This window comes from Chiloscyllium plagiosum, unplaced genomic scaffold (genome assembly GCF_037043375.1).
Source record: "Chiloscyllium plagiosum isolate Xiang-an unplaced genomic scaffold, Cpla_swu_hap1 HiC_scaffold_2, whole genome shotgun sequence".
NCBI classification, from domain to species: domain Eukaryota; kingdom Metazoa; phylum Chordata; class Chondrichthyes; order Orectolobiformes; family Hemiscylliidae; genus Chiloscyllium; species Chiloscyllium plagiosum.
Window position 1 is genome coordinate 45,138,729 of NW_028270140.1, and position 72,089 is coordinate 45,210,817.

The following is a 72,089-nucleotide window of genomic DNA, read 5'->3' on the forward strand; positions in this document are numbered from 1 at the left end:
ACCTTGAGGCTGGTTACACTCCACACTTCACCTTGAGGCTGGTTACATTCCGCACTCCACCTTGAGGGCGGTTACACTCCGCACTTCACCTTGAGGCTGGTTACACTCTGCACTTCACCTTGATGGCGGTTACACTCCGCACTCCACTTTGAGGGCGGTTACACTCCGCACTCCACCTTGAGGGCGGTTACACTCTGCACTTCACCTTGAGGGCGGTTATACTCCGCACTTCACCTTGAGGGCGGTTGCACTCCGCACTCCACTTTGAGGGCGGTTACACTCCGCACTCCACCTTGAGGGCGGTTACACTCCGCACGTCACCTTGAGGGCGGTTACACTCCGCACTTCACCTTGAGGGCAGTTACACTCCGCACTCCACCTTGAGGCTGGTTACACTCCACACTTCACCTTGAGGGCGGTTACACTCCGCACTCCACCTTCAGGGCAGTTACACTCCGCACTCCACCTTGAGGGCGGTTACACTCCGCTCTCCACCTTGAGGGCGGTTACACTCCGCTCTCCACCTTGAGGGCGGTTACACTCCACACTTCACCTTGAGGCTGGTTACACTCTGCACTTCACCTTGAGGGCGGTTACACTCCGCACTTCACCATGAGGGCGGTTACACTCCGCTCTCCACCTTGAGGGCGGTTACACTCCGCACTTCACCTTGAGTGCGGTTACACTCCACACTCCACCTTGAGGCTGGTTACACTCCGCACTTCACCTTGAGGGCGGTTACACTCCGCACTTCACCTTGAGTGCGGTTACACTCCACACTCCACCTTGAGGCTGGTTACACTCCGCACTTCACCTTCAGGGCGGTTACACTCCGCACTTCACCTTGAGTGCGGTTACACTCCACACTCCACCTTGAGGCTGGTTACACTCCACACTCCACCTTGAGGGCGGTTACACTCCGTACTCCACCTTGAGGGCAGTTACACTCCACACTTCACCTTGAGGGCAGTTACACTCCGCACTTCACCTTGAGGCTTGTTACACTCCATGCTTCACCTTGAGGGCAGTTACACTCCGCACTTCACCTTGAGGGCGGTTACACTCCACACTCCACCTTGAGGGTGGTTACACTCCGCACTTCACCTTGAGGGCAGTTACACTCCACACTTCACCTTGAGGGCAGTTACACTCCGCACTCCACCTGGAGGGCGGTTACACTCCAGACTTCACCTTGAGGGCGGTTACACTCCGCACTCCACCTTGAGGGCGGTTACACTCCACACTCCACCTTGAGGGCGGTTACACTCCACACTTCACCTTGAGGGCGGTTACACTCCGCACTTCACCTTGAGGCTGGTTACACTCCACACTTCACCTTGAGGCTGGTTACATTCCGCACTCCACCTTGAGGGCGGTTACACTCCGCACTTCACCTTGAGGCTGGTTACACTCTGCACTTCACCTTGATGGCGGTTACACTCCGCACTCCACTTTGAGGGCGGTTACACTCCGCACTCCACCTTGAGGGCGGTTACACTCTGCACTTCACCTTGAGGGCGGTTATACTCCGCACTTCACCTTGAGGGCGGTTGCACTCCGCACTCCACTTTGAGGGCGGTTACACTCCGCACTCCACCTTGAGGGCGGTTACACTCCGCACGTCACCTTGAGGGCGGTTACACTCCGCACTTCACCTTGAGGGCAGTTACACTCCGCACTCCACCTTGAGGCTGGTTACACTCCACACTTCACCTTGAGGGCGGTTACACTCCGCACTCCACCTTCAGGGCAGTTACACTCCGCACTCCACCTTGAGGGCGGTTACACTCCGCTCTCCACCTTGAGGGCGGTTACACTCCGCTCTCCACCTTGAGGGCGGTTACACTCCACACTTCACCTTGAGGCTGGTTACACTCTGCACTTCACCTTGAGGGCGGTTACACTCCGCACTTCACCATGAGGGCGGTTACACTCCGCTCTCCACCTTGAGGGCGGTTACACTCCGCACTTCACCTTGAGTGCGGTTACACTCCACACTCCACCTTGAGGCTGGTTACACTCCGCACTTCACCTTGAGGGCGGTTACACTCCGCACTTCACCTTGAGTGCGGTTACACTCCACACTCCACCTTGAGGCTGGTTACACTCCGCACTTCACCTTCAGGGCGGTTACACTCCGCACTTCACCTTGAGTGCGGTTACACTCCACACTCCACCTTGAGGCTGGTTACACTCCACACTCCACCTTGAGGGCGGTTACACTCCGTACTCCACCTTGAGGGCGGTTACACTCCGCACTTCACCTTGAGGCTGGTTACACTCCACACTTCACCTTGAGGGCGGTGACACTCCGCACTTCACCATGAGGGCGGTTACACTCCGCACTTCACCATGAGGGCGGTTACACTCCACACTTCACCTTGAGGGCGGTTACACTCCGCACTTCACCTTGAGGGCGGTGACACTCCGCACTTCACCTTGAGGGCGGTTACACTCCGCACTTCACCTTGAGGGCGGTGACACTCCACACTTCACCTTGAGGGCGGTTACACTCCGCACTTCACCTTGAGGGCGGTTACACTCCGCACTTCACCATGAGGGCGGTTACACACCACACTTCACCTTGAGGCTGGTTACACTCTGCACTTCACCTTGAGGGCGGTTACACTCCACACTTCACCTTGAGGGCGGTTTCACTCTGCACTTCACCTTGAGGATGGTTACACTCCACACTCCAACTTGAGGGCTGTTACGCTCCACACTCCACCTTGAGCGCGGTTACACTCCGCACTTCACCTTGAGGGCAGTTACACTCCACACTTCACCTTGAGGGCAGTTACACTCCGCACTTCACCTTGAGGCTTGTTACACTCCATGCTTCACCTTGAGGTCAGTTACACTCCGCACTTCACCTTGAGGGCGGTTACACTCCACACTCCACCTTGAGGGCGGTTAAACTCCGCACTTCACCTTGAGGGCAGTTACACTCCACACTTCACCTTGAGGGCGGTTACATTCCGCACTTCACCTTGAGGCTGGTTACACTCCACACTTCACCTTGAGGGCGGTTACACTCCGCACTCCACCTTGAGGGCGGTTACACTCCACACTCCACCTTGAGGGCGGTTACACTCCACACTTCACCTTGAGGGCGGTTACACTCCGCACTTCACCTTGAGGCTGGTTACACTCCACACTTCACCTTGAGGCTGGTTACATTCCGCACTCCACCTTGAGGGCGGTTACACTCCGCACTTCACCTTGATGGCGGTTACACTCCGCACTCCACCTTGAGGGCGGTTACACTCTGCACTTCACCTTGAGGGCGGTTACACTCCGCACTCCACCTTGAGGGCGGTGACACTCCACACTTCACCTTGAGGCTGGTTACACTCTGCACTTCACCTTGAGGGCGGTTACACTCCACACTTCACCTTGAGGGCGGTTACACTCTGCACTTCACCTTGAGGATGGTTACACTCCACACTCCAACTTGAGGGCTGTTACGCTCCACACTCCACCTTGAGCGCGGTTACACTCCGCACTTCACCTTGAGGGCAGTTACACTCCACACTTCACCTTGAGGGCAGTTACACTCCGCACTTCACCTTGAGGCTTGTTACACTCCATGCTTCACCTTGAGGGCAGTTACACTCCGCACTTCACCTTGAGGGCGGTTACACTCCACACTCCACCTTGAGGGCGGTTACACTCCGCACTTCACCTTGAGGGCAGTTACACTCCACACTTCACCTTGAGGGCGGTTACATTCCGCACTTCACCTTGAGGCTGGTTACACTCCACACTTCACCTTGAGGGCGGTTACACTCCGCACTCCACCTGGAGGGCGGTTACACTCCAGACTTCGCCTTGAGGGCGGTTACACTCCGCACTCCACCTTGAGGGCGGTTACACTCCACACTCCACCTTGAGGGCGGTTACACTCCACACTTCACCTTGAGGGCGGTTACACTCCGCACTTCACCTTGAGGCTGGTTACACTCCACACTTCAACTTGAGGCTGGTTACATTCCGCACTCCACCTTGAGGGCGGTTACACTCCGCACTTCACCTTGAGGGCGGTTACACTCTGCACTTCACCTTGAGGGCGGTTACACTCCGCACTCCACCTTGAGGGCGGTTACACTCCACACTTCAACTTGAGGCTGGTTACATTCCGCACTCCACCTTGAGGGCGGTTACAATCCGCACTTCACCTTGAGGGCGGTTACACTCTGCACTTCACCTTGAGGGCGGTTACACTCCGCACTCCACCTTGAGGGCGGTTACACTCCGCACTTCACCTTGATGGCGGTTGCACTCCGCACTCCACCTTGAGGGCGGTTACACTCTGCACTCCACTTTGAGGGCGGTTACACTCCGCACTTCACCTTGAGGGCGGTTACACTCCGCACTTCACCTTGAGGGCGGTTGCACTCCGCACTCCACTTTGAGGGCGGTTACACTCCGCACTCCACCTTGAGGGCGGTTACACTCCGCACTTCACCTTGAGGGCGGTTACACTCCGCACTTCACCTTGAGGGCAGTTACACTCTGCACTTCACCTTGAGGGCGGTTACACTCCGCACTCCACCTTGAGGGCGGTTACACTCTGCACTTCACCTTGAGGGCGGTTACACTCCGCACTTCACCTTGAGGGCGGTTGCACTCCGCACTCCACTTTGAGGGCGGTTACACTCCGCACTCCACCTTGAGGGCGGTTACACTCCGCACTTCACCTTGAGGGCGGTTACACTCCGCACTTCACCTTGAGGGCAGTTACACTCCGCACTCCACCTTGAGGCTGGTTACACTCCACACTTCACCTTGAGGGCGGTTACACTCCGCACTTCACCTTCAGGGCAGTTACACTCCGCACTCCACCTTGAAGGCGGTTACACTCCGCACTTCACCTTGAGGCTGGTTACACTCCGCTCTCCACCTTGAGGGCGGTTACACTCCGCACTTCACCATGAGGGCGGTTACACTCCGCTCTCCACCTTGAGGGCGCTTACACTCCGCACTTCACCTTGAGTGCGGTTACACTCCACACTCCACCTTGAGGCTGGTTACACTCCGCACTTCACCTTGAGGGCGGTTACACTCCGCACTTCACCTTGAGTGCGGTTACACTCCACACTCCACCTTGAGGCTGGTTACACTCCGCACTTCACCTTGAGGGCGGTTACACTCCGCACTTCACCTTGAGTGCGGTTACACTCCACACTCCACCTTGAGGCTGGTTACACTCCACACTCCACCTTGAGGGCGGTTACACTCCGTACTCCACCTTGAGGGCGGTTACACTCCGCACTTCACCTTGAGGCTGGTTACACTCCACACTTCACCTTGAGGGCGGTGACACTCCGCACTTCACCATGAGGGCGGTTACACTCCGCACTTCACCATGAGGGCGGTTACACTCCACACTTCACCTTGAGGGCGGTTACACTCCGCACTTCACCTTGAGGGCGGTGACACTCCGCACTTCACCTTGAGGGCGGTTACACTCCGCACTTCACCATGAGGGCGGTTACACTCTGCACTTCACCTTGAGGGCGGTTACACTCCGCACTTCACCATGAGGGCGGTTACACTCCACACTTCACCTTGAGGGCGGTTACACTCCGCACTTCACCTTGAGGGCGGTTACACTCCGCACTTCACCATGAGGGCGGTTACACTCCACACTTCACCTTGAGGCTGGTTACACTCTGCACTTCACCTTGAGGGCGGTTACACTCCGCACTCCACCTTGAGGGCGGTTACACTCCGCACTTCACCTTGAGGGCGCTTACACTCTGCACCTCACTTTGAGGGCGGTTACACTCCGCACTTCACCTTGAGGGCGGTTACACTCCGCACTTCACCTTGAGGGCGGTTACACTCCGCACTCCACCTTGAGGGCGGTTACACTCTGCACTCCACTTTGAGGGCGGTTACACTCCGCACTCCACCTTGAGGGCGGTTACACTCTGCACTTCACTTTGAGGGCGGTTACACTCCGCACTTCACCTTGAGGGCGGTTGCACTCCGCACTCCACTTTGAGGGCGGTTACACTCCGCACTCCACCTTGAGGGCGGTTACACTCCGCACTTCACCTTGAGGGCGGTTACACTCCGCACTTCACCTTGAGGGCAGTTACACTCCGCACTCCACCTTGAGGCTGGTTACACTCCACACTTCACCTTGAGGGCGGTTACACTCCGCACTTCACCTTCAGGGCAGTTACACTCCGCACTCCACCTTGAAGGCGGTTACACTCCGCTCTCCACCTTGAGGGCGGTTACACTCCGCTCTCCACCTTGAGGGCGGTTACACTCCACACTTCACCTTGAGGCTGGTTACACTCCGCTCTCCACCTTGAGGGCGGTTACACTCCACACTTCACCTTGAGGCTGGTTACACTCTGCACTTCACCTTGAGGGCGGTTACACTCCGCACTTCACCATGAGGGCGGTTACACTCCGCTCTCCACCTTGAGGGCAGTTACACTCCGCACTTCACCTTGAGTGCGGTTACACTCCACACTCCACCTTGAGGCTGGTTACACTCCGCACTTCACCTTGAGGGCGGTTACACTCCGCACTTCACCTTGAGTGCGGTTACACTCCACACTCCACCTTGAGGCTGGTTACACTCCGCACTTCACCTTGAGGGCGGTTACACTCCGCACTTCACCTTGAGTGCGGTTACACTCCACACTCCACCTTGAGGCTGGTTACACTCCACACTCCACCTTGAGGGCGGTTACACTCCGTACTCCACCTTGAGGGCGGTTACACTCCGCACTTCACCTTGAGGCTGGTTACACTCCACACTTCACCTTGAGGGCGGTGACACTCCGCACTTCACCATGAGGGCGGTTACACTCCGCACTTCACCATGAGGGCGGTTACACTCCACACTTCACCTTGAGGGCGGTTACACTCCGCACTTCACCTTGAGGGCGGTGACACTCCGCACTTCACCTTGAGGGCGGTTACACTCCGCACTTCACCATGAGGGCGGTTACACTCTGCACTTCACCTTGAGGGCGGTTACACTCCGCACTTCACCATGAGGGCGGTTACACTCCACACTTCACCTTGAGGGCGGTTACACTCCGCACTTCACCTTGAGGGCGGTTACACTCCGCACTTCACCATGAGGGCGGTTACACTCCACACTTCACCTTGAGGCTGGTTACACTCTGCACTTCACCTTGAGGGCGGTTACACTCCACACTTCACCTTGAGGCTGGTTACACTCTGCACTTCACCTTGAGGGCGGTTACACTCCGCAGTCCACCTTGAGGGCGGTTACACTCCGCACTTCACCTTGAGGGCGCTTACACTCTGCACCTCACTTTGAGGGCGGTTACACTCTGCACTTCACCTTGAGGGCGGTTACACTCCGCACTTCACCTTGAGGGCGGTTACACTCCGCACTTCACCTTGAGGGCGGTTACACTCCGCACTTCACCATGAGGGCGGTTACACTCCACACTTCACCTTGAGGCTGGTTACACTCTGCACTTCACCTTGAGGGCGGTTCCACTCCGCACTCCACCTTGAGGCTGGTTACACTCCACACTTCACCTTGAGGCTGGTTACACTCCGCACTTCACCTTGAGGGCGGTTACACTCCGCACTCCACCTTGAGGGCGGTTACACTCCGCACTTCACCTTGAGGGCGGTTACTCTCTGCACTTCACCTTGAGGCTGGTTACACTCCACACTCCACCTTGAGGCTGGTTACACTCCACACTCCACCTTGAGGCTGGTTACACTCTGCACTTCACCTTGAGGGTGGTTACACTCTGCACTCCACCTTGAGGGCGGTTACACTCCGCAGTCCACCTTGAGGCTGGTTACACTCCACACTTCACCTTGAGGGCGGTTACACTCCGCACTTCACCTTGAGGCTGGTTACACTCTGCACTTCACCTTGAGGGCGGTTACACTCCACACTTCACCTTGAGGGCGGTTACACTCCGCACTTCACCTTGAGGCTGGTTACACTCTGCACTTCACCTTGAGGGCGGTTATTCTCTGCACTTCACCTTGAGGGCAGTTACACTCCGCACTTCACCTTGAGGCTGGTTACACTCCACACTCCACCTTGAGGCTGGTTACACTCTGCACTTCACCTTGAGGGCGGTTACACTCTGCACTTAACCTTGAGGGCAGTTACACTCCGCACTTCACCTTGAGGCTGGTTACACTCCACACTTCACCTTGAGGGCGGTTACACTCCGCACTTCACCTTGAGTGCGGTTACACTCTGCACTTCACCTTGAGGGTGATTGCATGAGCCTCAGCCTTATCTTTTGTACTGATTTGATAGGCTTTCCTATCATTGAAGTTGGGGATTTTTACAGAGACATGACTTTGTCTGATTAGGGCAGCACAGTGGCTCAGTGGTTAGCACTGCTGCCTGACCGCACCAGGTTCCCAAGTTCAATGCCAGCCTCGTACGACTGTCTGTGTGTAGTTTGCACATTCTCCCCATGTCTGCGTGGGTTTCCTTTGTGAGATCCACTTTCCTCCCACCGTCCAAAGATGTGCAGGTCAGGTGAATTGGCCATTCTAAATTGCTCATTGTGTTAGGCGCATTAGTCAGAGAGGTCGGTCTGGGCGGGTTACTCTTTGGAGGGTTTGTGTGGACTGGTTGGCTGAAGGGCCTGTTTCCACACTGTAGGGAATCTCATCTAATTGATTAATTATCCACTATCATTCATAACTATACTACATTAAGTGGAGTTCTTTTAGCAGCAGGATTGATTAACTTTATTTATACAATGCTGCTTCCATGGTTCAACATGCATGTAGTGCTGTGTTGCAGGATCACTGGGTTGGCACCTAAGTATTATAGTGTCAAAATGGTGGCATGACTGGATTTGTGAATGTGCATGCTGTTAGGAATTACAGAGTGCTAATGCTCTGTGGATGTAGGTTTAAATCCCACCATAGTGGTTGATGAAATCTCTATTGATAAATCCAAAATATTAATCCAAAATATTGATATATCCAAAATATTGATAAATCCAAGATGGCGACATTGACAACCATCATTGTTCTAAAACTCATCTGATTCATTACTTTTCTTTAGGTGAGGAAATTGTCTGGCCTGCAGGTGACTCTACACTCTTAACTGCCCTCTGCAAACACCAACAAGCCACTCAGTTTGTGGGCAATTGGGAACGTGCAAGAAATGTTGATCTTGTCAAGGGATGTGGGCATCACTGACAGAATGAACAAATATACATGTCTGAAGATATTCCAAGCACCTCATACTTGAACCCTGTTTAACTACAATGATGAAAATGTGGGGAATATATTGTGACATGAAGGTATAGGTGGTGGTGGCATACGATTCTGCTGCTGAGTGTGGTTCACAGCACCTCACGGCCTCCCAGTTTGAGCTGCTGAATCTGTTTTGAAATTATAGCATTCAGCCCGATGAGATTGTCACACAATATAATGGAGATCCTTGTCAATGTGAAGTCAGTGTGCTTCCACAGGCACATTCCCTCCTACGAATAAATGAATCAACAATCTAAAACAGGCAGGTTTTTAAAAATGAATTATTCTTTGTGTTGGTGAGGTGGAGAGGGTTGGGAGCATCAAGTTCCTAGGAATGACGATAACCAACAATCTGTCCTGCACCTTCCACATAGATACAATGGTCAAAAAGGCACAGCAATGCCTCTTCTTCTTCAGGTGGCTTAGGAAATTCAGCATGTCCATAAAGACCCTCGCTAACTTTTACAAATGCACCACAGAAATTATACTGTCGGGGTACATAATAGCCTGGTATGGCAACTGCTCTGCCCAGGGCCATGAGAAACTAGAAGTTGTGTGCACAGCCCAGATGATCATGGAAGCCAGACTCCCATCCATGGACTCCATTTACACTTCTCATTGCCACGAAAAGTCTGCCATCATCATCAAAGATCCCAATGCTATCTTCCAACCTCCTTCCGAAGATAGTGAATCTTGAACACACACCAACAGATTCAAGAGCAGCTTCTTCACTGTTGTTATTAAACTACTGAATGGAGCTCTCTAATTTTAAATAGTTTCAGAATCAAAGAGATGTATAGCACAGAAGCATACCGTCGGTCTAACTCAACCATGCCAACCAGATATCTTAACCTCATCTAGTCCATTTGCCAGCACTTGGCCCATATCCCTCTAAATCCTTCCTATTCATATAACCATCCAGATGCCTTTTAAATGTTTTAATTATACCAGTCTCCACCACTTTGTCTTGCAGCTCATTCCATGCACATACCACCCTCTGCATGAAAAAGTCTCTTTTAAATTTTTCCCCTCTCTCCCTAAACCTATGCCCTGTAGTTCTGGACTCTCCCAACCCAGGGAAAAGACATATATATAATATATACCCTAGTCATACCTTCATGATTTTATAAACCTCTAGAAGGTCATCCCTCCGCTTCCGATGCTCCAGTGAAAACTGCTATAGCCCATTCAGCCTCTCCCTATAGCTCAAATCCTGGCAATATCCTTCTAAATCTTTTCTGAACCAATTCAAGTTTCACAACATCTTCCAATCGGAGGGAGACCAGAATTGCACACAATATTCCAAAAGTGGCCTAGCCAATGACCTGTACAGACACAACATGACCTCCCAACTCGTGTACTCAGTGCTCTAGTGTTGATCTTGCTTAGTGCACATCCTGTGCAGCTGTAACCTTGTATGCCTTGCTCTGAATAAGCACCCCATGGTCCGTATGACCTGGTTTGCTATGTCCATGAAACAACTTTTCACAGTACTTAGGTACATGTGACAACAATCAATCAAATCCATTTTAGCCAGTTACCACATAACCAATCTGGCTGGTATGTCCGTCAGGACTCAACCTTTTTCATGAATAGTGTTGAAACAAAGCCACTCTTGTTATGAACTGAAACATTAATGCAAAATATTGAAAGCTCTAGCAAAAACTATATACAGTCCTTTCTGCTATAATGTGACAGTTGCATTCTTGTGCAACTTTGCGCGATAGAAAATTGAGCAGTAAAAATAACAGGGCTTATGGGAAAAAACATAGGATTGGGTCAGACCACCAAAAATATTATACTCAAAATTGAAACAAATATAGTAGTTAGCCTAACACTAAAGATACCACAGTTTAAATAAATGTGAATACGTTCTTATCTTATAATGGAATAATAAAGTAAAACACTTTACCTTGAAAAACTTTTAAAATTACTTGATGGGGGAAAAGGGTGGTTTTGAGATTGCTGCATTATTAAGGCAGAGGCTAAGGGTCATGATCAGTTTCAGGCGCAGTTGTGGTTGCACAGTTCGGAAGAAAAATAACTTCAGAATTGGATGGCTGTGGTTCATTGTCTTCTGACGAGAAGACGTTTAGTTTTTTCTGCTTTGCCATTTTTCTTCTTTCATAAAGAAGCTGTTCATAGGGTGCCAAATAAAACCTTATTCCACCAGCTGCTACCCTGCTGTGTTCTGCATTGTAATCATTATGCTTCTCAACTTCCGTCAGGATAGAAGGCAAAGGAGAAGTGGAAAGCTCTTGCAGTGCTGCATCCTGGACTTCATCTTCAACTCCAGCTTCCATTTCTCCCTCAGCAACAAGTTAAAGTAGATCAACTGTAGAGTAGTCTTCACAATGGGACTCCATCAGCTCTTCAACATCTTTACTCTCCACTTAGTCATAGAGTCCTGGACTTGTACAACATGGAAATAGAGTGTTTGGTCCAACATGTGTGTGCCAACCAAACATCCTAAACTAATCCAGTCCCATTTGCCAGCACTTTTTTTTAGATTAGATTAGATTACTTACAGTATGGAAACAGGCCCTTCGGCACAACAAGTCCACACCGACCCGCCGAAGCGCAGCCCACCTAGACCCATTCCCCTACATTTACCTCTGCCCCTAACACTACAGGCAATTTAACATGGCCAATTCACCTAACCTGCATATTTTTGGACTGTGGGAGGAAACCGGAGCACCTGGAGGAAACCCACGCAGACACAGGGAGAATGTGCAAACTCCACACAGACAGTCGCCTGAGGCGGGAATTGAACCCAGGTCTCTGGTGCTGTGAGGCAGCAGTGCTAACCACTGTGCTACCATGCTGTCCTTTTTTTTTTTCAGACTATAGCATTACCCATCTTGATACCTTTTCAACATGGTAATTATACCAGCCTCTGCTATTTTCTGTGGCAGCTCTTTTCATACATGCACCACCCTCTGCGTGAAAATGTTGCCCCTTATGTCCCTTTTAAATTTTTCCCGTCTTACCTTTAAACCTATGCCCTCTTATTCTGGACTCCCCCACTCCAAGGAAAAGACCTTGTATGTTTACTCCAGCCATGTCCCTCATGATTTTATAAACATCTAAGGTCACCTCTCAGCCTCCGAGGCTCTTGCGAAAATAGCCCCAGCCTATTCAACCTCTCCCCATAGCTCAGACCCTCCAACACTGGCAAAATCCTAGTAAATCTTTTCTGAACCCTTTTCAAGTTTCACAACATCCTTTCCATAGCAGGGAGACCAGAATTGCACACAATATTTGAAATGTGGCCGAACCAATGTCCAGTACAGCCACAACATGACCTCCCAACTCTTATACTCAATGGTCTGACCAATAAAAGAAAGCATACCAAAAGCCGCCTTCACTATCCTATCTAACGATGACTCCATTTCCAAGGAATTATCAACTTGCACTCCAAGGTCTCTTTGTTCAGCAACACTCCCCAGGACCTTCCCACAAAGTGTATAAGTCCTACCCGGATTTGCCTTTCCAAAATGCAGCACCTCACATTTATCTCAATTAAACTTCATCTGCTACTCCTCAGCCCATTGACTCATCTGATCAAGATCCAGTTGTACTCTGAGGTAACCTTCTTTACTGCACCTCCAATTTTGGCGTATCTGCAAACTTACTAACTCGCCTTCCTATGATCACATCCAAATCAATTTTATAAATGACAAAAAGCAGTGGACCCAACACCGATCCTTGTGGCACACCACTGTTCACAGGCCTCCAGTCTGAAAGGCAACAAGGTTTTGTTGCCCTTGCTTTTTTTCAACAGGGTTTGTAAAAGGCAGAGGTTCCAATTTGACTGGAATAAGGCCACTTTGATTACGGCTAACAGATACTGCCGATGACAACAATCAGGGAAAAGGGCTTTTAGGTTTTTTAAAAACGCTTGTACAATGAAAAGGGAGTGGCCAGTTCTCCCAATTCAGGGATTAATCTCGTTTAGCTTAGTTTTAGCTGGGGATCCAGAGAAGCTGCCGGAGGAAAAAGAGGTTCCTTGCTTCAGGAAATTATCCCGAGCTGATTCACTCCACCATCTCTCTCTCTCCTGTAAGAACTTGTATTTAAATTTACCTTTTTGCCAAGTCATGTGTTTATGGGATGTTGCAGGAAATCAGAACACCTCTTTGTTAGGTTGTGAGGATATCATGTCGGTTGGGTTTTCAAATCGCTGTTATTCTAACTTCTGTTTTCTTTTGTTTGTGTTTCCTTCAGTGGCGTGTAAATACATTCTGTTTTACTTGAAACCAGGTGGTTTGACCAGCTGCATCAATCCTGAGATATTCATCTTATGTCTGCCTGAAACAACTTGAAAGGTTAGGGTATGGGCTACCTTCTTAAAATGTGTTTTTTTGGGAGGGGGGAGGTTCTGGCCTGGTCCATAACATATTCCACCACCACCCTCCTTTTTCTACCTTTGAGCCAGTTCTGTATCCAAATGGTTAGTCCTCCCAATATTCCGTGTAATCTCCTTCAAATCCAAATTGCTTTGCAAGAGCAACACAATTTTCTTATTTCTTGGTAGCTCATCTGAAGGCTCATCAGAGCCTTTAAAATCATGAATAAAATCTGGGAGAAGCTTCCACCAAACTGCATGCAAGCAGTCCTTAATGACATAATTTATACCTCTACAATAATGTCAATAGCATTCTTGATGTTATAGCTCTTCCAAAATAGAAAAATACTGTCCTTATTATCCCTCTCAGTAGCTGCAATCAGCTTCTTAAATGTGAGCCTTAAATAATGAGCTTTAAAAACTGCTATTACACCCTGATCCATGGATTAAAGGAGAGAGGTTGTGTTTGAAGGCAGAAATAGCTGTTTGATGTTTTCAGAAAGCTCAGCAATGGTGGGAGGATGGTTTGCGCCTTGTCCAGAATGAGGAGAATCATGAAATCCAAATCTTTTCTCTTCAAGTAATTTCTTAACAAATTTTTGAAAAATATCAATATAAAGGTCAGAAAGAATTTGCCTGTTCTCCATCCTCTTTTAGTTGACGTAAAGTAAGCACCGAGAGTAGACTTAAGTCTCATGTTGGCAGAGTGGTGCACCAGCACAAGCTTAAGCTTTACGTTTCCACTAGCATTGGCACCCAGTAGCACAGTCACATGATTCTTTGCAACCTTAAAGCCTGGAGTGTGTGCTTTAGTCTTAGAAATGGTGGCATTCGCTTCCAATATAAACCTATCTCTTCCAAATTGAAAATTTGATCTAAGTTGTAACCTTCTTCCTCAATCAATTTTTTTCACTATTGGAGGAAATATCATTGCACTTTGCTCGTCTGCACTGGCTGCTTTGCCACATAACTTTACATGATGAAATGCCCAGAGGTTCTTAAAATCAGCAAACCAGCCTCTACTCGAACTAAAGGCAGGCATATCTGCAGGATTTTCAACCTTTTTCTCTAGGTCTTCATAAATTGATAAGGCTTTCTCCTTTATGGTGTAAAAGCTGGTCCCAGATTGCTTTTTTGTTTGATCTTCTATCCATACACTTAGAAACCACTCTATCTCCTCCAGTTCCTTTCGCCGTGATCTCACAGATTTGCCAGCATTCAGGCTTGTTCCTGCAATTGCTTTAATTTCCTTCTGCATTGTCTCTAATGATGCATAATGTAACCTACTTTATTCCTGTTGCAGAAATGATATCATCCGTTCTTTCATTAAGTTCAAAACGCTTTATAACATCTAGCTTCTCTTCAAGTGTTATAACCTTCCTTTTACGCTCACTATCTGCGATTTTATCACCAGGATGCTTCTTATAAACATTTTTGTTATTTATGGTTAAGACCGCAAAATTTGCAAAACAACCCCAAAATTACAGAGTACCTGTTAAAAAACACCTCACTACAAAAAAAAGCGAGTCAACTGAACATGTAATGTTGATGCAGAGACTCTGTTGGTGTAAGCGTCGTATTCATGCACCACGACACTTAAAGTGGTGGGGATGGAATTGCATAATAGCTAACACATGTATGCGAAAGTTTGCATTTTACAAACAGCGTTTATCTATTCATCAGTCGTGTTACTGCCAATTCGCATTGACAAAACATGCATAATATCAGAAAGGACTGTAGATACATTTCAGGACTTCCCAGTAATTCAGAGCATCAACAGGTTTTGCCACAATTGGTTAATGTACGAGCTGTTAGATATCGACTTATAAACAGTAACTGAGACTAAACATTAAGCTAAGAAAGACTCATTGTTAAGAGTTGTTCAGACATCACAGATTTGGAATGTTGTCAAAAAAGTCCTAATCATTAGAAAAAGCACAGAAGTTAATGGAAAACTGTAATGAGTCACAGAAAGTGAGCAAAATAATGAAGAAGGAAGGGATAAATATAAAAGTTAGGGTGAGTGAAGAAATAGTGAAATACCCAGAATCAAAAGAGAAATCCAGTCAAGCTGGTATTTGAAACTGGAAGAGAAATTAAATCAGCCAATTTGTACAGCAGAATTGCTGGAGAGCAAGTGGAGCACTTTTTGATCAGTCAGAGAGGCTGAAGCTGATCACTTGTGAACTGCAATGAAGAATATGGTGGTCATCCTGGCAATCGGGTTAGTGCTGCCCTTTCCTGCTGACTCTGTGAAGTCTCAAAGATTTAATCCAGATCATAAATTCAAGAAGCTCTGTGGCCGTGATTTTGCTTTGACAGTTCTCCAAATCTGCAGGTCTTTTGACCGGAGAAAGCTTCCTCTCCGTCCTTATGGTCAGTATTAAACTCTTCTTGATTGTTTAGGTTTGCGTAATAAGCCATTCATCTCTAACAAGGTGTGTTTAGCTCTTTGTTGATTTTATTCATAAATGGACCAGGAATATGGTGATCAGATCAACATTATTGTGGCACATTGATATTCTGCAGCTATTTAAATGAGCGTCCAGGAATATCTCCTGTAAACTCAAGAATCCAAAGGTGTGCAGTTTAGGTGAATTGGCCATGCTAAATTGCCCATAATGCTCAGGGATGTGTAGGTTAGCTGCATTACTCAGGGATAAATGTAAAGTAATAGGGTGGGGAATGGATCAGGTTGGGTTACTCTTCAGAGGGTTGATGTGGACCTGTTGGGCTGAATGGCCTGTTTCCGCATGATAGGAATTCTATGAATATAAAATGTTAGATTTAGAAATGGGACAATAAATCGTGCAAATCCAAGATTAAATCGCACTGGGCAGATGATTCCATGTCCAATCTGCAGTCACTGCTGAGTTAGTTGATCTCAGCAAGTTAATGAGATACGATCGGCCTCAGAACTCTTGGAAAAGGAGGGAACTCAATCAGTAAGCTCCTATCCCTGACTGTTGTCCAATGAGTGATTCCTATTGAAAGTGAGCCCGACTGTGTCTCATTGGACATTAGATTCTTTTTGTATTCAACCCCGGCTCCCTCCAACATAGATGTGAGAAAAATATGCTGTTATGTGCACTAATGTAAAGTTAAAAGAAAAGGGATGAGGAATATTAGAGGCACATGGAGATGTGAGAACAGATGTTAGCTCTGAGAAAGGGATAGGGAGGTGGTGTGGGCAGAGGTTTGAGTGCAACTGGGGTGAGCACACGTGCTAATTTTTTTTAAAAAGTGCAGTATGGAGTTTGACAGAAGGAGATTGAGGTTATATTTTTATAGTTGTCCTTTCGATAAATTGTTGAGTAATTCTTGAAATTTATCAAGAATTACTCAGCAATTTATTGAAAGGACAACTGTAAAAATATAACCTCCAAGTATGAGAAGAAAAATCTAATAATCAATCCTGTTGTTACTGACATTCTAATATTCTATAAAATGGACCAAAATACATACCTTTTGTATTAAGAGATGCTAATTCCAGTGGTTCATTCGACTTCAGAGCTAAACATCACCATTAGTTGAGCTATCTATATCATTACTTGTCTTGAAATTGATTAATATTAAGTACATTCAAATAAATGCTAAGGAATGTGACCCTAATTGTATCTGCATTAGCATATATAATCTCAATGACTGATTTATGTGTTAACTAAGCTCACTCTGATACCTTACATTTTCATTTTTAGCTAACATATAATTTCTGGTGTCACAGGGTGCATTTACATGTAATTCTAAATAAACATTAATACCAATATAACTGAAGCATACGTACAATAACAGTAACTTCTATAATTTAGTGATGCCAAGAATTTACAAAAGAATGAGTTTCTTTAGAAGCCAAAATGTAATTAATATTTCTAGTAATCAGTACTAAGCGCACACATTTTAAAAGGATGCAGGAAAGGATGACAAGGTTGTATTTAAGCATTCAGCCTCCGATTCATGTAACATTGTCACATAGGTCATGAAGGCTGCACAATTGTAGATTAAAATCTGAAAGAACTGTGGATGCTGTAAATCAGAAACAAAATCAGAACTTGCTGGAAAAGCTTAGTTAACATGTCAGATCTGGTGACACTTCCTCAGAATGGGTCTGTGTTCTGAGGAAGGGTCACTGGACCTGAAATGTTAACTCTGATTTTTCTTCACAGATGCTGCCAGACCTGCTGAGCTTTTCCAGTAAGTTCTATTTTTGTTGCACAAATATAGAGTTGTTCTGAGATTGTGCAAATTACATGTGGGAAGAGTCAAGCTGCAGACATCAGTAACAGGGTTTTCTTGGACATCCATTATCAGACAGCATGGAACCAGACCCTTTAGTCCAACTTGTCCATGCCAACCAGATTTCCCAAACTAAACTAGTCCCATTTGCCTGTGTTTGGCCCATATTCCTCTTGAGCTTTCTTATTCATGTACCTCTCCAAATGTCTTTTAAATGCTGTAACTGTACCTCCATCTACCATTTCCCCTGGCAGTTCATTCAATACACACTTCACCCTCAATCCAAAATTTATCCCTCAGGTCCCTATTAAATCTGTCCCCTCTCAGCTTAAAACTATACAGACCGTTCTGTTATAATGCACATTTCATCCCTGCAAATTCACTGCAACGCGATTGACAAATTACAGACTGTTTCTCCAGTGCGAACTTTTAAAATGTGTGTTGGCTGTAATGTGATTACAGCACCAACACTTTAAGCACTGTTTCTAAACCCCACATTTTTTCATAATGTGGGGTTGTGCAAGAATGCAACCATCACATTATGGAAGCACTGACTGTACCCTCTAGTTCTGAATTCACCTATCCTGGGAAGATGCTTTTTGCTTTTCACCTTATCTATGCCCTTCATGATTTCATAAATCTCTAAAAGGTTATCTTTATACCTCCTAAGTTTCAGGAGAAAAAAAAACTCCTAACCTATCCAGCCTCCTCTTATAACTCAAGCCCTCTAGTTCCCATAACATGCTTGTAAATAATTTCTGCACCATTTCCAATTTAATGATTTTTAAAATATATTATATTTACATTAAATCTAAAATTTACTCTAATAACAAAAAATGGTTTTCTCTACAACATTAATAAATAAACTGATTGTTTAACTAAAATGGCATAAGCCTAGATTTAACTAGAAAAAAAAATCTATAATATGCTAGTTTAATTGCTACAGCAGAAAGAGAAGAGCACATTGTTCCTGTAAATGAAAACCCGCAATGGTCTAAAGTTTGTCAAAACTAAGGCATATATCTACAAAAGCAGCAAAACTGTCAGACTCAGAAAAAGAGGGAGATATTCAACCATAAAGCTGTTAACTTAAAATGCCAGTGAAGTGAATATGTGTCTCTAACTGTCAAACATGCAAGAATGTACAGAACTCTGCAGTGAGTCACTTTCAGTAATCTATAAAAAGTAAGAAATAAATTGGCAGCAAACATACAACTTATGTTGAAAACATAGAAATATATAAAACATAGAAATATTATACAGTGGCCCCTGGTTCCAGACTCCCCTGTCATCAGTAACATTCTTCTTCTATTTATCCTGTCTGATCTGTTAGAATTCTATAGGTTTTTGTGAGTTTCCCCTCATTCTTCTAAACTCTAGTGAATATAGTCTGAACTGATCTAGCCTATGTTTACATATGACTTCTGCCACACCAGGAACCTGTTAAATCTTTGCCGCACTCCCTTCATAGCCAGAACATTCCTCCTCAGATAAGAAGAACACATACTACTCCAGGTATGACCTCACCAAGGCCCTTTACAATTGTAGCAAGGCATTACTGCTCCTGTACTCGAATCTTCTCACCATGATGGCCAACATAACATTTGATTTCTTCATCACTTGCTGCACCTGCATGTTTACTTTCAGTGACTGGTGTATAAAGACCTCTTCTTTCCCAATCGATCATCATTCAGGTAATAACCTGCCTTCCTGTTGTTGCTACCAAGTTGGATAACCTCACATTTATCCACATTATACTTCACCTGTCATGCATTTGCCTATTCATTCAACTTGTTCACTGAAGCAGCTCTACATCCTCTGTACAGTTCACCTTCCTACCCAGCTTTGAGAAGTCTGCAAACTTGTAGATATTACATTTAATTCTGTCACAAAAATTATTTGTACATAGTTTGAATAGCGTGGTCCAGGCACTGAGCTCCACAGTTCGTCACTGGTCACAGCCCACCACTCAGAAAAAGACCCATTTATTCCTACTGTTGTTTCCTGCTTCCTAACCAGTTCTCCATCCATGTCAGTACATTACACGCAATCTTGTGCACCTTAATTTTACATGCTAATCTCTTATGCAGGATCTTATCAAAGGTCTTCTGAAAGTCTAAAAAGGCCATATCCATTGTCTCCCCCTTATTAACTTTTCCAGTTACATCCTCAAAAATTCCAGTCAAGCATGATTTCTCTTTTGTAAATCCATGTTGGTACTATATGATCCTATTACTGTTTTATAAATGCTTTATTATGAAGTTATAATGGACTCTAACATTTTCACCACTACCAATGTCAGGCTAACCACTCTACAGTTTCCTGTTTTGGCTCTACCTCCTTGTTTAAATGGTGGGGTTACATTAGTTATCCTCTAATTTATAGGAACTGTTCCAGAATCTTGACAGCTGATCACCAATGCACCCATTAATTCTAAGGTCACTTTCTTACATACATTGGAATGTAGATTATCTGGCCCTAAGGCTTTATCAACCTTTAATCCTATTAATTTCCTCAACACCATAATCCTATGAGTACTGATTTCCTTCAATTCCTCCTTCTTATTTGAACCTGTGATCGCCAACATTTTAGGAACGTTATTTGTGTCTTCCTTTGTTATGACAGAACCAAAATGTGTGTTTACTTTGTCTGTCATCTCTATATTCCCCATTATACTGCCCTCTTTCTGACTGTAAGGAACCTCTTTTTCTCTTCATGTATCTAAAGAAGCTTTTACAGTCAGTTTGTATGTTGCCCACAAGTTTACTGTCATACTCTATTTTCTCCCCTGTTAATCAGTCCTTTTTGTCCTTCTTTGTTAACTTCTAAACTTCTTGCAGTCCTCAGGCCTGCTGCATTTTTTAGCCTATTTTATGCCTCTTCCTTGGATTGATACTATTCTTAATTTTCCTTGTTTGTCATGTCAAGGCCACCTCTTTCCTTTCCTTCTCCTCTTCTTCCTACTTTTTATTTGCTCATGGGTTGTGAGCATTGTTGGTTGGGCCAATATTTATCCATGATTATGTTTGAGAAAGTGGTGGTGAGTTGCTTTTTTGAACTGCTGTCATTCGTGTCCCAATCTACTATTTAAAAGTATTTGCCTTTTCTCCTGCTTTTCTTTCTTCCACTATTCTGAGGGGTGGCCTCTAGATTACTGGTTGCAATGGCTGTGCCCTCAGGATTGTGATGTTCCAGAGGCTCAAGCAGACCACTAGAAACCATGACAGTCATTTTGCTGTATACTGGAAGATGTGCTCTGTACATCCTAGGTATCAGAATGTTATGAACTTGATGGCATGTGCTGTACCTTTAAGAGAGAGTGAATGCTGTTCTGCACTGAGAGCTGACAAGCGCAGTCTGAGTATACTGGAAAATTGAAAATGTGCAACACTTGGTTGTGAAATAGATGCCTGAATTGGTTGCTGTTTTGACAGCAATTCAAATTTAACCAATCAGTTTGAATTATACCCCAGAACACTAAAACCTAATTGAGTTTGAATTTATTGTTTTGCCAACATCGAACCAATGAGACGATCGATGTTCGGGATTTTAAAAAGGCAGGTATTTTGAAAATTGGAGACAGAGCAACTACATTCAACACCGATCCAAGAAATTAGGAAACACTGTCTATCAAAGGTACTTTATCATATGAAACATCCTTACAGTAAAAAGAAAAAAGATGACCTAGGGAGATCTTCAGCTGGAAGAAGAAAGAAACTGAAGTTGACAGCTGCAGTATGATTTTGAAATTAAATTGATGAAATTTTAATAAGCGTTTTTTTGGAACAGTATATTGTTGTTGAGTTGCAGGCAGGTAATAAGCAGTTAAAAGAAAGGAGGCTTAAATTTGTGAGTTGTTGTTTAATGTTCATTTTTAGAGTTAAAGAATAAATTGATATTATTTTCTTTAAATAGGGGAATTTGGGAGTTCTCTGTCACTCATATTTTAACAGATTATGAGGTAAGGTGAGCTTTTCTGGTTGTTAAGTTTAATTAACAGAGGGTTTCACCACTATGTCATAGCAAGAAGCATTGCTTGAGTGAGCTGATTAATTGTCCCTGATGGTTTTTGTTATGCACACATTATCTTTGCTTGATCGAGTTGTAGAGGGTAATAATTGAGCCATGTATACAGGGAGAAGCCTTTGTCTCTATGATGCCATTTACTACCACTTCATAGGGGCCTATTGAAGTTGTGAATGCTCACTTTTCTCAGAATGATAACATTATGGCTGCTGGCACCAAGCCATACAAGGTTTTTGGTTTCTGTATGAGGTTGAATATTTAATTGTTTCAACATATATGGGTTAACAAATTGTCATCATTGTCAATCATTTCTCCCTCTTATCTGTACAATGATAGAAATTAAAGTGCCATGTGTGAGCAGTTCATGAGGAGACCAGAACATCCCATTTTCTGAAAAAGGAAGCAGCAGTTGATTGGAAACAATGGAGCTTATAGAATCTGTCTCAATAAGTCTTCTGTAATTACAGGCAGAGTTTTATTTTTGTTCTAGATCATTCCAAGATCTCAGGAGATGAAGAATACTTCAAGAAGGTAGATGCAAGGAAGTTTCAAAGGATATATAATGACAATGGGGATCGGCAGACTGAGTCTGATTATGAAAAGCAGCTCCCTGCCAATGACTCCAATCAATATCATCAGATTACTGAAGATTTTAGTGAGCTTAAGACTGAGGAAAGCAGCATGGTGCAGGCAACTCTTCCAAAATATTTCCACCGTGTAGAATTGAGCAAAAGACAAAGTCCAACTTTGAATAGATGCTGTGAAATCAATTGCACTGTAAGGCAGATTCGGCCACTCTGCTTCTGGTGAAATGATGCCAAGTTTAATGTGATTTTAAAAATGAAAACATTCCAATTGCATGGATTTTAAATCGGTCACATTCTAAGACAGGAGCACTTATCTTAACAAACTCAATCTCTTCGCGCAGCTTTAAACTGCTGGCAGCCTATTTGGAAATCGGGATAAGGAGGTCAGCCAAACCAGGAGATGTTTCCAGCCGAACCTATGTGTTTCCATGACCATCGTCCCCAGCTGATGATCAGCTTTATTTTGTAATTCCAATGGGTTTCTGCCATTTGTAGTCTTGAAGTCACAATATAGTTCTAATAATAGTTTAAATAAGTAGCTACTCTGTGCAGTATCGTTTTGAAGTCTTATGAAAATCCTTTTTCTTAAAATTTACTTCTGGACATCACTGTATTTAAAATAAAAGATTCTGTTGTCAAATTGGATTATCCACGAGTGCGAGTTATGTTTACAAAGAGTACTCTGGAAAAAAAGGACATCTCCGAATGTGTTACAGTGTTATATTAAAAAGAATGAAAGATGCATTAGCAGGAGTGATCAAAATCTTGATCAAAATATTTTATTTCAATTCTGATGTCAAAATAAGAATGGTGATTGGAGTGTCAGGGATTATTCAGGAAGTGAATTCCAAGATTGGCTGATGTTAGCTTTTGTAACTGTGTCCTTTAATAGAAGATTGCAGTGAAGGGGAATTGTTTAGAGGACGAGAAAGAAATGGTTTATGGGGTCATAACATTCTAAGAGGCTACAGAAATCTGGAGGAACAAGGCTATGAAACATTATTAACATAAATTTATACATTTTTACTTGGAGGTGTGGATAAACCAGGAGTCAACATGTTTGAGTGAGATAATGGACAATGAGCAAATTGAATTAATATGAGATAGAAAGTCGGCTTCAGAATTATACATGAACAAATGTTCATTGGCATGAAAGATGGGAAGCTTCTCAAGGAGGTGAAATCTGTTTATGAAATACATATAGAGGAATGTTTAAGCAGATGTGAAACAAAAACAAAAACTGCTTGCAAAGGTCTGACAGCAACTGTGGAGAGGAAGTAGAATTAATGTTTCGAGTCTGGTAACTCTTCATCAGTGTTGAAGCAGATGTGCTGTGCTAGGGATAAAGGGACACCAGGCTGCATATCTGTAAGTTGTAATGGAGTTTCATAACATATTATTGCTTGAGAATTTGGTTTCTAAAGTGGAGGAATAACATAGCTTTAAGTTTGGTTTGTCTGTCTACACTGTTTGTGTTAAGAAATAGTTTCATTGTAAATGCATTCTGAGTGGTGCAGGGATGGCTAGAGATTTGTTCTGTTCACGTGCATTTAAACTAAAATTTCATAACTCAAGAGATTCGTAGTTTAGGAGGGGAGAAGTCCTGGCTGGGTGAGATGAAATAATTAACTTTGAGATATTATGTCCTTGGTGGTGAAGCAAGTGTATATGGTTGATTTTCACATGGACTTCCAAAAAGCATTTGATAATGTTCCACACAAGAGAATATCAGCAAAAAGAAAAGGACATGGAATTGACAAGTTATTGAAATAAGCAGGGAGTGCATTAGGAGTTAGATCGGAGTAGAAATGATGGACATATACTTCAACTGACAGGATGTGTCCAATGGAATCCCTTGTAGATCTGTACTTGAGAATCTTACTTTTTTTGATATACATTTATCAATGCTTTGAGTTAAGGATTAAAGAGTCATGCATCTAAGTTTTTAGTCAATTCAACATTAAGTGATATATTATGTAGTAGCAAGTTGAGTGAAAAGTTTCAAGATGAAAGTGAACTGAGATCTGTATTGACCCATCCACTTGGGTATAAGAAAATCTGTTCTTGCTTGTGGAGCAGCAAAGGGAGATGCGTGACCATCAGCCAGAGTTCCCTAGGGCAATGCTTACTTCAATTCAGGCCCTAAGCACTGTAATGTCTTAGGTATATGAGCACACTGAATACCTTGACTGAAAGAGTGACCAACGTCATGAGTCATCAATGGCAATCCACTGGATACATGCTGGAGCAATGAACTGGCAGGAACGAATGGGTGATGCATTTGAAAGCATTGCTCACTCCATTATAATGATGGTATGGAGATGCATGGACTGGCAAACTGCTGCTGTCCTGCTGTGGTCAGTGTGGTTTGCAGTTGAGTTGTGAAAGAGTTGAGCCAGATAGGTGTGATAGAAATCGTGCCACTCTTCTGATCCCATCTTCTAATATTCTCCCTTTGGCTCTTCTGAAGCAGACACAACAATACCTTAAGGCCCTATGATTAAAGGTGTCCCTGTACAGACTGCACTGGCACAGCCTGTAGTAATGGCAACCTACTTCATCCACAGGAGAGATGCCTTGTCTAGTATCTCCAAAGCAACGATTAACAAAGCAGGGCTGGTATCACTTTTGGGTTGACTTTGGTGCAGCTTGTAATATTCTGGTGGATCACAAGGATGCATTTGTTCTGAAACAGGCCGTTTTGGATGTGTAAATGTGTCATGTCATTATTACTAGGACATAATAACAATAAATGGTGGCCTGGACATGAAGAGCAGGGACCATTGTGTGGATAATAAATATCGATTGCTTGATGAAAACTCAACCCGAGGAGTCATCAATGTGACTATTTGGACTGTTACTTATGAAAAAGAATAATGCGAGAGAGGTCCATATGGGAAGAATCCATGGCAAGACCTGCTGACATTCAGGATTTGGGGTGACACGAACATCCCTGTTATCCTGGTCAATGTCATTGAGTCATGCATCATGGAAACAGACCCTTCGAGCCAACCAATCCACACTGACCATGTTTCCAAACAAAATTAGTCCCATCTGCCTGCATTTGGTCCATATCCCTCCAAACTTTTCCTATTCATGTATTTATCTAAATGTCTTTTAAACGTTGCAACTGTATCTGTGTACACCACTTTCTCTGGTCCACATATGAACAGCTGTGTAAAAAATGTTTCCCCTCAGGTCTTTTTTAAATCTAGCTCCTGTCACTTTAAAAATATGCTCCCTAATTTTGAACTCCCCCACCCTAAGGAAAAGATCCTTGTCATTCACCTAATTTAGGTCTTTCATGATTTTATAAACCTCAATATGGTCAGCCCTCAACTTCCTATGCTCCAGTGAAAACAATCACAGTCTTTCCAGCCTATTTTTATATTTCAAACCCTCCATTACTGACAATATCCTGATAAATCTTTTCCTAATCAGCTCCAGTTTCATAATGTCTTTCCAATAACCCCAGTGATTCAATTCCAGCCTTGGGTGACTGTCTGTGTGGAGTTTGCACATTCTCCCCATATCTGCTCCGGGTTTCCTCCGGGTGCTCCGGTTTTCTCCCACAGTCCAAAGACGTGTAGTTCGGGTTAATTGGTCATTCTAATTTGCCCGTAGTGTTAGATGTATTAGTCAGAGGGAAATGGGTTTGGATGGGTTACTGTTCGGAGGGTCGGTGTGGACTTGTTGGGCCGAAGGGCCTGTTTCCACACTGTAGGGAATCTAATCTAATCTAATCTAATCAAGAGGCCTCACCAATATCCCATATGACCTCAACATGACATCCCAACTCCTATACTCAACTTTATAAAATCATGAAAGACCTAAATAAGGTGAATGACAAGGTCTGAGCCATGAAGGCAAGCATCCTAAATACCACCTTAATAACCCTGTCTACATGTGATGTATTTTTCAAAGAACTATGTACCTGAACTCTTAGGTTTCTCTGTTCTATACTACTACCCAGGACCCTACCATTAATTGTACAAATACTATTCTTGTTTGTCTGACCAAAATGCAATACCTCACATTTATCCAAATTAATTTAATTTACTATCCTCTGTCCATTGCTGCAATTGATCAAGGCATCTTTGTGTGTTATATGGTCCTTTCTGCAACCTCTGTATAGCCTTGCAGTGTATGTCTGATATCCTCAATAATATGCTTTGATGAGAGGAAAGCTCTTCTATGTGGTCTCCCTGACTTCCATTCCTTCTCTGCAGGACACACTTAAACAGAGTATAGTAGACCACCACAGTGCATGACACCCTTGTAAGGATATACTGAGAACAGCCTCTGACTAGTCAACACATTATAACTGCATCTTCAGGCAGCTGCCAACTCGCTGACTATTATGGTGTGATGGCAGTGATTGTAAAACTCTCATGCTTCATTTATGGGTTTTCAACCATCTCTTTAATTGGGGCTCCTTGTCATCCATAGTTATCCTTGGAAGCCATATGATGCCACAAACCAGTGTAGCACCTATGATAGCCTCAAGATGAATATGTAGAATTATAGGAATTAGGAGCAGGAGTAGTCAATTTGGCCCTATATACCTGTTCCAACTATCAATAAGATCATCGCTCACCTGCTTGTGATCTCAACTTCATTTTTCTGCCTGCATCCCAAAACTCTTTATGCACTTGTCGACCAAAGATCTGTTTGCAACTGGGACTGCTTAACCTCCTCAATGCCTATGAGCAGATACTCTAACCCATGTCTAGACATTGTCTCTGTCTCTGTTGATGACCTCAGCACAAAATGTCCCTCCTAGATTGATCTGGAGTCTCCAGGAATTAAAAATCATTCTCTGGAATGCTCCCATGTACAACACTAGATAAAGGTCCAGTGACATTAAAACATGAAACAAAATCAGCATTTGCTGGGAAAACTCAGCAGTTCTCATAGTGTCTGTGAAGAAAAAGCAGAGTTAACATTACGGATCTAGTGCTCTTTCCTCAGAACTGATTATAGCTAGGACAAGATTGTATTAAATGGTGAAGATACAGTTGGGGGAGCAGCGAGGAGTAAACAATAGGTGAAGATGAAGCCCTGAGAGAAAGAACTGATGTTGGGTTTCTCCAGCTCCAGATATTGGCCAATATTCAATCATGCACGCAAAATTCCACTCTATATTTTTTGAGCACTAATTGGTCGCCTATGGACATCCATATTGGTTGCTAATTCCAACAAATGAATTCTGTCTTCAGCCATTTTCAGTTTTATTTCATATGAGACAAAATGATATGCAATGGAACACATCATTGAATTGTTTTTAAGCTGTGAGCATTGGAGCATTGTGTAGTTTTTTACATATTAGAAATGTTCTCACAACGTACTCAATGTGCTAAACCTCTTGCCCCACAAGCTGTCAGAGTATATTTCACTTGCTTCCTGCAGTTTTGCTTGTTAATGGAATCCCTTCAATCCTTGCAACATCTGCTCCATCTATCATTTCCCTTTCTTATTCAACATTGCCACCTCTCATCTATCTTGGAACTTTGAGAAAGGCATGAGGTGCTAGGGAATGTGGGGAAGCAAATAGCAATGTCTTGAAGAGACGAGGAGATGCAGGAAATTTTAAATTGCATAGATAAATCCTCAAGACCTGATGAACTGTATCCCAGGACTTTGTGAGAGATTAGTGAAGAAATTAAAAGGGCCCTCGTAGAGATATTTGTATCATTGACAGCCATGGGTGAAGTGCCCAAAGATTGGAGCCATTATTTAAGAAAGGCTGCAGGAAAATTCCTGGGAACTACAGAAGGGTGAGCCTAATGTTAATGGTGGGTAATGGTGGGTAAGGATCGACAGGCATTTGGAGAGCAACGACTCATATGTGATAGTCAGCATGACTTTTTGTGTGGGAAATGGTGTCTCATAGATTTGATTGAGTTTTTTGAAGGGATGACCAAAAATGTAGATGATGGCAGTGCAGTAGATGTTATCTCATGGATTTCAGCAAGGTCTTCGACAAGGTACTATATGGTGAGGTAGAACATAGAATAGTACAGCAGAGTACAGGCCCTTCAGCCCTCGATGTTGTGCCGACCTTTTATCCTACTCTAAAATCAAACTAAGTTAAATGCCTTTCATTGTACTATCATCCATGTGTCTATGCAAGAGTTGCTTAAATGACTCTACTACCACTGCTAGCAGTACATTCCACACACCCACCACAGTCTGAGTAAAGAACCTAATTCTGACATCTCCTCTATACCTTCTTCCAATCACCTTAAAATTATGACCCCCATGATAGCCAATGCCACCGAGAAAAATCTGAGGCTATCCACTCTATCTATGCCTCACATCATCTTGTAGACCTCTATCAAGTCACCTCTCCTTTATCGCTCCAATAAGAAAATGTCCTTAACCTTTCTTCATAAGACATGCCCTCCTGTCCAGGCAGCATCCTAGTAAATCTCCTCTGCATCCTCTCTAAAGCTTCCACATCCTTCCTATAATGAGGTGACCAGAACTGAACACAATATTCTAAGTATGGTGTCACCAGGGCTCTATAGGCCTGCAGCATAACCTTATGGCTCTTAAACTCAATTCCCCTGCTAATGAAAGTCAACACACCATACGCTTTCTTAATAACCCTAACAACCCTATGGGTGACAACTTTGTAGGATCTATGGACATGGGCCGTAAGGTCCCTCTGTTCCTCCTCACTGCCCAGAATCCTGCCTTTAACCCTGTAATCTGTACTTAAATCCGATCTTCCAAAATGAATCACTTCACATTTTTACAGGTTGAACTTCATCTGCCACTTCTCAGCCAGCTCTGCATCCTGCCAATGTTCTGTTGCAACCTACAGAATCCTCTACACTATCCACCACTCCACCAAACTTTGTGACATTGGCAAACTTACTAACCCATCCTCCCACTTCCTCATCCAAGTTATTTATAAAAATCACAAAGCGCAGAGGTCCCAGAACAAATCCTTGCGGAACACCACTGGTCACCGAGCTTCAGGATGAATTATTTCCATCTACTACGACCTTCTGTCTTCAATGACCCAGCCTGTCTCACGCTACCCTCACAAACAACATGGTCCCTCTCACTAGTGAATAGTAAAGCAAAATATTCATTAAGGACCTCTACTCCCTCCTCCGACTCAGGGCAGAAATTCCTTCCACTATCCCTAATCAGCCCTACCCTTGCTCTGCCATCCTCTTGTTCCTCTCATAAGTGTAGAATGCCTTGGGGTTTTTCTTAATCCTACCACCAAGGCTTTTTCATAACCCCTTCTAGCTCCGCTAAGTCCATTCTTCAGTTCCTTCCTGGCTACCTTTGTAACCCTTTAGAGCCCTGTCGGAACCTTACTTCCTCAATTCTTAAGGAAGCTTTTTTCTTCCTCTTAAGTAGATGTTTCACATCTCGTCATCCAAGGTTCCTTTACCCTCCCATCCCTTCCTTGCCTTAGTGGGACAAACTTATCCAGTACTCGCAGTAAGTGCTTCCTAAACAACCTCCACATTTGTTGTGCACACACCAAAGCCAGCATGGCCTCCCCTCTAGTCAGCCTATCTGCATATTGAGTAAGGAGTCTTCCTGGACACATCTGAGAAAAAAATCTGCTCCATCCAAACTATTAGCACTAAGGAGGTTTCACTCAATATTGAGAAAGTTAAAGTCACCCGTGGCATCAACCCTGTACAAGCAGGACGAGATGCATCTGGACTGGAGCGGCACCAATATTCTGGGCGGGAGGTTTGTTAGAGCTCTTCAGGAGAGTTTAAGCTAGTTTGACAGGGTAATGGAAACCGGAGCTATGGATAGAAGATGGGGGAGTGGCATGTTACTTCTGCAGCTGTTCAAAATCTGCCTCCCAATCTGCTCCTCTGTGGGTCTGTTGTTACCGAGGGGGTCTATAGAAAATCGCCCATAAAGTGACTGCTCCTTTGATGTTTCTGACTTCCACACGTAATGACTCAGTACACAAATCCTCCTTGACGGCCTTCTTTTCTGCATTGTGATACTATCCCTGATTAGCAATGCCACTCCCCAACCTCTTTTACCCCCTTTCCTATTCCTTTTGAAACATCTAAACTCCAGAACATCCAATAGCCATTCCTGCCCCTGTGATATCCAAATCTCCCGAATGGCCACAACATCGTAGCTCCATATACTGATCCATGCTCTAAGTTCATCATCCTTATTCCTGACACTTCTTGCATTAAAATTGCATTCAACCCATCACACTGACTGCAACTTTGCCCTATCAATTGTCAATCCTTCCTCACAGACTCTCTGTGCACTGCATCTGTCTGCTCACCAGTTATCCCATTTTCTGATCCATAGGTCCGGTTTCCATCACCCTGCCAAAGTGGTTTAAATCTCCCACCCAGAATATTGGTGCCCCTCCAGTCCAGGTCCCATCCTGCTTGTAGAGGTCCCACCTTCCCCAGAAGGTATCCCAATGATCCACATATCTGAAGCCCTCCCTCCAACACCAGCTCTGCAGCCAGATGTTCAGCTGTACTTGTTCTCTATTCCTAGCATCACTAGCCCGTGGCACCAGTAGTAATCCAAAGATTACAACTCTGCTCTTCCTACCATTTTAGCTTCCAACCTAACTTCCTATATTCATGTTCCAGATCTTCATCCCTTTTCCTAGCTATGTCATTGGTACTGATGTGTACCATGATTTCTGACTGCTCCCCCTCCCCCTTAAGATCCCGTAGATTCAATCTGAAACATCCCTGACCCTGGCATCTGGGAGGTAACATACTATGGTTGAGTGAGGTTAAATCTCACGGAATCTAGGGAGAGCGAGCCAATTGTGCAAAATTGGCTTGAAGGTAGAAGACAGAGGGTGTGGTAGAGGGTTGTTTTTCAAACTGGAGGCCTGTGACGAGCAGTGTGCCATGGGGACTGGTGCTGGGTCCACTGTTATTCTGTCCACTGGGAATTGAGGTTTGGTTAGTACGTTTATGGATGACACCAAGACTAGTGGTATAGTGGACAATGAAGAAGATTATCTGGGAATACAGCAAGATGTTGATTAACTGGGCTGAGGAATGACAAATGGAATTTAATTTGATTAATTGCAAGGTATTGCATTTTTGCGGGTCAAACCAGGGCAGGACTAATGCAATCAATGATAGGATCCTGGCAAGTGTTATGGAAGAAAGATATAGAAGTACAGGTTTACAGCTTCTTAAAAGTAGAGTCACTGGTAGAGAGGGTGGTGAAGAAGGCTTTTGACATGCTTGCTTTCATCAGTCAGAGGTTTGAGTGTAAGAATTCGTGACTTCTTGTTGGAGCTGTACAAGATGTTAGTAAGTACTGCATGCAGTTCTGATCACCGTTCTATAGAAAAATATTATTAAACTAGAAAGAGTGCAGAAAACATTCAACAAGACGCTACCTGGACTTGGTTTGAGTTATAAGGAGAGGCTGGATAGGCTGGGACATTTTCCCCTGGAATGTAGGAAACTGAAGGGTGACCTTAGACAGGTCTATAAAATCATGAGACCTATAGATAAGGTAAATAACGACCAGCTTTTCTCCATGGTTAGAGGAGTCTAAAACTAGGGGGCATGGCTTTGAGATGAGAGGGAGAGATACAAAAGGATTCAGAGGGGCAATTTTTCTCACCGAAGGTAGTGGATGTCTGGAACTGACTGCCAGAGGTGCTGGTGGACACCGGTACAATTTTGTCATTTAAGAAACATTTGGACAGGTATGTGGATACGATATGGTATGGAGGGATATGGAACAAATGCAGACAAATAAGACAAGATTAATTGTGAAAACTGGACGGCATGAACAAGTTGGGATGAAGGGCCTGTTTCCATGCTGTAAACCTCCATGACTCCAGCTTTGAATCTCTCCAATTAGTCTTTGGCCTTGTCCAATGCTCTGGGAATTTGCTAACTGCATCATTCAGCTCTCCATTCTTTCTTTCTTTTTAAGGATATTCTTAAAGTCACATGCCTGACCTTATATTGATCACTCCTCCCAATGTCTCCCTCATTGAGTTTGGTTAATTTTAGTTTTATCTCTGAAGTATTGTAGGATTTCCTTTCTGATGTAACTGTGTTATTATAAAGGTAAGTTCTGCAGGGAGCTCTTGTCACACGCAGTACTGTCCCTAACTCTGGGCCAGAGGCCCAGATTCAAGTCCCCTTTGCACCAGAGGTTTCTCATATCATATCTGAAAGGTTGATTAGGAAATATCTATAAGTGTAAACTGTTGTAAAGTGAATAGTCTCTCATCTTTACCCCTTTGTTTCTTCAAATGATACAAGAGATAGTCAAAACAGCAGCACTTTTAAAAGGGAGTGGAACAGACAAAGGCAGCAGATGGTCAGTGCAGGAGACAGAGAGAGAAAGAGCAAAAGAAATCCACACTGCTAACTGACACAGCAGTGAGCCTGCACAGTGATGCCTTTGCTGTTTGAATTCACGTATTGCTGGACAACGGAGTGTGTCTGGGAAAATTAACAAACAGTGACATTCACAACTAATTTTGGAGGAATCTGTTTGGGAGAGGTCACAGCACAGAGACTGATAAGTGAATAGTTTTAAGTGTAGCCTTGGAGCCTTGCTGTAAGTCTGCAGTAGTGAGTAGAATGGGTTCTTTCTTGATTATATGTTTTTATTGAGATATGTCTCTTGTTTAAATTTAAAAATATAAGCCATAAGTATTAAATTAGCCTGGAGCAATGTTTTGTAAAGGAATAAGACAGGGGTATTTTCTGGGTCTGCAGATTGGAAGAAGCAAAAATGGCCCTTAGTAGAGTGATATGCTCTTCTTGGCGGATGTGGGAGTTTAGGGAGAGTGTATGTGTTACTGAGGATTATATCTGCAATAAATGCTGTTGGTTGTGAATCCTATCAGATTGAATAGAACAGTTGGAGTGACAGTTAGAAGCAATGAGGAATTTACAAGAGCTAGGGGGTGAGATGGATCGCAGTTATAGGAATGGAGAAAAGTCACAGATACAGTCACTTGGATGGGTTTACTCCAGGAAAGGTAAGAGAGGTAGGCAGGTAGTGCAGACGTCTTGTACGGCTATCCCAATTTCAAACAAGAATGCTGTTTTGGAAAATGTATCTCAGGGGAATGTAGTGCGAACAGCCAAGTTTCTGGTAGTGAGACTGGCTGTAATGCAATGAGGAGTATGTTGGGTTCGAACAGATCAATTATGTTAGGGGACCTCCTAGTCCAAAGTACAGACAGATGTTTCTGTGGCCAACAGTGAAAAACCAAGATGGTGTGCTGCTTCCCTGGTGCAACGGTCAAGGAAGTCTCAGAGAGGGTGCAGAATGTTCTCAAGAGGGAGAGGGCCTAGCAGGAGGTCATCGTACACATTGGAACCAACAACATAAGAAGGGGAAAGGAAGAGATTCTGAAGGGAGAATAAAGAGAGTTAAGCAAGAATTTAAAAAGGAGGTCTACGAGAGTAGTAATATCTGGATTACTCCTGGTGCTACGAACTAGTGATGGTAGGAATAGGAGGATAGAGCAGATGAATGCATGGCTGAGGAGCTGATGTATGGGAGAAGGATTCACATTTTTGGATCATTGGAATCTCTTTTGGGGTAGAAGTGACCTGTACAAGAAGGACGGATTGCACCTAAATTGGAAGTGGACTAATATGCTGACAGGGAGATTTGCTAGAACTACTCAGGAGAATTTAAACTAGTAAGGTGGAGGGGTGAGACCCAGGGAGATAGTGAGGAAAAAGATCAATCTGAGACTGGTCCAGTTGAGAAGGAAACAAGTCAAACAGTCAGGGCAGGCAGGGACAAAGCAGAGAACAAGGTAGGAATGACAAATTAAATTACATTTATTTCAATGCAAGGAGCCTAACAGGAAAGACCGATGAACTCAGGGCATGGTTAGGAACATGAGACTGGGATATCATAGCAATTACAGAAGTATGGCTCAGAGATGGACAGGACTGGCAGCTTAATGTTTCAGGATACAAAAGCTAGGGGGTGTGGTGTTTTGATGAGGGATAACATTACAACTACACAGAGGGAGGATATTCCCAGAAATACATCCAGCAAAGTTATTTGTTTGAACTGAGAAATAAGAAAGGGATGATCACTTGTTGGGATTGTATTATAGACCCCCTAGTAGTCAGAGGGAAATTGAGAAACAAATTTGTACGGAGATCTCAGTTATCTGTAAGAATAATAGGGTGATAATGGGAGGAGATTTTAACTTTCCAAACATCGACTGGGACTGCCATAGTGTTAAGGGTTTAGATGGAGAGGAGTTTGTTAAGCATGTACAAGAAATGTTTTTGATTCAGTATGTGGATGTACCTACTAGAGAAGGTGCAAAACTTGACATACTGTTGGGAAATAAGGCAGGGCAGGTGACTGAGTTGTCAGTGGGGGAGCACTTTGGGGTCAGTGACCATAATTCTATGAGTTTTTACTTAGTGATGGAAAAGGATAGACCAGATCAAAAAATTGAAGTTCTAAATTGGAGAAAGATCAATTTTGACAGTATTACCCAAAACCTTTCAAAAGCTGATTGGGCGCAGATATTCGCAGGTAAAGGGATGGCTGGAAAATGGGAAACCTTTAGAGATGAGATAATGAGAGTGCAGAGACAGTATATTTCCTGTGAGGGTGAAAGGAAAGGCTGGTAGGTATAGGGAATGCTGGATGACTGAAGAAATTGAGGGTTTGGTTAAGAAAAAGAAGGAGCAGAGATCAAGTGAATGCTTAGAAGAGTATAAAGGCAGTAGGAGTATACTTAAGAGGGAAGTCAGGACAGCAAAAAGGGGACATGAGATAGCTTTGGCAAATGGAGTTAAAGAGAATCCAAGGGTATTGACAAATCTGTTAAGGACAAAAGGGTAACTAGGGAGAGAATAGGCCCCCTCAAAGGTCAGCAAGGCGGTCTTTGTGTGGATCCGAAGGAGATGAGGGAGACTCTAAACGAGTATTTTGCATCAGTATTTACTGTAGAAAAGGACATGGAATATATAGAATGTAGGGAAATAGATGGTGACATCTTGAAAAATGTCCATATTACAGAGGAGGAAGTGTTCGATGTCTTGAAACATGCAAGAGTGGATAAATCCCCAGGATCTGATCAAGTGTACCCTTGAACTCTATGGGAAGCTAGGGAAGTGATTGCTGGGCCTCTTGTTGAGATATTTCATTCACCGATAGTCACAGGTAAGATGTTGGAAGATTGGAGGTTGGCCAATGTGGTGCCACTATTTAAGAAACATGGTAAGGACAAGCCAGGGAAATTAGGTCTCACAAACTTGATTGAGTTTTTTTGAAGATGTAACAAAGAGGATTGATGAGGGCAGAGCAGTAGATGTGATCTGTATGGACTTCAGTAAGGTGTTTGAAACGTTTTCACACGGGAGACTGGTTAGCAAGGTTAGATCTTATGGGATACAGAGAAAACTAGCCATTTGGATGCTGAACTGGTTCAAAGGTAGAAGACAAAGGGTGGTGGTGGTCGGTTGTTTTTCAGACTGGAGGCCTGTGACTAGTGGAGTGCCACAAGGATCGGTGTTGGGTCCTCTACTTTTTGTCATTTATATAAATGATTTGGATGTGAGCTTAAGAGGTATAGTTAATAAGTTTGCAGATGACACCAAAATTGGAGGTGTAGTGGACAGTGAAGAAGGTTACCTCAGATTACAACAGGATCTTGATCAGATGGGCCAATGGGCTGAGGAGTGGCAGCTGGAGTTTAATTCAGATAAATGCGAGGTGCTGCATTTTGAGTAAGCAAATACTAGCAGGATTCATACACTTAATGGTAAGGTCCTAGAGAGTGTTGCTGAACAAAGAGACCTTGGATTGCAGGTTCATAGCTCCTTGAAAGTGGAGTCGCAGATAGATAGGATAGTGAAGAAGGTATTTGGTATGCTTTCCTTTATTGGTCAGAGTATTGAGTACAGGAGTTGGGACTTCATATTGTGGCTGTACAGGACATTGGTTAGGCCACTTTGGAATATTGCATACAATTCTGGTCTCCGTCCTATCAGAAGGATGTTGCGAAACTTGAAAGGGTTCAGAAAACATTAACAAGCATGTTGCCAGGGTTGGAGGATTTGAGCTGTAGGGAGAGGTTGAATAGGCTAAGACTGTTTCCTCTGGAGTGTTAGAAGCTGAGATGTGACCTAATAGAGGTTTATATAATCATGAGGGTCATGAATTGGGTAAATAGACAAGGTCTTTTCCCTGGCGTGGGAAAGAAGTTATAATTCTTTGAAGAGGGGCGGCATGGTGGCTCAGTGGTTAGCACTGCTGCCTCACAGCACCATGGTCCCAGGTTCAATTCCAGCCTTGGGCGACTGTCTGTGTGGAGTTTGCACATTCTCCCCGTGTCTCCATGGGTTTCCTCCGGGTGCTCTGGTTTCCTCCCACAGTCCAAAGATGTGCAGGTCAGGTGAATTGGCCATTCTAAATTGCCCATAGTGTCAGGTGTATTAGTCAGAGGGAAATGGGTCTGGGTGGGTTACTCTTTCGACGGTCAGTGTTGACTGGTTGGACCGAAGGGCCTGTTTCCACACTGTAGGGAATCTAATCTAAGGTAACAAGTAGGTTAGACCAGGAAAATCCAGTGGATGTTATCTACCTAGACTTCCAAAAGGCCTTTGATAAGGTGCCTCACGGCAGGGTGCTGAGTAAGGTGAGGGCCCATGGTGTTCGAGGTGAGCTACTCGCATGGATTATGGATTGGCTGTCTGACAGAAGGCAGAGAGTTGGGATAAAAGGTTCTTTTTCAGAATGGCAGCTAGTGACAAGTGGTGTCCCGCAGAGTTCAGTGTTGGGGCTGCAGCTGTTCACTTTATATATTAATGATCTGGATGAAGGAATGGTGGCATTCTGCCTATGATATGAAGTTAGGTGGACATATAGGTAGTACTGAGGAGGTGGGGAGACTACAGAAAGATTTAAACAGTTTAGGAGAGTGCTCCAAGAAATGACTAATGAATTTCAATGTGAGCAAATGCGAGGTCTTGCACTTTGGAAAAAAAAACACAGGCATTGACTATTTTCCATACGGTGAGAAAATTCATCAAGACAAAGTACAAAGGGATCTCGCACTAGTGCAGGATTTTCTAAAGGTTGACTTGCAGGTTGAGTCCATGGTTAAGAAAGCAAATGTAATGTTGTCATTTATCTCAAGAGGGTTGGAATATAAAAGCAGTGATGTGCTACTGAGCCTTTATAAAGCTCTATTTAGGCCCCATTTAGAACTGTGTCCAGTTTTGGGCCCCACACCTTAGGAAGGACCTACTGGCACTAGACCTTGTCCAGCAGAGATTCACATGGATGATGCTTGGAATGATAGGCCTAACATACGCTGAAAGGCTGAGGATCCTGTGATTGTATTCATTAGAGGTTAGAAGATTGAGGGGAGATCTAATAGAAACTTACAAGATAATTCATGGCTTAGAAAGGGTGGACGCTGGGAAATTGTTTCCGTCAGGCTGGGATACTAGGACCCATGGGCACAGCCTTAGAATTAGAGGAAGTCAATTTGGAATGGAAATGAGGAGACATTTCTTCAACCATTGAGTGGTGGGCCTGTAGAATTCATTTTCATGGAGCGCAGTGGAGGCCAGGACGTTAAATGTCTTCAGGTCACAGATTGATAAATTCTTAATCTTGCAAGGAATTAAGAGATACAGGGAGATTGTGGATAAGTGGTGTTGAAATGTCCTTCAGCCATGACTGAATGGCCGACTGGACTCGATGGGCCAAATGGCCTTCCTTTCATTCCTATTTCTTATGGACTTCTGGTTTTATTGTCCAGAACTAGAAGGCATAGGTTTAGGGTGAGAGCGGAAAGATATAAAAGAAACCTAAGGGGGAACGTTTTCATGTAAGAGGTTGGTGCATGTATGGAATGAGCTGCCAGAGAAAGTGGTGGAGGCTAATACAATTACAGCATTTAAAAGGCATCTGGATGGGTATATGAATAGGAAGGGTTTGAAGGGATATGGGTTGGATGCTGGCAAGTGGGACTAGCTTGGGTTGGGATATCTGGTCAGCATGGATGAAGTGGACTGAAGGGTCTGTTTCTCTGTATACATCTCTATGACTTATGACTCTAAGGGATGGTGATGTGTACAAAACTTTTCCAAAAGTAGATGGTCACCTTTCTTAATCAATGAAGCAAATTGTTCAGTAAATGGATTTTGTTGAAGAAAAGAAATGAAAAGGTACTGAAACAATCAATGTTTATTTTCGCATTTTTAAGAATTTAATTCTAGCTACAAGACAGGAAGTCTGCAACAGGAACTCTAATTTAATTTTTTTGTTTGATCTGATGAATTTTCTCATGGAATGGAAGCAACATCCATTGTGGGAATTTGCGAAGAGAGATTGTCGAACAGGGTAGTATTTTCCCAACAGTATGTCAAGAGAATCCTTCAGGATTTAATGACCTTATAAGTCCTGATTCCCAAAATAGGCTGTGAGCAGATTAATATTCACATCAGGAGTTTCAATACAAAGAATTTATCATACCATCTTCAAAGTTAAATAATGCTGACTCTGTGTATAGAATATCCTACAAATACAGTGATACAGTTATCATCATATCAGCTTCCGCACACTTTGAGGATGTCCCTCACTGTACAGCTGTTGAAGCAGCATAGATTATGGAGGCGCATCCAGCTTAATTTTGATTTGGATATTCTGCTTGTGATAGCAGGTTGCATAGTATTGTCTCTCTCAGATTCAGAGACAAACTCATTATAATCAGCTGCCATCCACTCATTCTGGCTGTGGTCATTGCTGAATAGTTTTTGCACATAGTCTGACTTAAGCTGCTGAATGCTGCCCTTGTCAAGCACCAACTGATCCTTCTTCATGTTCATCTTCTTTAAGGTATCATCATCATGTAAGACCTGTGAATTACCTGAAATATAATTAATACTCCATTTGTGATTACTGACAAGTTATAGTGATTGTATATTCCCTTTGTTACATCTTTGTTATGCAGTCCCTTGAAACTGAGATTTAACAATGGCTTGGGGGTTAAATAAACTCCCTTAGACCCACTGTTCCAATGCAGGGTCATCATCAGGTATGTGTCCCTCATTCCAAGACACTCAGTATTCAGTTAAGAGACATATCAAGGTGGAGTGCCTCCTTCACAATGGAAAATGGGCAGCACAGTGGCATAGTGGATAGCACTGCTGCCTCACAGTGCCAGAGACCTGGGTTCAATTCCCGCCTCAGGCGACTGCCTCTGTGGAGTTTGCACATTCTCCCCGTGCCTGTGTGGGTTTCCTCTGGGTGCTCTGGTTTCCTCCCACAGTCCAAAAATGTGCAGGTTACGCGAATTGGCCATGCTAAATTGCCTGTAGTGTTGGGTGAAGGGGAATGGGTCTGGGTGGGTGGGGGGTCGGTGTGGACTTGTTGGGCCGAAGGGCCTGTTTCCACACTGTAAGTAATCTAATCATTCCACATATTTTCTTTTTCTGGGGCTATGAACTGAAATGGAAATTAGACTGCTAGACCTGGAAAATGAGGAGAGTTTTGGAATTTGAAAATTAATTGTTGTGTATTGCTGTTTTGAAGCAGCAAGAGGGAGAATTTGAGACTTAGTAGCTTGATGAATCATTTAAGTTAAGGAAATTCTGCCTGGCATCAGTCCTCTGATTGGTTGAGCTCTGGGTGTTAAAGAGCTTTAAGTGCCAAGGGAAGGAAAGGAAAAGAAACACCCAGGGCTTGCAAACAGAAAGCACTCATCTCTCCCGCTCTCTCGTGCTCTGTCTCTTGCTCTCTCTCTCTGTGGGGAAGGAGCAGGAGAACAGTTAGAATCCTCTTTTCCCCACACAAAACTAAATGGGGTGCAGTCACTAACGTTAACTGTCTCAGAATCATTACCTCACAAAACACTTTGGACCCCAGTTACTGCAATTAACATTTCTCATACAAGAAGGTGAAATATATTTTTGGAAAAGGTGCAATTAAGGTCTACCTGCTGAATGGGACCTGAAAGCTGAAGAAGTGCTGGTAACATGTCTTAAAGTGAATCAAGAAATTTTAACGTTGTGACAAAATGGAATTTCTCTCTGAGACGATAGTGTCAACAAAGTCTATGAACTGATTTTTTTTAAATTAAGAAGTCTCAAGCATTGAGCACCAGTCAAAGCTCTGAGCACGTTAGAACGCTGCAAAATAATTAGAAATTCTGGGATATCCTCTGCTCATTGCCAACAACTTTCTTGTATTCAAGATAAGCTTAGGTACTGGGGGAGAAATACTCTTGCTAACTATAATTTAAAGTTAATTCTTTTACAGCTTGTGGTCATTCCTGGCAAGAACAGCATTTATTGCCCTTCCCTAATAGTCCTTGATTGATTGACTCTTGGGCTCATTTCAAACAGCACACCCTGATGAAGGGCTTATGCCTGAAACGTCGATTCTCCTGCTCCTCGGACACTGCCTGACCGGCTGTACTTTTCCAGCACCACACTCTTCGAGACAGCAGTTATAGCCATGTTGTGGATCTGGAGTCACATGTAGCCGGACAGGACAACGAAGGTAGATTTCCTTCTGTAAAAAACATTGGTGAACTAGATAGAATTTTACAACAATAACTGATAATTTTGTGTTCACCAGTTTGAGACCAGTTTTATATTCCAGTTACTTTTTAAAATCAGCTCAATTTTGTACTTCCATTTTACTTCTCTATCAACTCTTCTGTTTTGCAGGAGTTTTGACATCTTAATAGTTGTAACTACCAGCCAAATCCATCCGAACCCTGATCTATCTTCCAGTCTCAGGGCTAATTTCATTGAATGTGCAGCTCCTGGCAGATTCTCACCTCCCAGAGAAAAGCAGGTAAATGTGAACACAAAATTCTGGGAATGACATAGACAGAAGTTGATAGCCATGAAAGAAGGCAAACTGGACAGAGAGGAGATTAGTACAAGGCTCTCTTCTCCATTGTAGACCTTAGAGTAGTTCCAGGAATTGGCCAGAACTGGGACTGATGCAAAGAAAACTACCCGAGACCTGCAGGAATACACTTCTAACACAGGTCAATGCTCAGGCACAGAAAAGTTATTGATTTATTTCTCTCCCTTTGCTGAGATTGCTGAGACTAATCATGGACACTTATATCAGGTATTTCAATACATCAAGTCTAAAGGAGTGTATAACGAGCAGGGATGAGATTAAATGGGCAAATAAAAATGGCATCGGTAAGATTTGGAAGTATAATCAAGGTAAGCTTTCAAGGACAAGAGGATAATTCGGGAATGTATATGGCCAATAACTTACCAGTAATGTAACTGGTGTATAGGGATGGCCAACATGGGCATTGTTCTTAATGAAAGCTTTTTATTTATAATTGCAAATGAGGGGTGTTGCAGACATTAACATGAACACGGAATGTATTATTCTGGATGAGATTCACACATTGAAAGAATATTAACAGTCACTTGGTAGTACAGAATTTAAATATTGCTGAGATATAAGACTTATTGCTGAATCTTTTTCATCAACGTTAGCATAAGAATTCCAAATTGCAAATAATCTCAAGAATTGGAGAAATGTGTGGAATTGACTTACAATTCAAGGCTGACTGACTGAGACATTGCTAGAAGGAAAGGAATGGGGACGCGTAAGCTTCCCAACTCACCATGTTATTCAAAAAAAGTTTCAGTCTAGAACATATTTGTTTGCAGAGAATAGACCATCGTGCATGGAGGTATGTTGCTTCTGGCAAGCATTACAAGCTTGACTGAGATTCATGTAGTTATTAATGTATTTAGAATTGTTCAGCAAATGCTGCCCAATCACAGAATCACTTTAAATAGCAGGTATTTTATTTTGAGTATTTGCAAGCAGCACCTTCATAAGTATGATCTGTATTCTGCCTATGCCTAGGAATTTGCAGTTTAATTTGGCCAATTGCTGGGGCATGTGTCTATCTGGCATCACACATGGAAATTCAGACACAACATCGCTCAATTGTGAATTAGGCAAAATGACTAACTGTTACATCCTATTGATAGCAAATGCCACTCATGTAGCCACAATTTTTTTAACCAGTTATTTTCTGAAATATCTTGTTTCTCTCCTGGTAATTTGAGATAAATCAAGCACTACTTAAGTCTAAATATGACAGTCTTTTTGGCCCATTTGTGAGAATGTGCCATGCACAATGAAGAATGGATCAGAAAAAAAAATAAACTGCAGAATAGTTTTAATGCACTCTTTATATTTGTCAAGTTTAGAAGGTAATGAAATGGCTATGGTCCTATTGACAAGATTGTTATTAAGGCCAATTTTATAGCATGAGGGTCCAAAGTTATATGAATTCCAAGATGCCTTGTGATTTTATTGGCTAGGGAAGGATGCCTGTGGTACAAAATTAGTATTTTGTGTTTGTCCGAATGGGTGCAAGATGAAAAGCTTCAACACTGTACTTCTCTTTTCAGGAAAGAGAATGAAGAAGTTGGACATTTTTCGAAGCACATTAATCACCAAGCCTGAATGAAATGTTTCCCAGACTGATAAGAGAAACAAAGTTTTTAAATAAATCACACAACACCAGGTTATAGTCTAACAGGTTTATTTGGAAGCACTAGCTTTTGGAGCACTGCTCCTTCATCAGATGGTTGAGGAGGTTGAGATCTTGCTCAGAATTTATCGCCAAAGGAGTACAGTGTCATAGAGATGTGGTACAGTAAACAATCTTAAATTAAAACTTTCATCTTTTATAATGGGATGTGCTAGCTTCTGTTCTTTGATATGTAAATCCCAGAATTTCTTTTAAATTGCATTCTTAAAATAATATTTTAAGCAATAAGTGTGAAGTCTGTCTGTGTCCCAATGCTATGTCAGACTGACAAATCCTCTGTATAGTTTTACAGAGTTTTACATGGAGTCATGCGGTTTTTGAATAAAATAAAATGTAAAAACAATAATTGCAAAAACAAATTCAACCCATAAGCTTATATGTAGGAGCAAATGTGTGTGTGTGTGTGAGAGAGAGAGAGAGAGTGAGTGCACATGATAGTGTATGTATATATATGTGTGTGCATAAGCTTGATTAAGTGTGTGTGAGTGTGATAGGATATGTGTGAGAGGGGGTGTGTGTTGGTGTGAATGCAGGGGATGTGCATGTGTCCATATGAGAGAGAGCTTGTTTGCGAGGGACGGTCTGTGTGAGTGTAAGATTATGAAGGAGTGTCTGTGTGTGTGTATCGTGCAGTGGAGTCACCTGTAGTGTGACATGAACCCAAGGTCCTGGTTGAGACCATCCCCATGGGTACTGAGCTTTGCTATCAGCCTCAGCTCAGCCACTCTGCATTGTTGCTTGTCCCAAAATCCACCTTAGAGGATGGTCACCCAAAGGTCCAAGGCTGAATGTCCTGGACCGTTGAGGTATTCCCAGACTGGAACGGAACACTCCTACTTGGCGATTGTTATGCGGTGTCCATTTATCCATTGCCATAGCACCTGTACCATATACCATGCCTCAGGACGTCCTTGCCTGCAGTGTACGAGCGAGACCACATTAGCCAAGTCTCATGAGTATTCACCGCGTACATGTCTTGCAACTGCTGCTGTGGCAAGGTTATATGGTGGTGTTGTCCTGAAGGCTGGGCAGTTTGCTACAAATCATGATCTGTTTAAAGTTAAAAATCACACAGCACCAGGTTATAGTCCAACTGGTTTAATTGGAAGCGCTAGCTTTCGGAGCGCTGCTCCTTCATGACAACCACCTGATGAAGGAGCAGCGCTTTGAAAGCTAGTGCTTCCAATTAAACCTATTGGACTATAACCTGGTGTTGCATGACTTTTAACTTTGTACACCTCAGTCCAACACCGGCATCTCCAAACCATGATGTGTTTAAGGTTTGGTGGTTGTTTAAAGGTGAGAAGTGGTGGTGTGAGGAAGGTCTTGGCGAGGGTGTCCATCCTGATAGATAATGTGTTGCAGGCTGCGCAGAACATGAGCTCCAGCAAATACTGGGCAACGAAGGGTACCCTGTCAGTTGCAGCCTGTGTATGTCTCCTGAGGAGGTCATTACGGTTCCTCACTGTGGCATATCAGAACTGGCGGTCAATGAGTTGAGCATAGTACCCTGTTCTTATAAGGACATTATTGAATACCTTCAAGTGTCTGTCATGATTCTCCTCATCCAAACAGATCTGGTGGATGTGCAGGGCTTGTCTGTAGGGGATGACTGTTTTAATATGTTTCAGGTAGAAGTAGAGAAGTGTAGCATCATGAGGTTATCCGTGGGTTTGCAGTAGAGTGAGGTACTGAGGTGGCCATCCTTGATGGAGATGCATGCATCCAAGAATGAGACAGAAATTGGAGAGTAGTCCATGGCAAGTCTGATGGTGGGATGTAACTCATTGATATCACTGTGTAGTTGTCTCAGCAATGCCTCGCCATGGGTCCAGAGGAAGAAAATGTCATCAATATATCTGGCGTATAGTGTTGGTTAGAAGTCCTGTGCAGAAAAGAAGTCTTGTTCAAACTTGTGCATGAAAATATTGGCATATTGGGCTGCAAATTTGGTCCCCATAGCCATTCAATGTATCTGGATGAAGAACTGATTGGCAAAGGTGAAAACATTGAGGTCGAGGATGAAACAGATGGGTTGTAGGATGGTGCCCAGGGATTGGCAGTTGTTGGTGTTGAGTACTGAGGCTGTTGCCCTAATGACCTGTGCCTGACATGTTTACTCAAACTGTCAGGAAATATGTGAATGCTAGATTCATCAGCTGCACCCACAAGGTAGAGCAAAACATCACCTGATCACAATGCAAAGCCATCCATGCTCTCAAAACCAACATTGTCATCAAACCAGCAAATAAAGGGGGAGCCATCATCATTCAGAATAGAACAGATAACTGCAAGGAAGTGCACCGACAATTGAACAACCAGGAACACTACTTGCAACTACTGGCCTATCCGACCAAAGAGCACACCCGTGAACTAAACACATTGATCAAGACTTTGGATCCAGTCCTTCAGAGTTCCCTACACACCTTCATCCTACATACTTCTCAAGTAGGTGACTTCTACTACCTTCCGATGATGCACAAAGCTAACACACCAGGATGTCCCATTGTATCAGTCGATGGGACCCTGTGTGAGAACATCTCTAGCTCTGTTGAAACCCATTGTATAGGAGACCCCCAGTTTCTGTGTGACACTACAGATTTCTTACAGAAACTCAGAACCCATGGACGAGTTGAACCAGGAACATTCCTCATCACAATGGGTGTGTCAGCACTCAACATCAGCATCCCCTATGATGTGCCACAGCAAGAAACTGTAATGACCTCCTCAGGAACCTCACAGCGCCAGAGACCCGGGTTCAATTCCCGCCTCAGGCGACCGACTGTGTGGAGTTTGCACATTCTCCCCGTGTCTGCGTGGGTTTCCTCCGGGTGCTCCGGTTTCCTCCCACACTCCAAAAATGTGCAGGTCAGGTGAATTGGCCACACTAAATTGCCTGTAGTGTTAGGTGCAGAGGTAAATGTAGGGGAATGGGTCTGGGTGGGTGGGCTTCGGCGGGTCGGTGTGGACTTGTTGGGCCGAAGGGCCTGTTTCCACACTGTAAGTAATCTAATCTAATCTAAATAGACACAGGCTGCAGCATACAGGGTAACCTTTTTTGTCCAGTACTTCCCGGGAGCCAAAAAGCTGTGCCATGTTCTTCGCAGTCTGTAACACGTTATAGATAAGGATAAGCACCTCATGAAGACCTTCCCCATGCCTCCACTTCTCACCTTTGAACAGCCACCAAACAGACCATGATTTGTAGCAAACTATCCAGCCTCAGGACAACACCACAGTACAACCCTGCCTCAGCAGCAGCTGCAAGACCTGTATTGATATGGGTAACACCATTACACGTGGGGACACCACTTACCATGTATGCAGCGAGTACTCATGTAACTTGGCCAATGTAATCTATCTCATATGCTGCAGGCAAGGATGCCCTGAGGCATGGTACATTGACGACACTGAGCAGATGCTATGACAATGGATGAATGGACACCGCACAGCAATCTGGATCAGTGGTGCTGGAAGAGCACAGCAATTCAGGCAGCATCCGACGAGCAGCAAAATCGATGTTTCGGGCAAAAGCCCTTCATCAGATGAAGGGCTTTTGCCCGAAACGTCGATTTTGCTGCTCGTCGGATGCTGCCTGAATTGCTGTGCTCTTCCAGCACCACTGATCCAGAACCTGGTTTCCAGCATCTGCAGTCATTGTTTTTACCGCACAGCAATCACCAGGCAGGAGTGTTCTCTCCCAGTCGGGGAACACCTCAGCGGTCTAGGACTTTTGGCCTTGGACCTTTGAGTGACCATCCTCCAAGGTGGACTTTGGGACTAGCAACAACGCAGAGTGGCTGAGCAGAGGCTGATAGCAAAGTATATATATATATACACTCTCGCACACACTCTCACTCTCATATTCACACACCCTCACTCAGATCCTCCCTTACACACAAGCTCTCTCTCATATGTACACGCATATACCCCCTGCACTCACACAAACACATGCACCTTCTCACACATACCCCATTCACACATCCCATCACACACACACATATATGCACACACACTTAACCAAGCCTACACACACATATATACACACGCGGTCTATCACATGCACTCACACCCACATGCACACATACACACACACTCAATTTGTTGCTCCTACATGCACCCACGTATAAGCTTATAGGGTGAATTTCTTTTTGCAGAATTACATTTTATTTTGCTCAAAAACTGCATGCAAAACTCTGTAACACCATACAGAGGGTTTGTCAGTCTGACATAGCATTAGGACACAGACAGATGTCACGCCTATTGTTTACAAAACCAAGTTAGTTCTGGGATTTACATATCAAAGAACAGAAGCCAGCATATCCCATTATCAAAGATGAAAGTTTTTGTTTACTGTATAACATCTCTATGACAATGGACTTCTTTGGCTATAAATTCTGTGAGCATGATCTTAACCTCCATAACCACCTGATGAAGGAGCAGTGTTCCGAAAGCTAGCGCTTCCAAATAAACCTATTGGACTATGACCTGGTGTTGTGTGACTTTTAACTTTGTTTACCCCAGTCCAACACTGGCACCTCCAACTCAAAAAAACAAAGGATGAAATAACAGGTACACTTACTATCAGTCGAGGTGCCAGACAATTGGAGTTGTTGTTATACCATTGTTTAAAGAAGGAAGAAGGAATAGACAAAGTTATTTAAGACCAGTCAGTTAACTGTGATGGTTAACAAATTGCAGAAAAAATGCTGTTGTATTAAGTGGCCTTGAGGCACAGATTAATCAAGGACAACAAGGACAATCACTATTAGAAGACGGTTGTGTCAGAGTAAATTTGTTTGTTGAGGTAATAAGAAGGGTTGATAAGGATTGTGCACTTGATGTAATCTATTTCAATTTTACCAAGGCTTTAACATGGTTTCATACGGCAAACTGGTCAGAGAAGTAGAATCACTTGGAATCAAAGAGCAAGTGACAATCTGACCAAAATTGGCTTGGACATAGAAATAAGGAGTATTAGCCAAAAGCTGTTTTTGTGACTAAATGGTTGTTTCCAATTGGGCTCCATAGGATTTAGTTATAGGTCCTTTGCTGTTTATGGTATAGACATTTGATTTAGATTGAAGTATATGGGGCATGGTTAAGAGGTTTGAACACAATACAAAATTTGGCTGTCAGTTGAAAATGAGGGTGTTGCTGGACCTGGAGAATTTTGAGTATGAGGAAAGGTTGGATGGGATTGGATTGTTTTCTTTGGAATAGATGAGGCTCAGGTTCTTAAGTTCTAATATGCAATTCTCAACTTCTTAGATAAAGTGAATAATAGTTAATTTCATGAACAGAATAGTCAAAAGCTCGGACCAGGAACTTTAGTGTGGGTGATGGGATATTTCTAAAATGATTGACAGAAGGATTACAAGGGGATTTGAGAAGAGGTTGTTTCACTCAGAACATGATGGGTGATGTCTGGATGGGTGTCAAATCTGGAACAAGCTGGCTGAAATTGCTGTGGAAGTAGAAACTCAAATTACAGTTAAAAAGATATTGGAATGTGCACTTGAAATATCACAACCTACCAGGTAGGGGCAGTGAAGGTATGAGTGGGATTGTGTGTGTGAGCAATTTATTAGTTCGCTTAGACATGACACGCATGGTATAAATTTGTCATAAATTTTGATGGTTTCTTTGTTTCTCAATGTATGATGTTAAAATTGTCTCTACAAGCACTTTCAATAGCAGACTTCTTACAGAGCCATCAGCTCAGTTGTCAAATTGGAAATGGAGTAAAGTTTTGCATATTATCCAGTCGGTTGTGCTTTCAAGTTTGTCACAAGTTTCCTTGCTCTGTCCCATCGAGTATTAGGGCAATTTCCTAACCTGAGTCAGAAGGGATTTCAATACTCACCATGTCGGTAGAGATAGCGAGATGTCTGGGGCCAATGTCCACATACCTCCTGGATCTTTCCCATATAATCGAAGCCGCAGATTTTTGTGAATGTAAGATCAAGGTTTCTTCCTTCCACAGAGAGTGGGTAAGGGAGCAGCATCAGTGCAATTGTCAAGATTAACGTCAAACACTTCATTGCAAGTCCCAAGTTGGTGTTTCACCCACACTAACTTTGTAGAGAAACTTACAGACAATTCCTTCACTCTTCAATGCTTCTACTGTCCAACTTGCTTTACTGCTTGATCTGAATTTCTTTTCTGGTCTCAGACCCCTACCTGACTGGATTTCGCTAACGATTCATGGCAGATTGCAATTTCTTCTCTGTCCCAGTACTTAATGATTGTCAGTTCTTTCTACCTCCCTTATATAGCAGTGTTACTGTCATATTGTGAATCCTCATCACTGTTTTCCATTAACATTTGCACATTTCTTTAATGACTTTTGAAATTTTTCCCAAATTATCAAATTCACAATGTCCTAACAAAATGTAGCGAAGGCTCTTCTTTGATTAATGTTTACTTCAACCAGTTAATGTTTGTAACCAATATCTAACCGTTCGAACAATAGTCCATAAGGGATGAATATGCTATTATGCTGCATTAAAGGATCACCTCAAAAATGACTGTATTGGTGATAGATCTTTCCAATACTTTGCATTAACAATTTAATTATGTTTGGAATATTTGCTATTGACTGTGTCTTGCAGTCAGGATAAAGTGATTTTTTTTTTACAAAATTAAGTTCAAAGTCAGATCGACAGTTGACATTTGTGCTCCAGCCAGGGAGAAAATATCCTGCCTCACAGGGATTCAAGGCAAGACTGCAGCTCCCCAGGGAGGAGATTTATTTTATGGTATACAATAGAAAGGAAAACAGCAAAACTGGTGAATGAGACATACTGGTCTCATATCTGTACTTCAAAATGAAGCTCCAGTGCAACAAATATGGTTTTAAATTCTATATTTCCAAGAATCAAAGACTAGGAGGTGCATTATTGATGCACTATGGAAGAAGGGTAAAGGCTTGCATGTGAACGTCTAGAATTAGATTCCCAATGCACTGCATTTTTCCAATTACATTGTGCACATACATCTTGGCAGGTTACCCATTTTTGTTTTGTGGGCAGTCTGGAGCAGGTGACAGGGCCTGACTGAGCAGTTGTGTTCTGAGCAGGTCCTGTTCGACCAATCCCTGACCTGGGATAGCAGAGCAAACCCCAGGATAAGGTTCATGTTCAACGGCTCCAATCCTGAATGAGGTAAGGGTAATGGATGGGGGTGGGGGGGTCTCTGATTTTCTATCTGTGGAGAGGGGTGGGAGGGAGATGCTACATGGAAGAAGTGGGGTGGGGTTTAGGATTGCTAGCTGATGCTGGGGGCGGGCAGGAAGTCCAAACACTGCAGAGGGAGTTTGGGGATCCAGAGCAATCCTGACAGAATAGCTATCCTGTGGTGTCACCCCACCTTCCTGAAACCCAACCCATCTCAGCCAAGCTGCTGATTTCAGTCGACCTCCGCAAAACTCTGCAATAGATGTATTCAAGGTAGGTTGAGATCAAAGTTCAGTTGACTGTGATGGGATCCTTCCAGGCGATGATTTCCACTAACTCTGTGTCCAGGCTCGGTGTTCAGGGACAGCTGAATCCATTTTTTTCACTTTTGCCAGAGTCAAACAGGTGGATTCTCTGTTTACTGTTCCTCATGTCAGAACCACATATAACCATAAGAGTTCCATCATCATTAGTAGGGACCCATTTGTCCAATGTCCAGCCAGTGTGTTGCCATACTAATTACATCATACAGGTAAACGGACAGTCTCCTGGCAGTTCCCATGTTGCCCATAGCCTGTGCCAGTCAGATGTGCCATCAGAATTCTAACTATCATGCGGAACCAGATGTTAGATACTGGAATAACAAGAGCCATTAGATATGCCTGCCATATATTTGTCAACAGCATGCATATAATGAGTGTAGACTGTTCTAAGACAAGGCATCTAATACACATGTGTGGTGCCATGTAAGATTTGTCCTAGCGAGTTTTGAGAACATTTGTAGCTCAGGTTGAGGATCTGGATGTAGGTTTGCTTGTTGAGCTGGAAGTTTCATTTTTAGACATTTCGTCACCATACTAGGTAACATCATCAGTAAACCTCTGGATGAAGCACTAGTGGTATGGCCTGCTTTGTGTTTGTTTTGGTTTCCTTGGGTTGGTGATGTCATTTCCTGTGGTGGCATCGTTTCCTGTGGCGATGTCATTTCCTGTTCTTTTTCTCAGGGTTTGGTAAATGGGATCCAAGTCAATGTGTTTGTTGATAGAATTCCGTTTGGAATTCCATGCTTCTGGGAATTCTCATGCATGTCTCTATTTGGCTTGTCTTGGATGGATGTGTTGTCCCAGTCGAAGTTGTGTCCTTCCTCATTCATATGTAAGGATACTAATGAGAGTGGGTCATGTCTTTTTGTGGCCAGTGATGTTCATGTATCCTGGTGACTGGTTTTTTGCCTGTTTGTCCAATGAAGTGTTTGTTATTGTTCGTGCAAGGTATTTTGTAAGTGACATTAGTTTTGCTTGTTGTCTGTATAGGGTCTTTCAAGTTCATTAGCTGCTGTTTTAGTGTGTTGGTTGGTTTGTGGGCTACCATGATGCCAAGAGATCTGAGTAGTCTGGCAGTCATTTCTAGATGTTTTCGATGTAGGGGAGAGTGGCTACGGCTTCTGGATGTGTTTTGTCTGTTTGTTTGGGTTTGTTGCTGAGAAATCGGTGGACTGTGTTCATTGTGTACCTGTTCTTTTTGAATACATGGTATAGGTGATTTCCCTCTACTCTGTGTAGTTCCTCTGTGTCACAGTGTGTAGTGGCTCATTAAGACCATAAGACCATAAGACATAGGAGTGGAAGTAAGGCCATTCGGCCCATCGAGTCCACTCCGCCATTCAATCATGGCTGATGCGCATTTCAGCTCCACTTACCAGCGTTCTCCCCGTAGCCCTTAATTCCTCTAGACAACAAGAATCTATCAATCTCGGCCTTGAAGACATTTAGCGTCCCGGCTTCCACTGCACTGCGTGGCAATGAATTCCACAGGCCCACCACTCTCTGGCTGAAGAAATGTCTCCGCATTTCTGTTCTGAAATGACCCCCTCTAATTCTAAGGCTGTGTCCACGGGTCCTAGTCTCCTCGTCTAACGGAAACAATTTCCTAGCATCCACCTTTTCCAAGCCATGTATTATTTTGTACGTCTCTATTAAGTCTCCCCTTAATCTTCTAAACTCCAACGAATACAATCCCAGTATCCTCAGCCGTTCCTCATATGTTAGACCTGTCATTCCAGGGATCATCCGTGTGAATCTCCGCTGGACACGTTCCAGTGCCAGTATGTCCTTCCTGAGGTGTGGGGACCAAAACTGGACACAGTACTCCAAATGGGGCCTAACCAGAGCTTTATAAAGTCTTAGTAGTACATCTCTGCTTTTATATTCCAACCCTCTTGAGATAAGAGACAACATTGCATTCGCTTTCTTAATCACGGACTCAACCTGCATGTTTACCTTTAGAGAATCCTCGACTAGCACTCCCAGATCCCTTTGTGCTTTGGCTTTATTAATTTTCTCACCATTTAGAAAGTAGTCTATGCTTTTATTCTTTTTGCCAAAGTGCAAGACCTCGCACTTGCTCACGTTAAATTCCATCAGCCATTTCCTGGACCACTCTCCCAACCTGTCTAGATCCTTCTGTAGCCTCCCCACTTCCTCAGTACTACCTGCCTGTCCACCTAACTTCGTATCATCGGCAAACTTCACTAGAATGCCCCCTGTTCCCTCATCCAAATCATTAATATGTAATGCGAACAGCTGTGGCCCCAGCACCGAACCCTGCGGGACACCGCTCGTCACCGGCTGCCATTCTGAAAAAGAACCTTTTATCCCAACTCTCTGCCTTCTGTTAGACAGCCAATCCTCAATCCATCCCAGCAGCTCACCTCGAACACCATGGGCCCTCATCTTGCTCAGCAGCCTCCCGTGTGGCACCTTATCAAAGGCCTTTTGAAAGTCTAGATAGACCACATCCACTGGGTTTCCCTGGTCTAAACTACTTGTTACCTCTTCAAAAAATTCCAACAGGTTTGTCAGGCATGACCTCCCTTTACTAAATCCATATTGACTTGTTCTAATCAGACTCTGCTCTTCCAAGAATTTAGAAACCTCATTGAAACAATGTTCTAAAGCAGATTCATTTGTGGGTGTTGGGATGATTGCTTCTGTAGTTTAGTATTTGGTTCCAATATGTTTTTTCCCGTGGACGCTGGTATGAAGTTCCCCACTGGCTGTTCGCTCTACTGTGACATCTAGGAATGGTAGTTTGTTGTTGTTTTCCTCCTCTTTAGTGAATTTTATGCCAGTAAGGGTATTATTGATGGTCTTGAAGGTTTCCTCTAATTTGTTTCATTTAGTGATGACAGATGTATCATCTACGTAGCGCACCCAAAGTTTGGGTTGGATGGTTGGCAGAGCTGTTTGTTCGAGTCTCTGCATTACTGCCTCTGCTAAGAACCATGATATCGGAGATCCTATGGGTGTTTCCTTGATTTGTCAGTAGGTTTTGTTGTTGAAGGTGAAGTGGGTGATAAGGAATCGGTCCACTAGCTTGACAATATTGTCCTTGCTGATGAAGTTAGTGGTGTTTGGAGTATGTGTCTTTGGGTCTTCTAATAGTGTAGTCAGTGTTTCCTTGATGTTGATGGATGTGAACAGGGTTGTTATGTCAAAGAAGACTATTATTTCATCCTGTTCTATCTTGGTGTCTTTGATGGTCTTCAGGAATTCTTGGGTGGAACGGATGGAGCGGTGTGAGTCTTCTACGAAATATTTTAGTCTTTAGTGTAGCTCCTTGGCCAGTCTGTAAGCTGATGTCCCAGGTAGTGAGACTATGGGTCTGAGGGGGGCTCCTGGTTTGTGAGTTTCCGGTAATCCATAAAAGCATGGTTTGTTGGATTCATCTGGTTTATTTTTTGGAACACGATCTTATTTATTTCTCCAGATATCTGAAGCCTTTTGAGTACGGCTGTGATTCAGTTCTCTAGATGGGGTTTTGGTTCTATCGCCACTTGTTGGTTAGTGTTGGTATCAGCAAACCATTAGACAGACAGTCACACCAACATTAAGCAGGAAAAAGGAAGGAAACACACTTAATACACAAGAAAGGAAAGTATTAGAAAGTCTAAAAAACATTGTTAACCTACCTGCAGATAAAGGACATTTGACAGTCATTTTAAATCAAAGAGATGACACTGAGAAACTATACTTCTATTGTCCATTCATGTCACAGCCACCAGAGCAACAATAGTCTGCATTTTTTGATAATTTTTGTGTGGAATATAACATTTTGGAAGAATGCTCAGTCTCAGAGTCTTATTTAATATCATCATTAGAACCTGCTTTTACTGTTTGTAAGCATTTCAAAATGGCAGCTCTCTACTATCTGATTAACATTGTTGATTTTCATTGCTGTCAAACATGCTCTGGATATTCTTATTGTTCGTCCACTGGAACTTTAATTTGATGGCTAGTGAGAATCCGGGACTGAAACACAACTCTATCTGTGAATACTGAATGATTATTGAGACTGAATCCATTTTATCTGTTCTGTGTGTTGTTGTTCTCTATCTCAGGAAGTGACGAGTTTGGCTACATCATTGAACTTGCGGATGCTCAGCCTTCAGATTCATTGTGCGGCCAAAGGGAAGTTACAAACTATACCAAAAAATTGACTTTTATGTGGTAAAATATGTGTAGTCAAACTTACTGATTTAAAACAAAACAAAAGAACTATGGATGTTGGAAGGAGCAATCACAGTACAGATGGAGAGTGTTAAGATGAAATCCAATACCAGGATCCTGTGCTTGAACAAGGGAGATTACAATAGGATGAGGGAGGACATGGCTAAAGTAGACTGGAAACAAAGACTTTATGGTAGGACAGTGGAGGACTTTAAAAGTAGTTTTTTAAAGTGCTCAGCAAAAGTATATTCCAGTGAAAAGGAAAGACTGTAAGGAAAGGGGTAATCTGCCATGGTTGTCTAAGGAAATAAGGCAGGTTATCAAATTGAAAGAGAAGGCCAAGATCAGCGGGAAACTTGAAGATTGAGAAAGCTTTAAATGTCAACAGAAAGCTGCAAATAGAGCAATAAAGAAAAGTAAGATAGAGCATGAGAAAAAATTAGCACAGAATATAAAATTAGCACAGAATATAAAAATAGATACCAAACGTTTCTATTAATATATGAAATGAAAAAGAGTGGCTAAAGTAAACATTGGTCCTTTAGAGGGTGACAAGGGGTAATTGGTCATGGGATATGATGAAATGGCTGAGCCATTATACAGATATTTTGTGTCGGTCTTCACAGCGAAGGACATGGATGACATGCCAGTAACTGACAAAGAGATGAAGGGAGGTGAAGACATGGAAACAATCATGTTCATGGACGAGGTAGTGTTGGGCAAGCTAATGAAGCGAAGGATAGACAGTCTCCTGGCCTTGAGGAATGCAGGGTGTTAAAAGAGATGGCAGGAGAAATAGCAAGTGGACCGGTGGTAATTTTCCAGACTTAGCTGGATTCTGGAGCAGTTCCAGCAGCTTGGAAAATGGGTATATGGCAAACAATGGGTAATTATAGACTAGTTAGCTTAATTTCTGTAGTGGGAAGATGTTTGAGTCTATTATCAAGAAGGAAATAGCAAGGCATTGTGATAGAAATTGTCCCGTCGGGCAGACGCAGCATGGGTTCATGAAGGGCAGGTCATGCTTAACTAACCTTCTGGAATTCTATAAAGATATTATGAGCACGGTGGACAACAGGGACCCAGTAAACCTGGTATACCTAGATTTCCAAAAGGCCTTTGAAAGGTGCTGCACAAGAGGCTGCTGCATAAGATAAAAATGCATGACGTTACAGATAAAGTATTAGCGTAGATAGAGGATTGGTTGACTAACAGGAAGCAAAGAGTGGGAAGAGATGAGCGCTATTCTGGTTGTCAATCAGTAACTAGTGGTATGCCTAAGTGATCAGTGTTGCGACCACAATTATTCACAATTTACTTAGATGATTTGAAGTTGGGGACCACATGTAGTGTGTCAAAGTTTGCAGATGGCACTAAGATAAGTGGCAGAGCAAAGCGTGCAGAGGACTGTGAAACTTTGCAGAGGAACATAGATAGTTTATGTGAGTGGGCAAAGGTCTGGCAGACCGAATACAATGCTGGTAAACGTGAAGTCATCCATTTTGATAGGAGTAACAGTAAAAAGGATTATTACTTGAATGGTAAAATGTTACAGCATGTCACTACACAGAGGGACCTGGGTTAGAATGCTGCCACAGCAAATGTTGGATTTGAATTCAAATCTTTAAAAAAATCTGGAATTAGAACTAATGATGACTATGAATCCATTGTCAATTGTTAGAAACACCCATTTGGTTCACTAATATTGTTTAGGGAAAGAAACTGCCATCCTTCCTTGGTCTGGACTACATGTGACGCCAGACCAATAGCAATGTGATTGACTCTTAACTACCCTCTGGGGTGGGCAATAAATGCTAGCCTCGTCAGTGATGCCCTCATCTCTTGAATGAATAAAATCCTGATTAACCTTTGCTCATATGATAACCCCTCCACCCCAAGGATCATCCTTGTGAACCTTCTTTGAAGAAGGGTCATACCAATCTCAAAACATTAATTTTATTCCTCTTTCCACAGACCAGCTGGGTTTCTTCAGCATTCTCTGTATTTGTTTCAGTTTTCCAGCATCTGCAGTATTCTGCCTTTATTATAGCAGTGAAGCTTTGAAGACTTCCTTGCCTTTTGTCTTAGATTTCCTTGAAACTGCCTTTCGACTTTGAATCTGGTTTCTTCAGGGGCCTGTAAGGTTGACAGATGAAGGCTGCGGGATAATGTTCTGCAGCCATTTATATCAATCAGACTGTCGTGATTCCTGCTCCTGTGAATCATTTGATTTTAGTATCATATCCTTTGATATTGCACTCCAATTTTGATTTTCATGCTCTATGGTATCGTCACAAGAAGTGTTTTATTGTGAAGGACTTTTATTTGGTTGTCTTGGGCTTTATAGACACATGCATTTTTAAGTGAGCATTGTTTTACTTGGACAGTTATCACAGCCATGTCTTTTGGCTATCTGGGCAATGGTTTCTCATTGCCTGTGGATGGCCATTACAGGGACCTTGTTAAGTATTGGTTAATGCCTTTCTCCCAAGCTTTTCCTGTTGTTTTTGCTGCAGTGGACTTTCAATTCTGTATCTTCTCAGCTGAATGAGTTGAGAGGCTTGGACCCACTCTGCCCGCACGGGGGCACTGTATGATTCAGAAAGTTAGTGGGTGAGTAGGGCGGAGCTCAGTGCATTCTGGAGCTGAAAGCCATGTCTGTTATAGTGCTGTCTGTACTAGTTGCTGACATTTCCCCTTTGTGGTTTGATTGCTGGGCGGGCCTCAATTCTTCATCTGCTGTTCTCTATGAGCTGCTGGGCTTCTTTTTATTTGGGCTTTTTGTGGCTGTATAATAACATTTATCTGGAGCTGCTCACCACCATGTAGGAACATGTTAATAGCTTCCAGGAGCTTGAAACATAGAAAAGATGAATATTAAGGCTGGTTTAAAAAAAACTGTTGACTCATTGCTGTTAGCCCTGATAGCACAAGCCTTGGGTGACTGTCAGTTTGGTGTTTGCACATTCTCCCATGTCTGTGTGGGTTTCTGCTGGGTTTTCCAAAGATGTGCAGGTTGGGTGGATTGGCCATGTTAAATTGCAATGTCGTTTCTAGCGATGTGGATTCACCTCGGTAAATGCAGGGTTATGGGAATAGAGAGAGGCATTAGCATGGATCTGGGTGAGATGCTACTTGGAAGACTGGTGCAGATTCTATGGGCCACTCGGTCTTTTTCTGCACTGTCAGGATTCAATGATTCTATGGCTTATAGCCTGTAAATGTTGAGAAGCATATTTGAAGGCTTCACTAGTGATTCATTCCATCTGGTCTCAAATCCTTTTGACCTAATGGCATGGTAGCTCAATGGTTAGTACTGCTGCCTCACAGCACCAGGGACCCAGGTTTGATTCCATCCTTTGATGACTGTTTGTGTGGAGTTTGCATGTGTTCCCCGTGTCTGCGTGGGTTTCCTCTGGGTGCTCCAGTTTCCTCCCACAGTCCAAAGATGTGCAGGTTAGGTGAATTGGCCATGCTAAATTTCCCATAGTGTTCAGGGATGTGTACCCTGGATGCATTAATCAGGGGAAATGTCGAGTAATAGGGTAGGGGAATGGGTCTGGGTAAGATACTCTTCGGAGTGTTGGTGTAGACTTGGGCCAAATGGCCTCTTTCCACACTGCAGGGATTCTATGAAGGTAACATCATACTAATTGTAATGAGATCAGCCAGCTGATCTCATAGGATATGATTTCTCTGATTGGGACTGTTAATCTGGCTCTATCAGGGAGCCCTGGCTGACAGATGTAAAGAGGAATATTAGAGATTTTAGCATTGTGGTGCTGACTCTGATGAGGCTGTGCCAGTATAAAGTCTTTCCACGAGTAAATAACGGGTGACTTGGTGACGGGATACTGGCTTCTTGAGAGTTATTTCACCCATCATGATGGGACAGGTCCTTATGCCCATGATTGTAATTATTGTCAAAACATTGATGCTGTAGAGTCCACCCTTTACTCCATGGTCTCCACCTAGTGGCAAAAGCTGATCAGTGCAACTGCTCCTGGGAGATCATCTACCAGCAGTATCCATTCCCTGCCACTAGATGGGGTAATTAAAATCTAACAGTACTGTATGGGAGATTAATGTAATTTTTAAAACCCTTCAGGTTGCATTGGCATATTCTGCAAGGTATTTCACTCGAACCAGTACAGCATTGTGCATGTTGCCTTAGTTTCTTTGCAATAAAGTCTGAAGGAACCTAGTCCCTGTTTCAATATTGACAGGAGTGGTTTTCAATTCTGAAATCCTGTGCAATCACTGATTTCATAATGAGTCGAGATCTTCAATTTTTTTTGGATTACTGGCAGCCACACCTGGCAATGCCTTTGTGTTTCTGATATATACTTCCCATTACATCTTTCCAAAGAGAAAGTAAAATAATCAACCTCTGTCATGAGAAAACCAACCAGGATTGCAAAATGCTGTTGGTGTTCAACTTGTCAATGGTTTTAAAACATCAGGGCCATCTTTCAACACACATGGCACAGAGCAGTAACTGTCTTAGTCACTTTTCCTGTCTTTGAATTTGGTTGAGTACCTCTTGACTTGCTGTCCACTGTTTCTCCTCTGATAAAGAAAACATTTGTTTTATGTCTTCATAGATAATCTTAACAGATTCTCTTTTTGGATTTCACTCTGAGTCTAAGGCCTGAAGAAGTTTACATAGTACCTTTGTCTGGTTGGGCACCCATAGTTTATTGCTAGACCTGTAATAATTCTGTTGCAGCAGAACAGAAACATTGGCCCTGGAACATGGTGATGTTGTTGAAGTGACAGGCAAATGGAAGATTAGGATCCATAGAACATAGAATCCCTATTGTATGGAAACAGGCCCTTCAGCCCAACAAATCCATACCGACCCTTTGTAGAGTAACCCCCCCAGACCCATTCTCCTCTATGTTTAACCCTGAACAATGGGCAATTTAGCATCACCAATTCACCCAACCTGCACATCTTCAGATTGTGAGAGGAACCCCACGCAGACATGGCGAGAATGTGCAAACTCCATACAGACAGTCACCCGAGACTGGAATTGAACCCGAGTCCCTGGTGCTGTGAGGCAGCAGTGCTAACCATTGAGCCACCATGCTGCCCTGAATGTTATCCCTTTGTGAACAGAACATAGGTGTTTTGCACAGCGGCCACTCCGTCTGCATTCAGTCTCCTGGATGTAGAGACCACATTGTGAGCAGCAATTACTGTAGAGTAAATGAAGTGCAGGTAAATTGCTTCTACATCTGGAAGGTGTGTCTACATTTTCCATTGGCTCATTTATAGCAAGTTTATTACTTATTGCCAAATTCACTCTGATAGTATTAAGGGTTAAGTGGGGGACGAAGTAACGAGCAGACTTTAATTAATCAATCTTGTATGAGACTTGTGTATCCTAGAGCGTAGTTTAAGCAGGAATATATCAAACAATTAATGCTATCCAAACATTCCATACAGGCTTTCAAGAGTGATTATGAGCCAGGAGGTGTCCAATACTGATAGGGAATTGAAAACAAAAACACCTAGGATAAGATTGATTGTTCCCTGACTGCATGAAGGAGAAAACATCAACAATGTTAGCTGATGACCTCATGTACATTTCCCATATTTTAAAGAACAAGTTTAGAATTTAGATAATGAAAAACCTATGTTATCTAAAGATACTGCTTTTTCCAGTATATCAGTTATTCTAGTTAGCCCTCAGATACAGTCTCCTATGTAAGGTTTAGGAAATAATCAGAAACCTTTACTCCAATCTCCTTTGGGAGATTATTGGAAATTACTACAACAACCTCTTCTCTTTACATCATACTAAAACTAACATGACCTAATACCTAGCTGTTTCCTCGATGTGCTGATTTAGAAACCCATCTTGAACACAACCTGGGAAATGAGAAGCATAGAAACATTGAAAATAGGATCAGGAGTAGACTATTCTGCCCTTCAAGCCTGCTTCAACATTTATGCCCGTTTCTGTTTTTCCCCAAATGTTTTGATCCCCTTAGCCCCAAGTGCAATATCCAACTCCTTCTTGAAATCCTGTCAGGTTTTGGCCTTGGCGGTTTTCTGTGGTCACAAATTCTAAAGGCTGACTCCCGCCTGGGTGAAGAAATTTCTCCTCATCTCAGTGACAAATGATTTACCCTGCATCCTAAGATTGTGACTCTTGGTTCTGAACTCTCCAGTCACTGAGGACATCTTTTCTATGCTTACCCTGTCTAGCCCTGTCAGAATGTTATAGGCTTCTATGAGATCCCACAATCATTCTTCTGAACCCCAGCAAATATATTCCTCACCAATTCAACCTCCCTCATATGTTAGTCCTGCCATCCTAGGTATCAGTCCGGTAAACCTTCGCTGCACTGCCTCTGTAGCAAGAATATCCTTTCCCAGATAAGGAGACCAAAACTACACACAATATTCTGGGCGGTGTCTCACAAAAATGCTGAATAATTGCAGCAAAATACTCCTGCTCCTGAATTCGAATCCACTCACTATGAAGGCCTTCAGATTATTTGCCTTCTTGACTCCTGCATGCTTATCCTCAGGAACTCATTTAGGACAACACCCGGGTTTCATTGCACATTCATGTTTTCCAATTTATAGCCAATTCAGATAATAATCTGCCTTTCTGTTTGTACTGTCAAAGTGGATAATTTCACATTTATATATTAAATTGCATTAGTGTTAAGTAGGTTTACCCAATATGTATGTAACTTGAAGTCTCACATTGTTACTGTATTAGCCACTTTATGTGCAGCTCTAATTTCTGTTTTATACCACATACAAGATTTACTGCTTCTATGTGGTAGGTTATATAGAAACCCCAACAATGTTTGCTGCCCCGGTACTCCTTAGTTGTATGCAAATAGATTCCACAACAATAGATTCCACATGCAAATTGATCCAAACTTCTCCTTCATTAATGCACTTACCTCTTAGTTGCGTTAACATTGCTACTCCACCTCATTTTCTGTTCTGCCTATCCTTCCTAAATAACAAGTATATCTGAATACTCAGTTCCTGAATGTGGTCACATTGTGGTCATGTGCTTGTAATGGAAATTAAATCTTGTACTTGTAATGGCAATTTCCCTCTTTGTATCTACAAATCATCAATCTTCTTGTGAATGCTACATACATTCAGATATTGGGCTTTTGATTTTGTCATTATTCCACAGTCTGGTCTCCTTCACAGGTAGCCAGCTCTCAGCCAATCGAGTGTAATCCCACCCCAGCAGCACGACCTCACATCCCTGGGAACATGTTAGTTCCATCCTCTAAAAATGCAGTCGGCCTGCCCTTGGACAGACAGTTTCTGCCCTCTTCGTTAGGACAGTTCTGCAACCGAATGTTCAGTCAGCCAAGTCTCCAGTTCCTATGCTCATGAATATATTGTAACAGAAGTAATTCTGAAATTATCACTCTCCAAGGTCTTGCTAATGCCCAAAAATTTGCTTTCATGACCTTATCCCTCTCATACCAATGTCATCGATATTCCAAAAAAACTGCATTGTTTTGTTTTTCTGTATATTTGATTGTTGACAGAAATAAGGATGGATTTGTTTAAACAAAGGTTTGCTGCAGTGTTACTGTACTTTTAAAAAGTAAGTAAGCTGACACTCATGGTAAGTGGCTTGCTTGAGTACTAGTTGAACTGCAGTTTGCTGTTGAGCTGGAGGCAAGGGTTGTGTATAAGTGGAGATTCAGCTGACAACAAGTATTTGATTGGTCTGTGAACTAGTGACCAGTTATTGTTGGGGCTGTGAACATGATGGCAAGAAACTATTAGAGATCCATTGGATCTTTAAGCCTGAAACAAATCATTTTATGTTTCCTTCAGTAATTGCTGTAATGTTTAATAATCCAAAGATCTTTATGCGTGAACCAGTCAACTTGTGTCTGTCTGAGAACAGCTGTGAAAACAGGTGAAAGCATTTAGAGAAGGAAGATTGAGAAGGAGCTTTCTAATCAGCATCCAAATAATCAGTACCACATTCCCAGTCTTCCCGCCATCCATAATGTCCTTGTTTGTGATTTGTACTTTCTGCCAACCAGGATCTAAAAGACAGGTACACTGGGGACTTCTCCATACTTTATTATTATGACTGTAGAAATGCCCATTGATTCCACCAACATTCAAATCCCCCCACACTATTGACCATCTTCCACTTTGTTTTTACTGGTACTGTGCAGCTGATGCCCCTGTAGTGACACAGATCTAGTACTTTCACTTCTTATCTGAGGAGTCATTGCCCTCACCAGTATCGAAACTAGAATGCTGGTTACCAAGCAAGGTCACCTTGGAGAAATTGTATTCCACATGTCTGGTTCCCTTAGAGTTCCTGATGGTCATCAATTCCCTGTCTTCCTGCACATACCTAACCTATGGTCTGATCACTTCTCTGATTGTACTATCCATATTGTGTTGTGCCTCACAGGCATGCTGCAACAACTCCAGTCGCTACTTCTGTTCCAAACCCTGAAGCGAAGCCTCAGTATCTGACCACATTTCCCTTATGAATTTGTCAAGGACAAATGGCATGTCTATGACTTCCCATCTGCCACATAAGGTGCACTCCACTTAGCCAATCTACCCTGTCATCCCTTAACTTTACAAAATTATTTATTATGAGTAGAATAACTTGCAAGTTACTTAGCAATAGCTTCATCTCCAGCTTTGACATGAGAAATATATATTGGACTTCACGAAAGTTAGAAAATAAAAAACTGGTCTACATCGTCTAACTTTCGCACTCTCAAACTTCTAGTTTCACTTTCACCAGCGACAATCTGATATAATAGTCAAACTATTGTTTTGATCCTGGAGTCCTGGTTAGAAATAGTGGTGTGCAGACATTCTAAGGAAATATGTAATAGTTCTTAATAGCAATGATAGTAAAATTAAAGCAGCACAATATTCAGAGATGCAATGTCTTTATTTTCCAATGTGCTTGTGGATTACATGACTTTAAGTGCTTATGAGAATCTGCTGCCCCCGTGCATTGAATCCCAGTAATGCTGTTGTTGGACAAATGTCCTTACTGGGAATTTTTAATTTGTCTAGTTTACATGATTTAACATCTGATTGATCCTGAAATATGTGTACAGCATACTCTGAGCACAAAAGAATGGTTCGTGTTACATTATGGTTCGCACACTATAGACAGCTCCTTAATGCTACAACCAAAATTGCAGCATCTGTCTGAAAATTGCATGTCCCTTTTAATCACTTCTATATGTTTGGAGCCTTCAGCAAGGGACACTTGCATCATGCTGTCTTCCTTGTTGTCAGAAATATAATCATTAAAGTCGTCTAGCTTCTTATAGTGATTGTTATCATTGTAAATTGGTTGCTGATCATAATTTACTCTGAGTTGTTGGATTTCATCATCGTCATATATCCTCCTAAAAGTCTTTGTGTTGTCCTCTTTGAAGTCTTCATTGTTGTCTGAGACCCCAGCAGGATCTGGAACTAAAATTAAAACTCTGTTGGTAACCATTGAATGACTAAAGGGATTGATTTTCTGCTCTTTGCCTCAATCCTAATTACACATCATAGCTCTCTATCTCAGTGGGATATTCTTGATGCTTTACTGCATACAACTGAACAGATAGAGAAGTTTGGTATCTGGGATTCATGCAGAGAAACCATTCATGATTGATGCCAATTTGTGCCTAATATCTGGTAAATTATTTTAAGATTGGGTTAAAAATGTGATGATCTGCATTTCAGAAGTGGGTGAAATGTATGTCAAAGAACCAGCAAATATTTTTGCTTTATGCCATTATTTCTAGACTGGAATCTTCACATTAGCTAGGGACTGAAGAAAAGAGCATTTGTACAAAGAATCTGATTATGCAAACTCAAGTTTTTAAATCTTTCTGTTTCTGTTTTTGTTATTGAGGGAGTGCAGACAAGTATTTACCAGACTTATGAGATGTTGAATTGGTTATGATTATCTTCGTTATAGTTCAGAAAGGTAAGGGAGAGATTCCATAGAAAGCTATAAAGTTCTAACAGGACTAGACAGATTTGATGCAGGAAGTCTCTTCCCAATGATGGGGCATCCAGACCAGGGGTCATAGTTTAGGAATATGGGGTAAACCATTTAGGATTGAGATGAAGAGAAATTTCTTCACCAAGAGAGTGGAGAGCCTGAGGAATTCATCAGCACAGAAAACAGTTGACGCCAAAATGTTGTATGATTTCAAGAAGTAGTTGGAAATTACTCTTGAGGTTAAACGAATACGGGATAAATCAGGAATATGCTATTAAATTGGATGATCGCTATGATCATAATGAATGGCAGAGTAGTCTTGAAGGGCTGAATGGCTTACTCCTGGTCTAATTTTCTATGTTTCTATCTCTTTATAAATAATACATGCTGTGAATAAAGTGGAGTCTCTAGACTTGCTATACTTAGGTTTCCAGAAGACATAGGACAAGGGTCCATATAAAATTGTGCAAATTAGGATCACATGGTGCTGAGTCAGAAAGTGTAGTGCTGCAAAGGCACAGCAGGTCAGCAGCATCCGAGGAGCAGGAGAGTCAATGTTTTGGGCATAAGCCCTTCGTCGGGAAAGTGTCATTCCTGATGAAGGGCTTGCGTCTGAAACGTCAACTCTCCTGCTCTTTAGATGCTGCCTGACCTGCTGTGCTTTTCCACGGCCACAATTTTTGACTCTACCCTCCAGCATCGGCAGTCCTTAATTACTCCTCACATGGTGCTGAGGTTATTTATCAACCCAAATAAAAGGTTGACTAGCTTTCAAAAGACAGTATGTGTTAAATGGGTCTTTGTCTGATTGGCAGGATCTGATGAATCCAGTCGAGTAGATTATGTCAATGACTTGGATGGAAATACTGAAAGCACTCTTGCTAAATTTGCAGATGAAACAATGATAGATAGGGAAATATGTTGTGAAGAGAACATAATGAGGATGCAGATGGATATAAATAGATTAGGTTCACAAAATCTGTCTGCTGGAATATAATGTGGAAATGCAAAGCTATTCACTTTGTCAAGACGAATAAAAGTCAAATGGAGAACAACTGAATAGTTGAATAATCCCTCTGAGGTGAAGAGAGATCCAGGTGTTTTACTGCATGAGTCACAAGAAGTTAATACTCAGATACAACAAGTATTGAGAAGGCTAAGAAACTGCTTTCCTTTAGTACATGACGAACAGGCGAATAGGATGTCATGCTGCAGTTCTGGTTTCCTTATTGAAGGGAAGATGTCAATGTATTAGAGACAGTTCAGAGGCGGTTTATGAAACTGTGAACTGGAAAGAGTGGCATGTCATATGAGGGTAGTTTGGAGAAACTGAGCTTGTATTTACTGGAGTTTGGAAGAGTCAGGGGTAACTTGATTGAAATTTGAATAGTCTTAACAAAGTGAAAGGGAAGATGTTTCCCTTTTGGGTGAACCGAGAAATAGGGTGGATTGTTTAAAAATTGGATGGTCACCCTTTTCGGACAGTGATGAGGAGACATGATTTCTCTGATTGTTTTGTGACTTTGGAACCTCCTGTTTTAAAATGTGATGGAGGTGAGGTCATTGAATATTGTTAGGGCAAAAGTAAATAATTGTTTTGTTAGGCAAGGCAATCAAGGATTATTGAGAGTACATGGAAGTCTGAAGTTCAAAAGACAAACTGGTCAGCTGTAATCTAATTGAATAGCAGATAGGCTCAAGTAGCCAAATGGCCTACCTTTGCTCCTAATTTGTGTGCTCATATAGAAGAGAAATGATTTATGATAACTACTTCAACTTGTTTACTACCACATGTCATCAGCTAACTGCTTAGACTTATTGGAGTTGCATGTATGATTTTATGGCTTTCTAAAATTTTGGATATTTGGTTAGTTTGATGTTCACCTGGTGTGTATCCTATTGCTAACAGCCATAGATGGAAGATGTTCAATTCTGATTGCATTCAATCTGGATTCAAGTCTTTGGAAATTGAGCACAACCCAGTCTTATAGGTTTTACAAAGTAGTCAAGCCCGAAATACTGGTTCTTGAAAAATAGATCAGGTTCACAAAAACTTTTAGTGAGACCAGAGGAAATAAGTTCTTTGAGGAAGTAATGACTAGGTTAGACCAAGGAGAGCCAATGGATGTTATCTACCTGGACTTCAAGAAGGCTTTTGATAAGGTCCCGCACAGGAAGCTACTGATTAAGATAAGGGCCCATGGTGTCAGAGGGAAGGTGCTAGCATGGATAGAAGCTTGGCTATCTGGCACAAAGCAGAGAGTGGGGATAAAAGGGTCTTCTCAGGATGGCAGCCAGTGACAAGTGGTGTTCTGCAAGGCTCAGTACTGGGACCACACTTTTCACTTCATACAATAACGCTCTAGATGAAGGAAGTGGGGGTATTCTGGCTAGGTTTGCAGATGATACAAAGGTTGGTAGTGGTACAGGTAACACTGAGGAGATGGGAAGGCTGCAGAGTAGGAGAGTAGACAAACAAGTGGCAGATAGAGTACAATGTAGGAAAGTGTGAGGTCATGCATTTTGGAGGAAAAGTAGGGACATGGACTATTTTCTAAATGGGCAGAAAATTCGGACATCTTAAGTGCAAAGAGACTAAATAGTTCTAATCCAGGATTCTGTCAGGGTAAACTTGTAGGTTGAGTCAGTAGTTAGGAACGCAAATGCAATGATAGCATTTATTTTGAGAGGACTTGAATATAAAAGCAGGATATACTTCTGAGGCTCTATAAGTGTCTCTGGTCAGACTCCATTTGCAGTATTGTAGGATTACAGATGCTGGAGATCAGAGTCAAAATGTATGGTGCTGGAAAAGCACAGCCAGTCAGGCAGCATCCGAAGACCAGGAGAGTTGGTGTTTTGAGCATAAGCTCTTCATCCTTATGAGCTTATTTTTGAAACGTCAACTCTCCTGCTCCTCATGCTGCCTGATTGGCTGTGCTTTCCCAGTACCACACTTTTTGACCCACATTTGGAGTATTGTGCACAGTTTTGGGCCCTATATCTAAGCAAGGATGTACTGGCCCTGGCACGTGTTCAGAGAAGATTCACAAAAATGTTTCCATGAATGAAAAGCTTAACATATGAGGAATGTTTGAGGACTCTGAATCTACACTCGATGGAGTTTCAAAGGGCGAGTGGGGATTTCATTGAAACACACAGAGAAGATGTTGGGAAGATGTTTCCATTGTTCGGAGAGACTAGGAGCATAACCTTAGAGTAAAGGGAAGACCTTTTAGACCGGAGACAAGGAGAAACTTCTCCTGCCAGGGAGTGGTGAATCTATGGAATTCACTGCCACAGAAGGTTGTGAAGGCCAGGTCATTGAGTATATTTAAAGATTCGGAGATGCCGGTGTTGGACTGGGGTGTACAAAGTTAAAACTCACACAACACCAGGTTATAGTCCAACAGGTTTAATTGGAAGCACACTAGCTTTCGGAGCGACGCTCACCTGATGAAGGAGCGTCGCTCCGAAAGCTAGTGTGCTTCCAATTAAACCTGTTGGACTATAACCTGGTGTTGTGTGAGTATATTTAAGACTTGAGATAGATACGTTCTTGAAGGGTTACAGAAGAAAGCGGGAGAATGAGGTTAATAAAGTTGTCAGCCACAATTGAATGGCAGAGCAGACCCGAAAGGCTGAATGGCCTAATTTCTGCTCCTATGTCTTATGATCTTATTATTTCAGGAGAGAAACTTGCAGTTTCCTAATTGTCTTCCTTACTGCCCCCAGATTATGTAAAATAGAATTATAAGGTTTGCTCAGCATTGTAAGCATAGCACCCCCTTTGTCTTTTCAAAGCCATATATCTTTGGTATAAGGCAATATATCTCTTATGTCTTTGAAAGGTTTGCTTGTTTTTTTTTCCAAAATTACTTGACCTTTCTGTAAACAACAGATAGCTTACAACACAGGTTAAACTGTTGAAATTGATTAAACTACGATGGCACAGTGGTTAGCACTGCTGCCTCACAGCGCCAGAGACCCAGGTTCAACTCCCGTCTCAGGCGGCTCTCTGTGTGGAGTTTGCACATTCTCCCTGTGTCTGCGTGGGTTTCCTCCGGGTGCTCCGGTTTCCTCCCACAGTCCAAAAATGTGCAGGTTAGGTGAATTGGCTATGCTAAATTGCCTGTAGTGTTAGGTGAAGGGGTAAGTGTAGGGGAATGGGTCTGGGTGGGTTGCACTTCGGCGGGTCGGTGTGGACTTGTTGGGCCGAAGGGCCTGTTTCCACACTGTAAGTAATCGAATCTAATCTAAAACCCTGTCTAACCAAGAAAATGTTCAAACTGCTCCAGGTCTTCCAAATTTTCTATATAACACTTAAATACAAATAGGTATTCTGAACATGACCATGGTTGGAGGATTTGCTCTGTAACTCTCTCGTCCCTTTAATCCACTGGTTATGACATACATTTACATTGCTTTACACAGTTACCGATATGGCATTTGTAAACTTTATCCACATTATGTTCAGAATAAAAGAAGTTTCTTGAATAAACATAAAATTTTGAATTTATTATAAAATCAAGACTTAGTTGAGAAAAATGAAAAACTTATTAACATAGTTTGAAATATAAAGGTGTAAATATTCATCCTTCTAAATAAGCCAACACACATATACAGAGCTGAAAATGTGTTGCTGGAAAAGCGCAGCAGTTCAGGCAGCATCCAAGGAACAGGAGAATCGACGTTTCGGTCATAAGCCCTTCTTCAGGAATGAGGAAAGTGTGTCCAGCAGGCGAAGATAAAAGGTAGGGAGGAGGGACTTCGGGGAGGGGTGTTGGAAATGCGATAGGTGGAAGGAGGTCAAGGTGAGGGTGATAGGCCGGAGTGGGGTGGGGGCGGAGAGGTAAGGAAGAAGATTGCAGGTTAGGAAGGCGGTGCTGAGTTTGAGGGTTGGGACTGAGACAAGGTGGGGGGAGGGGAAATGAGGAAGCTGGAGAAATCTGTATTCATCCCTTGTGGTTGGAGGGTTCCTAGGCAGAAGATGAGGCGCTCTTCCTCCAACCATCGTGTTGCCATGGTCTGGCGATGGAGGATGCATGTCCTTGGTGGAGTGGGAGGGGGAGTTGAAGTGTTGAGCCATGGGGTGGTTGGGTTGGTTTGTCCGGGTGTCCCAGAGGTGTTCTCTGAAACGTTCCGCAAGTAGGCGGCCTGTCTCCCCAATGTACAGGAGGCCACATCGGGTGCAGCAGATGCAATAGATGATGTGTGTGGAGGTGTAGGTGAATTTGTGGCGGATATGGAAGTATCCCTTGGGGCCTTGGAGGGAAGTAAGGGGGGAGGTGTGGGCGCAAGTTTTACATTTCTTGCGGTTGCAGGGGAAGGTGCCGGGATTGGATGTTGGGTTGGTGGGGGGTGTGGACCTGACGAGGGAGTCACGGAGGGAGTGGTCTTTTCGGAATGCTGATAGGGGAGGGGAGGGAAATATATCCTTGGTGGTGGGGTCCGTTTGGAGGTGGCAGAAATGACGGCAGATGATACGCTGTATATGGAGCTTGGTGGGGTGGTAGGTGAGGACCAGTGGGGTTCTGTCCTGGTGCCAGTTGGAGAGGCGGGGCTCAAGGGCAGAGGAGCGGGAAGTGGAGGAGATGCGGTGGAGGGCATCGTCGATCACGTCTGGGGGGAAATTGCGGTCTTTGAAGAAGGAGGCCATCTGGGTTGTATGGTTTTCGAACTGCTCCTCCTGGGAGCAGATGTGATGGAGATGAAGGAATTGGCAATATGGGATGGCGGTTTTACAGGGGGCAGGGTGGGAGGAGGTGTAGTCAAAGTAGCTGTGGGAGTCGGTCGGTTTATAGTAAATGTCCGTGTTGATTCAGTCGCCCGAGATAGAAATGAAAATGTTTAGGAAGGGGAGGGAGGAGTCTGAGATGGTCCAGGTGAACTTGAGGTTGGGGTGAAAGGTGTTGGTAAAGTGGATGAACTGTTCAACCTCCTCGTGGGAGCACGAGGCAGCGCCGATACAGTCATCGATGTAGCGGAGGAAGATGGTGGTGGTGCCAATGTAGCTGCGGAAGATGGACTGTTCCACATATCCTATGAAGAGGCAGGCATAGCTAGGGCCCATGCGGGTGCCCGTGGTTACCCCTTTGGTTTGGAGGAAGTGGAAGGATTGGAAAGAGAAGTTGTCCAGGGTGAGGACCAGTTCAGTCAGTCGAAGGAGGGTGTCAGTGGAAGGGTACTGGTTGGTACAGCGGGAAAGGAAGAAGCGGAGGGCTTTGAGTCCTTTGTGCTGAGATTACTGGTTGGTATGGCGGGAAAGGATTTACTGGTTGGTACGGCGGGAAACACACATATACACACCAGTTAAAGAAGACAATAGAAACTTTTTCTGCAGGGATTAGCTTTTTTGAAGTAGAAAGTTCTAAAGTCTAAAGTCAGAAATTCGATTTCAGGAAACCCAATGGACTGTGAGAGCTCATCACATTCTACCCTTTGTTTCAAGACCTTTGGCCAGCATGAGTTTGTTTATATCCTTTTGATTTTTTTAAAAAAGATAATCTCCGCAGAGACTTTGTCTTTTTTTTTGCGCTGTGACAGTGTGTCAGACATATGTGATAAATAGGGTTTAATTTTAATGCTGGATCATAGCTTAGATTTCAATCAGAGTTTCCCACGTGCTTTAAGAATAAATTTTTTGTTTATAATAAATTGATCATTTTGTGTTGGTTCAAGAACCTGTTGAGCATCTCTTTTATTCTGTATAATAGTAAATTGAGAAGTAATTGGCCATTTTGGTGGTTGAATCAAAACATTTATACTAAAGGGATAACTGGTAGACTTTTGGGGATTGATCATCAGTGCATTCTTCATGTCAGAGTTATAAGAGCTGTGTGTGGACCAGTTTCTTTAGGGTTCTGTTTAAATTGACTGTTGATGTCCGAGCCACGGTACGAGTATGTGCAAAATATTGATTAATGCTAATGAAGCTAATATGATCCCTATACTTTGCTCCCTATGAACAGTGCAATTGCATCACATTTAAATAGGAAATGTGTTACAATGCATATCAATGATTCCTAAAAAGGCGTCTTTTAATTCCTGTCAACAGCAGAAATTGCAATACTCACTGTCTGGAATATTACTGCGGGTTCCCCAGATCCAACCTCCACAGGTTTCAATCACTTTGTCCAAGAAATCTTTGCCACAAAGTTTGATTTTTTCATTGATATCTTTTCCATCAGGATTATTAGAAACTGCAGAAGACTTCAACATCAGTCCATTCATCAAGATGAACACCAGGCACTTCATTGTAAGTCACAAGTGATCAGCTCCAGTCTGTGGAGGATCCTAAAGCCAATTGCTTCATTCACTCTTTAATGATACCACTGGACAAATGGGACCTGCCTTTTATTGACTGATCTAAATTTGTCTTCCAGTTCCAAGTTCCTGTCTGA

At 43.1% G+C, this 72,089-nt stretch overlaps 1 pseudogene; it reads right to left on the reverse strand.

The window, feature by feature from the left end:
- Nucleotides 1-11,234: 11,234 nt before the first annotated feature.
- LOC148151875 (putative CENPB DNA-binding domain-containing protein 1) lies at nt 11,235-15,066 on the reverse strand (annotated as a pseudogene).
- Nucleotides 15,067-72,089: the final 57,023 nt, after the last annotated feature.